Genomic DNA, 64,068 nt, shown 5'->3' with positions numbered 1-64,068 from the left:
TGAACCATCTTAAACACCTCAATTAGATCACCCCTTAATCTTCTAAACTCAAGGGGCTACAAGCCTAGTCTATGCAACAGCACCTCTTAATTTAACCTTTTTAGCCCCGGTATCAATCTGGTAAATTTGCGCTGTACCCTCTGAAAGGCCAATATATCCTTCCTGAAGTGCGGTGCCCAGTGAGGTCTAATCAGAGCTGTATATAAATGTAACATAACTTCGACCCCTTGAAGGGATTCGCAAAATTTCACATGTTCCCCCCACCCCGAAGATTTATCGGAGTTATTAAAGAAACCCTGGTGTGACTGTTTTAAAAATTCAGGATCTTTCAAAATGGCTGCGGTCAGACTCATGGCCTAAAAAGCCTGCAGCATTCTCTAACAACTTGGCAGGCTTCGTGACTCAGACAGGTTTCCTTGCACAATGCAGTTGCATTCAAGCCCTGAGGCAAGCCATCAACATGGCCGGCCTACACATCAAAATTCGAGCAGGAAGTGATCGCAGGACAAAAGGTGAACCATCAAGGTACATTCGGAACAATGGTAAAGCAGTTATGGAACAGATCGATACAGGAACCAGCCATTATGTAAATAGGCCAGAAATTAGGTCCTTTGTCTTAAAGCAGTTATGGAACTCAGCAATACAGGAATTGGCCATTAATGTAAATGGGCCAGAGATGAGGTCCTTTGTCTTACATTTCGTGCTTAAATCAAACAATGAAGCAAGCTGATGAGGTATGAAAAAAAACCTGTTACCAAGAGGGTATAACTGGGGGCCTCCCAGTATCTGTCGCTCTATCTTCTCTCTTCGCCTGGTGGCCGGAGTCCTGCTGCTTGCTAGCAACCAAGAAGGAAGGCCATCCAGTAAACCTCGCAAACACATGTCGACGGCAGCAGCAGGAGGCCAGGCCTTTTCATCTGTTTCACCGGTGAGCATTAATTTTCTGGCCGCCACAAGACAAATCTAGCGAGGTATAAGGGTGGGGATTAAAGGGATATTGCTAAAATTGTGATTTTAGAATTTTCCCTCGATGTGTCCGTTTCTTCCACCCCTGATAAGTGTAAGACTGTATTACATCCATAGCGATTTCTTTCTTTTTATCTTCTGTATTATACTGTTTACCTTGTAGTTTTAGTTTTCTTATTAATAAACATTGGTTTTCCTTGTACCAATCCACTGGTCTGTTCGTCTGTCTTTGTTACCACTCGATAAGTCCTCAGCTCAGAATCAGGAAGGGGTAAGCGATTCGCAACCGCACTGCGGGCAGGGCAGCTCAGGAAAACATAACTGGCTGACCTATAATAAGCCCGAGAAACAGTAAAAAAAAACCTTTACACCCTTTATATTCCCACTCCCTTGATAAAAAGGCCGACATTCCATTAGCCTTTTAAATTATTTTTTGTACCTGTCCTCCAGCTTTTAGTGATTTCTGTACTTGGACCCCTAAATCTCTCTGCTCCTCCACACTTCCTAGCTTCTTGCCATTCAGAAAATAAATAAAATCAGCTGTTGCTGATGTCTAGAGTCTGGTTGATCAGGTCTCTTGTCCTGTGATGTATTTTCATTCATACCATGTATGTGATGAAAAAAATCACTGTATATTTCATGTATTCTTTAATTTATACTGAGTTACCTGTTAGCTTATGTTGACCACACTTCTATGCTCCTCTAACAACATCAAACCTTTTTCTCCGAAGTGCATTATTTGGCTAAATTTATTTTCTAACCAATCTCCTTTGAATTGGTCTGACTGATCTGACTTCTCCTGAAATCTCCTGTTATCACCTTCTTCTGTTTTGCTTTCCAAATAGTCTCTCTTGAGGTCAGCTGATGGTGGCCGGATTTACTCCAAGATCAAATAGGTCAAACTAATCTTAGAGTGTCAAACACATCTGAAGGCTGGAGTTCTAACTAAATTAACGTAGAGCCTTATTTATTTAAGCTCATCCAAACAAGGCAGGAAGGCAAGATGACATTCAATGCAGAGAATGAGAAGTGATGCCTTTTTCAAGTAAAACGATGAGAAGCAGTGTAAACTAAATGGTACAAATTTAAAGTGGGTGCAGAAATAGAGAGACCTGGGGATTCACACACACAAATCTTTGAAGATGGAAGGACAAGTTGATAAAGCAGTTAAAAAAGTGTACGGAACCATTGGCTTTATAAATAGAGGCACAGAGTACAAAAGCAAGGATGTTATGCTAAACCTTTATAAACCACTGGTTAGACCTCAGCTAGTATTGTGTCCACACTTCAGAAAGGACATCAAGGCATTGGAGAGGCTGCAGAGGAGATTTACTACGATGGTACCAGGGATGAGGAGTTTCAGTTTTGTGGAGAGACGAGAGAAGCTGGGATTGTTCCACTTAGAGCAGAGAAGGTAAAGGGGAGGTTTAATAGAGGTGTTCAAAATAATGAGGGGTTTTGAAGGAATAGATAGAGAGAAACTGTTTTCACTGGTAGGAGGGCCGGTAACCAGAGGACACAGATTCAAAATGATTCATAAAGAAAACAGACAGATTCAAGATGATTCATAAAGAAAACAGAGTGGGGATGATCGAAAAGTCTTTACTCAGTGAGTTGTTATGATCTGGAATACATTGCCTGAAAAGGTGGTGGGAGCTGATTCAACAGTAACTTTCAAAAGGGATTTGGGTCTCTATTTAAAAAGTAAAAATTTACAGGGCTTTAACCATTTTCTGATCTCCACCCTTATCACTTGACAGGTCATTCGATGTCTTTTCCTGTGTCTGTGGTTGTTGTGTGTTTTTTAATTTTTTTCCGCTTGTTGGGATTGTCGGATAAACCTTGCTCTTAATACAAGTTCAAAGACCAGGAAACACTGAGACTTCTGATTAATATCTTTTATTGATCAAAACATGGATACAACCAATGACATACAGAGACCATGAGATTGGTACAGACTCATCGGGTATTGTAAACGTGTCGCCTTGATTACTCACACTAGTCTAAGCAAGACTGGATCCTGTGGCTGTATTTTTATAGGGTTAATTACATCTCCCTAACTTGATGCTATTACATCAGTGAGTCCTATTTACACCTAATAAATACGTGAGTACATTTACCTAACACCTCACTACGTCAAATGACATTCCTATGTTCTTCCCTCAAACATGCCTGCACAATACCAACAATCCCTGTTTATTACTCTTTCTAGACGAATAACCATGGCTGTCAAACATGACCTTCGCTCTCTTATCTCTTCTTGATGTATTCCTTGGTGAGCTCTATTCATGCCTTACAGTCCCATCTGAGACCCAGTCTATCTGGCACCATCCATGTTCGTTAACGTTCCTTTCTCATCTCTTCCCACAGTCTGGTGTTGAGTCCTAACTGTCACAGCACTGAGACTGACCTTTCCTTATTAACCCCAACAACCACTACAGAATTAGTTTCATGTATATACGTCCTTAAATGGCTATTTCAACTAACGTGCCTGCTCTTAGATCCCTCCCTTTCCCTTGTTCTGTTCCTTTATAAATGCTGTTCATTGGTAATATTCTTCAGTCTGACCAAGGGTTTATACCTGAAATGTCAATTGATTTGTGTTTTCTTGACAAATGCTGCCTGACCTGCTGAGTATGTGCAGCATTTTCTGTGTTTATTTTGGACTTTGGTCATGTGCGGCATTTTGCTTTTTTGTCTATGACGGACTACATTGGGTGGGGTGTTGAAGGACTGGTTGGAATGTGAACATGAAAACAAGTTACTGTTTTGACCTGTTTTTGGCAAAAATCAAGTACTATGAATCCCCAATCACCGAACCTCAGAGCAGTAAAACTCCAGAATTAATAAATGCTCCCAAATCCCACTCCCTGATGCTCCCGAACGTCTCCACTGTCACCACATCTTCACTTTAATCAACAGCGTGTGTGAAGTGTTGGTGATTTCTTTCTCTCCACTAAGTTGACTATGGGGCAATTTGCCAGCTGCTACAATAACCAGCTGATCTTAATGTCAAGATATGCTCCACTCACCAGCAGCACTTGGGACTGGACAAAAAGAAGGAAAATGCCAGCAAGTGAGCAGAGTGTATCCTGATTGTAAGAGCAGTTGGTTACGAAACCAGATATTGGAATGAATGACTTATAGATTACTATTGCACTCAATCATCTTATACTAAAATAAGGTTGTATTTATTTCCTATTTTATGTTATTAATAATTTTACTTTTTAGCATAACATTTTAAAATTATCTTTGTACTCATAAATATAAGGGAATCGGAGACTCTGAACTATTTCTAGATTGAATTAAATTTCTGTATGTAGTTGGACAATACGCCTGAAAAAGATATTCCATTAATGATCCACTTCCAGGAATTACTTTCCGTTTCTTATTAGAATTCATATAGTTCCAGACATGTGCTCCGTATCGACCTGAGGAGAAGCTCTCTATATGCTCCTCCTTCCATGGAACATAGTAATTTTCCCAGCTTGGATATGAGAATTGATAGAACCACCTTCCGATCCATAAAGAGATGGCATTGCATTCTTTTCCAGTGAAGTCGGCCAGGTTATTCGACTGGCACCACCGCTTCAGAAAATAGGTTATCCTTGTTGACCCCAAATGTGTCCAATATAATGGGCCACAAAATCTTCCATGCAGTTCCACAAAAAGGATGACTTTCATAAAATCCCATTGCTCCATTACTGGCACCGTCTGTACGTTCTCCACAGGTAAAATTGGAAAATAGCAAAGGCTTCTTTGATAAAATGTTGCTGTCCAGGTAGATGGCACCTTATTTCCATAGCAGTGCTAACCTGCAGCCATCAGCACGTGGATCCAAAATCTTTCCAAATCTGGATTTACCTGTGATATAATGAACAGAGTAAAATACAATCTACAATGGTCATTTTCACCATATTTAAAGTTATTTCTTCTCAAGTATTTGTGACTCCTCCTTAATCTAAAGACCAATCCTCTGCCAAGAAACCCAGTTTGCAGGGGCTCCAGTTATCTCCAATGCCGCTCTATAACCAGGGTTTCAATTGATTTGTTCCCCAATGGTCTCCCACTGCAGAATTATGGGTATGAATCTGTGCCTTTCCGATACATGGCACAACAGGTGATAACTAAAATGATTTGAAGGAATAACAAACCAATGAAGAAAACCAGAAATATTCAAAGCAGAAGATTTTTTTAAACTTCAAAGATAGTGCATTTTCTGCAATATGGAAAAGGTAACACTGGGATTTATGTTACCAATTGGCCTCTTGCCAAATCTTTAAACTTGTTTCACACCAAAAAGGAGACTTAAGCAGACCAAGTCTCATGTAAAGTGAAACTTTGTGCATGTCATGATTGGAATAGCAAGCAACAAGGCTAAGAACTTCCCTTTAACTACAATATAAAACACCAGAGGCCACATAGGATACCCACTGTGCTCATCTGTTTATTGTGAAAGGTGGTAAATAACACAATGTCACATCATTACTTCAGGCTGAAATTATTAGAGGGTGCTGGCTGTGCCATTTCAGATTTCCAACTCTTTCACCTTCCCAGGACCCCATCTCCTTCCTATCAGCCCCGCATTCCAATCAGTACAAATACTTCATCCCCTACGAACTATCCACTCCGCCCCGTATCCTCCCCTCCCACTTGATTTGATGTTATTCACTTCACCCTTAATCTTATATTTACTGCCACCCCATTGCGACTCACTCCAACAGGGTAGGTGCGAGAGGGTCCCTCATCCTCAACCTGTTTATTTCCTCTCTTCCATTCCTTGTAACCTACTTTTCTATTTGTGTCCCTCAAAGAAGATTTGTTTGCTTTCAAAATTAAACTTGTTTTTTTTAAAGAAATAGATGTATCAAATTAACATGAGGAAAGATTTTTAGCCAGTTCGTCGCAAGCCCAACAAGAGGGGGGGGCATTTCTTGGTTTAGTTTTAGGGAATGAAGCTGGGCAGGTGGAAGGAGTATCAGTGGGAGACAATTTTGGTGGTAGTGATCATAATTCAGTTAGATTTAGCATAGTTATGGAAAAGGGCAGAGATAGAACAGGAGAAATTCTAAATTGAGGAAAGGCCAATTTTACTCAGCTGAGAAGTGATTTAGCAAAAGTGGACTGGAAACAGCTGCTTGAAGGTAAATCAGTGTCAGAGCAGTGGGAGGCATTCAAGGGGGCGATTCAAAGGGTTCAGAGTAAATATGTTCCCACAAAGACAAAGGGTGGGACTGCCAAATCTAGAGCCCCCTGGATGACAAGGAGCATACAGACTAGGATAAGACAAAAAAGGCAAGCTTATGTCAGACACCAAGGGCTTGATTTTACCACCCGCTATCGGGTGCGTTCTCGGCGGGGGGACCCCAAAAATCGGGGAATCCCGGAGCGGGACCGGATCCCGTCTTGAACCCGCCCACTTCCGGGTTCCCCACGGACGCGCCGGCGTGCGCGCGCAGACCCCGCAGGTGGGAATCCCGCAGGCAATTAAAGCCAGCGGGATGCCACTTGTAAGTATTTATCTTGCTCGTTCAGGTCGTTCACAGGCCTGATTGAGCTGTTTTATTAGGAAGGGAGGGATTTTACCTTGAACTGAGACTGGGGGAAACTGGGGGAAACACTCTCACTTCAAACGGACGTGTTGCAGCCAGCAGCCTGTGGCAGCTGCCAAGGTGCATTCCACAGGTTGTGGGGGGGGAGACACTTCACCAACGCAGGAGGCCACTCCGTCACACAGGGCAACGCTTGCCCTCCACCACCCTCCTCCTAGCAAGAAGATTCACCGACGTGGAACCACAACCCCGGTGCAAGGACACACTTACCGACCTTGCAGAACCCCTCAGAACTACACCTTCCAGATGGGGGCCGCCTTGACCTCCTCGGAGGATGAACAGCATCACCAGCCTCAGCAGCCTCGCAGGCCACGCCGTCCGCCTCAGACACATGGAGCCCCACAACACGGTTCTGTGGCACATCCACCTGCACAGCAGGAGGGAGGGCAACCGCAGAGAGAGATGCGTCGCAGGAGGCACTACCCTCGGCACAGGGTCCACAGACCGAGGCTCAGCTTCCTGGACCTCTCTGAGAAGCAGTGCATACGGAGGCTCAGAGTCACTCGCCAGGTAGTCGCCGACATCTGCAGCCTCCTTAATGACGAGCTGCTCCCGGATGGACCAAGCAGCATCTTCTTACCCGTCGCCATCAAAGTCACCACTGCCCTCGACTTCTTCTCCTCCGGATCCTTCCAGGGTGCCACCGGGGACATCACCAGGGTCTGTCAGTCGTCTGCACGCAAGCGCATAAGGCAGGTGACCGATTGTTTGTTCCACAGGGCCTCGCACGACATCAACTTCACCATGGATGACCGCAGCCAGATGGAGAGGGCAGTTGGATTCCATACTGTGGCTGGCTTCCCACGGGTGCAGGGTGTAATCGATTGCACCCACATAGCGATACGGGCACCTCCACATGAGCCAGGACTGTTCATCAACAGGAAGGGGTATCGCTCCATGAACGCCCAGCTCATCTGTGACCACCGCTAGAGATTCCTACACGTGTGCGCCAGATACCTTGGCAGCTACCACGATGCCTTCGTCCTCAGGGAGTCCACCGTCCCGCCCCTCTTCCACTCACCCAACACCGGCAACGGCTGGCTCCTCAGCGACAAGGGATATCCCCTGCACACGTGGCTTATGACACCTCTGAGGAACCCCATCACCGAGCCGCAGCGTCGATATAATGATAGCCACATTGCTACCAGGGCAGCAATTGAGCAGGCTATAGGGGTGCTCAAGATGCGCTTCAGGTGCCTTGATCGTTCTGGGGGAGCGCTCCAATACGCGCCACTCAGAGTGCGACGAATTATAGTTGTCTGCTGTGCCCAGCACAACATGGCACAACAGAGAGGGGTGCCGCTGGAGGAGGCCCCATGCACATCTGCCACCCATATTGAGGACGACGATGAGGAGGAGGAGGAGGAGGAGGAGCAAGAGGACGAGAAAGGAACCATGGGCCGAACACCGGCTCACCTGGATGCTCGTCAGGCCAGGGAGGCACTCATATGTCAACGGTTCTCCTAACATCAGACTGTCTGAGGCGTCCAGACCTCATCACGTGCACAGAGGAGCGGCCATACCAGCCCCCTCCACAGAAGTGTGGTGCCATTACTCCTGCACCCACTGTAGTGTGACCCAATGGGTGGGACCAGGTGTTCGTCGTCATGATGAGCCCCACGAAAGGGACCTATTGCACAAGCCGCTCAAGAATGGACAAGAGGTGGCAGTAGTGGTGAGAACGATTGTGTTTATTGTGTATGTGCAGTAAACGACTATAAATAAAAACATATCAAATTGTCATGCACCCTGGTGCATTCCCTTTGTGTTCATAACACCTTGGCCTTACGTTTGCGGGAACACCTACATGGTGCTACCCCTGTGGCTCCAGCAGAGGTAGTGGCAGGTTGCTCTTGTTCGTGCCCTGACCGGGTAGATGCTTTTGGCCGACGCCCCCTGGGTTTCGGTGCCCATGAGGGCACCTCCACAGACTGCTCCTCCTGCACCTGTGCAGGGGCAGACTCGGCCACCTGGAGAGGAGGCACCATTGCGGGTACTGGTTGAGAGGGAGGCAACGGGTGAGACGTGGGGGCACTTTGAGTAGCATCCCCACTTCCATGTCCACGTTCACCATCTTCCCTCTCATGGCCTAGGCCCACATCACCCCTTCCACTCTGCTGGACGGCAGTTTGGATGACCTGTGTGAGACCTTGCAAGGCCACCTCTCGTGTATCTGTCAGCCTGTTTATGGCGGCAGAATGTTGCTCACCCTGAATCCGAACAGCCGTTGCCAGGGCCTGGATGGACTCAATGTTGAGCTGTGCGTGACGCTCGAGGGAGGCTAGCCTTTCCTCCACCGCAGACGTTCCCGCACCTACCCGCGACACTATCTCGCCGATACCCTCCTGTACTTGTGCCACCATTGCCCTCATGCAGGAGTTGGACTCCTCCATCATCTGCGCAATTGTGGAGAGTGCGCGTGGCACCTCTTCCAGTACCTCGGCAATGTGCTGGTGCCCCTCGACGACTCTCCTTTTGACTGGTGACCCCCTGGGTTCAGCATCTGGGTCCGGCTGAGCAGAGCCTGGAGAAGAGTGCTCCCACCGACGCGGACCCACCGCGGCTGCCCCTGCCACCAGGGTCTGCTCATGCTCACGTGTGCGCGGTGACTCACCATGTGCAATCCCAACTAATTGAGGAGGGGGACCCACCGAGGTGTGTGTATCTGCGCTGGTGGATGCTTGGCTCATATGTGACGATGGACCCTCAGAGACCGGCATGTCCTCTGAGGAATCGCCCTCCACAAACACGGCACTCGCAGACGGCCCTGCAAGAGAACATAGGGCAATATCAGGCATGTGGACAAATGTTGAGGTGCGGCAGATGCCAAGTGATGCTAAGATCATTCGCGATCATGAGTGCTGAGTGTCAGCTTTCCGTTACCGGACGTTTCTGCAGCCCCAGAATCGCCATTCTGCAGCCCCAGCCTCGCCATCCGACACGGACAGGCAATGCAGTGTGTGGCTGATCTCCAAGGCGTCCAGCTCTGCGTGCGTTAGAACCACCTCGTGTTGCGGGCCCCCTCCGGTGCGTTCCCTTTCCCGGGATTTCTAGCATCTCTTCTCCTGTCAAGGCAAAACACAGATGCGTGATTGAGTGATGATTGCATTGTGAGACGCTTCAAGCATTGGTGTGGGTGGGTTGAGCGTGTGGGAGATGGATGGGAGGATGCGTGTGCCACATGCCCATCCCATTGTGTGGGGATTAGGGTGTGTGGTAGTGTTCAAATGGGGAAACGGACGGTGGGTACGTGCAGGCACGGTGAGGATGATAGTTGAGTGGCTGTGTGGATTGATGCGGGAGCACTGTGGTGGCAGTGCAGAAGGGGTTGTGAGGTGTTTGAGGTGATGTGCAAGACAGAGTGTTGGAGAATGCGTTAGTGTACTCACTTTGCCGGACCTAGTGAGATCGTTGAATCTCTTGCGACACTGGATCCATGTTCTTGTGGTGTTGCCCCTGCTGCTCACCTCCGCGGCCACCTCCGCCCATGCCTTTCTGGTGGCGGAGGCAGGGCACTTCCTTCCATCGCTGGGGAACGTCTCCCTCCTCCTCCTTACCCCGTCCAGCAGCAGCTGGAGTGAGTCTTCAGAAAATCGTGGGGCAGCCTTACCCCTGGGGTGCTCCATGGTGTGCTACTTCTTGTTTGCAGCAGGAGGAGCATTGGTGGACTGCCCCTTTAAATAGAGCTCCACCATCACTCAGACGTCACTGCGTATGCGCAGGCCGCCGGCGCGCAGCTGAGCAGCGGAAAACCCGTAACCACAGGTAAATGACTTCAATTATCCTGTGATCGCGCGGGGGACGCACTCATTTCACCGGGCGTTTTACCCACGCGCCCGATAGCCCCCCCGCCGGGAACCCGCAGGCCTGCTAACATCGAGCCCCAAGAGCTGAATACAGCAGAAAACCTAGAGGAGTATAGAAAGTGCAGGGGTGAAATTAAAAGGAAAATTAGGAAAGCAAAGAGAGGGCATGAAAAAATACTGGCAAGTAAAATTAATAAAAATGCAAAAAAGCTTTATAAATACATAAAGAGCAAGAGGATAACTAAGGAAAGAGTGGGGCCTATTCGAGACCAAAAAGATAACCTATGTGTGGAGGCAGAAGATGTGGGTATGGTTCTTCATGAATACTTTGCGTTTGTCTTCACAAAAGAGGAGGACGATACAGAGATTGTAGTTAAGGAGCAGGAGTGTGAAATATTGGATGGGATAAACATAGTGAGAGAGGAAGTTTTAAGGGGTTTAACATCTTTGAAAGTAGATAAATTTTAGGCGTCACTACAATGTAAGAGCAGCATCGTGTACCTGTTATATCCCAGTTTTCAGCCAAATTTTGTCGATCAATTGCACCTAAAGGTCCTTTTCCCTTCACTGTAATTCCCTGCGCTGGGGAGAGGCTGGTTGCATTCTAGTCCAAGTAGAATCCAACCTAACTGGTTTGACAATGATGGCTGTTCATACTCATTTTCTTCACAATGTGCACTTCAGAGAAGGTTCACTCGACTGATTCCTGGGATCAGGGGGTCACCTTATGAGGAAAGGTTCGACAAGTTGGGCCTGTATACACTGGAGTTTCGAAGAATGAGAGGTGATCTTATTAAAACATATAAGATCCTGAGGGGACAAGAAGGGGTAGATGCTGAGGGGATGTTTCCCCTTGTGGGAGAGACTAGTACTCGGGGCCACAGTTTAAAAATACGGGGTCTCCCATCTAAGGCGGAGATGAGGAGAAATTTTTTCTCTCAGAGGGTCATGAGTCTGTGGAAGTCCCTTCCCCAGAGAGCGGTGGAGGCTGGGTAATTGAATATTTTTTAGGTTGAGTTAGATAGATTCCTGATTAACAAGGGAGTCAAAGGTTATAGTTGGTCGACGGGAAAGTAGGGTTGAGGTCATAATCAGATCAGCCATGATCTTATCAAGTGGCAGAGCAGTCTCGAGGGGCCGAATGGCCTACTCCTGCTCTTAACTCATATGTTCATATGTACAATGGTGAAACTGCTTTACAGAGTGGTCAATATTTATGTTAATGAACTGGGTAAGAACAACTGGTGTCTTGTGCTCCTCAATTTTACCTTTTGATTTTCAAATTCTTGCAAATTGTGATCCCAAAACCAACTATGAATCATATCGATTAAGCAAATCGAAAATTCACCACCACTCATTCATTTACATATGGAAATGTCCACCGTACAGCCCAGAAACAGTAAACAACAAAACCACTTTCACTTCTCAGAGAATATTGCTTCCATTCTCATCATTTTCACATTTATATTATATAGATACTGCTGTTTTAAAAAGAAAATTACAGTCAAACAACTCATTAAAAATATTTCTGATATTTGGCTACCTTTTGATACCAGTCCTTCAAAGCAGTGTCTTCAAACAGTTCAGAGACATTCTGTCAGCTTGGTCCCTGGTAGAAACATTGTGGGGATATTCGACTACCACAGTATGATGGCATCATGGCAGCATCCAGGGAATCGTACACAGACCTGCATGAACCTCTTTCATTGGTTGCAGACAAGCTGAACATTGATGGAGTGGAAGCCCTTGGGGTTCACAAACTCTCCTGTCTGTTCGAGGGATGCTCTGATTACCACATGCGTGCAATCTATGGCACCCTGCACCTGTGATCACCTATCCTGTCATCCGGAGCCTCCTAGAAGTCAAGGTAACTGAGCCTCTGCCTGTAAACCATGTTGGGTGGGTATGGCCTTCTGCCAGCACGGGCCCTATGTTGATGCCTGCTCTGCTGCCCACCTGCAGCTCCCTCCTCAGCTCGCTCTTGCTGCTGCTGCTCCTCCTCCTCCTCTTCATCAATCCAGAACACTGCAGCAATGACAATGGACTTCTCCCTCGCCAACTCTAGAGCCTCAAAATCACTATCTGAAGCCAAGTATTTTAACAAGACTCACCCACAAGGAACTAAGGAAGCACCTGTGAGTGCAGAAGCTTTCACAGGAAGCCTCATTTACTTGAAGCTCCCTAATAAACATCCTGCCAATCTTGCCTCCGTTTCCCTGGTGACCTTGCCAACCTGCGGGAAACCTGTGCTCCAGTAGTTAATTTCAATTCAGTCTCCTTGTTGTGTCGTAGGACCCTGATTTAAATATGTTCACGAGCCTCCCATCTCTCCATAGCAGGACACTCATCAGACCAGCTAACAGCCGCCGTAAAAATCGCGGGGACCGTGTCTGTGTCAGGTTGGAGCGGGTTGGCCGATTTCTACATTTTAACCGGGGATGGTTGGAGTCTGTTAATATCGAGGTCGTGATGTGTCTGGATCCAGAGTCAATGTCTGCCCATCTGTGAATAAATGGAGTCATCAAAGTAAATCACTGTCTCTCCCTCATGGCAGAGTGACCAAGGGTTTTAAATACAGTGGGAGATGCCTGATAAAATTGACTTCAAATGACCAGCTGAATCTTTTTTTGTCTAAGTTCACTAAGCCCAGTGTGACGTGTTTGCCAAGAATCCACTCTTGGGGGTAGAGGTAATTGGTTTCACTGAAAGGAAATTAGCAAACTCGTGAATGGGAAGAAATCAGAGGGACAGCCTCACACACTTCCTGTGGTCAGAAGTAACAAGAAGGAGAGGTCAACCCATGTTGAAGATCAGTCAGTTGGGGTGATTTGCTGAATGAAAGGCATGAAAGACCTTGGCATTCTATTGTAAAACCAACGCTGCCCAAGCCCATGTAAAATTGGTCTATTTCAATGCGAAGATGGCCTAAAAGTGAGTGCATTTAGTCCACTGACCAGGACAATGTGGTTTATTATTTATTTTATTCACGAGTAGAGGGTTGAAGTTAAGTAAAGTAAGTGAGTTTTGATCATGACTTTCTTACTGTATGTTCACAAGATACCTATAAAATAAAGCATCTTAATGATTCATATCTGACCTCTGACATTCGTTCTCTGGGCTTTAAAGTTTTCAGAACTCAGTGGTACTAAAAAGGATAGAGAAAAATAAGCAAAGAATGGTCTGTCTCTGTAACAGTTTATTTTAAAGGTGTTGGCCTTTTAAATGCAGTGATTGGAGAGGGGGACGAGTCGGTGCTTTCGGACTGAGATATGTTTTTTACTATTGGCAGATCCCAAAGGCAATTTGAAGTCATAAAAATCTGTTGCTAGGGGAAACAGGCTTTTCAAAGTGGGCTGCTGATGAATTGGAAGCTTCATATCTCTGGTGGACACGTGCAAATTCCCCTCAGAACACCCTAAAGAAGCTGTATCCTCGACCCCTGCACCTCTCGTCCACCAACTCATCTAATCTTTATTTTGTGATCTCCCCGCTGGGCAAATTGGTGCATAATGTGCGTTATCAGACCAGGACTGAAGCAGTAAACCTCTACAAGGGGCCCTGCTAGTGCAGGGATTCCATGATGTTGAGCTTGTGGCACAAGCTGAGTTTGGCACCGTACGCAGGCCGCCAGGTGGGGTCAGTACTGAAAAGGAGAATGCTGGAGTCACAGCAGCAACTGGGTGAAATATCGACAGACCTGCCAGGCACATTGTCCACAGAGCCAGAGAGGATGGGAGAGTCCAACTCTCGCATGTGTGGGGTGATGTCATTGGATTTTTCAACTCTGCAATCCACCATGGAGCGTGTGGTGATCTCTATGGAAATTGTAGCAAGGCACTCACGTGATTCAATGCTGTCAGTCATTGTGGCCTGCATGTAGGCTCAGATAATGGCTCTGCAGCCTCTAGCCGGAAATGTCTCTTCTGGTCTTGATAAGATTGCAGACAGACTAGATCGTGGCTTCCAAGGCATCACTAATCTCCTCCACTCTGCTCTCCAGCAGACCGGGAGGACTGATGTCCTCCTGCCCCAGGGGAGTGAGAATGGTGGAATGGGCAAGGCAAGTGCAGACCTTTCACAGAATGTCTGCATGTCTCATCCATTGCCACCCCCTCATCCAATACCCAAAATGGTGCCACCATTCCCGCTGGTCCACACTGGCGCTGCACAAGTGCAGGAGGTGCAGTCAGTGGCAGGGTCCTGACGGGCTCCAAAGCCCAGAGGTTGTCGACCACGTACACCTCACGAGACTGAGAAAGGTGCACAGCATCCTTCCACCATCTCTGCTGAAGCCACAGTGGCAGCACTACGTAGAAGTGTCAGGCATAAAAAGAGACAGGCTATACAGATCACATCGGGTTAACATAAGGGTGTCTCATTTTTGTTTGGATCCTTTAATTTGTTGAGCACATTAAACCGTAGTAATTCAGACCACTCCCATGTGTCCCATGATTGAATGCAAATGTCTCAGTCAGGTGTTTATTTTATGCGTCACCTTTTCATTTCATCTCAGCTCTGAAATTTTCAATTGACCCCCAGCCTCAACAGCTTTTTGGGGGAGAGAATTCCAGATTTCCACTACCCTTTGTTTGAAGAAGTGCTTCCTGACATCACCCCTGAACGACCTATCTCTAATTTTATGGTTATGCCCCATTGTTCTGGACTCCCCCACGAGAAGAAATAGTTTCTATCTACACTATCAAATCCTTTAATCACCTAAAACATCTCAATTAGATCACCCCTTAAACTTCTGTACTCAAGGGAATACATGCCTAGTCTCCTCTCCTCATAATTTAACGTTTGAATCCCGGCATCATTGTGCTGAATTTGCGCTGTACCCTCTGAAAGGCCAATATATCCTTCCTGAAGTGCAGTGCCCAGAGTTGAATGCATGAAATGGGGTCTAATCAGAAATTTATATTACGGTAACATAACTTCCACCCCTTTATATTCGCACTCCCTTGATAAAAAGGCCAGCATTCCATTAGCCTTTTTAATTATTTTTTGTACCTGTCCTCTAGCTTTTAGTGATTTCTGTACTTGGACCCTTAAATCTCTCTGCTCCTCCACACTTCCTAACTTCACGCCATTTAGAAAATAAATGAAATGAGCTGTTGCTGATGTCGAGAATCTGGTTGATCACGTTTCTTGTCCTGTGATGTATTTTCATTCATACCATGTATGTGATGAAAAAAATCACTGTATATTTCATGTATTCTTTAATATATACTGAGTTATTTGTGAGGTTATGTTGACCACACTTCTATGCTGCTCTAACAACCTCAAACCTTTTTACTTCACTTTTCTCTGAAGTGCAGTATTTGGCAAAACTTCTCCGAAGTGCAGTATTTGGCAAATTTATTTTCCAATCAATCTCCTTAGAATTGGTCTGATTGAACTGACTTCTCCTAAAATATCCTGCTTTCACCTTCTCCTGTTTTTCCAAATAGTCTCTCTTGAGGTCAGCTGATGGTGGCCGGTTATATTCCAAGATCAAAAGGGTCAAGCTGATCTTCGGGTGTCAAACACATCTGAAGACTGGAGTTTTAACTGAATTTACCGAGAGGCTTATTTATTTAAGCTCATCCCGAACAAGGCAGGAAAGCAAGATGACATTTTTGTGTTTTTACAGCAGTCTTTTTCAGGGAAACTGGATCAAAGTTAGAAACCACGAAAGACCCTCAAACATCTCGATAAATTTTGAACATTTTTGGATAGATTTTCAACTTGTCATCCAGGCATAAAACTGGTGCTATGGATCTTGCACCCGTTATATTGATTGAGTTCTTCAATGAAATAATGAAGAGAGTTGATGACGGTAGTGCAGTTGATGTGGTGCATATGGCCTTTGATAAAGTGGCACACAGGAGACTTGTTTGCAAAATTGAAGCCCATAGGATTAAAGGGGCAGTGGAAGCATGGATACAAAACGGGCTGTGAGGCAGGAAGCAGAAACTAGGAGTGAACAGTTGTTTTTCGGACTGGAGGGAAGTATCCAGTGGTGTCCCCCAGGGGTCCCTATTAGGGCTACTGATCTTTTTGAGACATGTTAATGGACGTGGTTAAAGAGGGCGTAATTTAAATGTTTGTAGCTGACACAAAGCTTGGAAATGTGTAAACAGTGAGGAGGATGTAGACAGACTGGTGAAATGGGCAGACACATGGCAGATAAAATTTAATGCAGAGAAGTGACAAGTAATGCATTTTCCAAGGAAAAATGACGCGGTGTAGTATAAACTAAGTGGTACAATTTCAAAGTGGGTGCAGATATAGAGAGACCTGGGGTTTCACACACACACAAATCTTTGAAGATGGCAGGACAAGTTGATAAAGCAGTTAAAAAAGCAAACAGGATCCTTGGCTTTATAAATAGAGGCATAGAGTACAAAAGCAAGGGAGTTATGCTAAACCTTTATAAACCACTCGTTAGACCTCAGCTAGAGTATTGTGTCCACACTTTAGAAAGGACATCAAGGCATTTGAAAGCATGTAGAGGAGATTTACTAGAATGGTACCAGGGATGAGGAGTTTCAGTTTTGTGAAGAGACTGGAGAAGTTGGGATTGTTCTCCTTAGAGCAGAGAAGGTTAAGGGGAGACTTAATAGTGGTGTTCAAAATAATGAGGGGTTTTGAAAGAACAGATAGAGAGAAACGGTTTCCACTGGTAGGAGGGTCGGTAACCAGAGGTCACAGATTCAAGATAATTCACACAAAAGCTGGGTGGCAGTTGATAGAAAAGTTTTTACTCAATGAATTGTTGTGATCTGGAACACATTGCCTGAAAAGGTGGTGGGAGCCGATTCAACAGTAACTTTCAAAAGGGATTTGGGTCTCTACTGAAAAGGGAAACATTTACAGGGCTTTAACCATTTTCTGATCTCCACCCTTATCACTTGACAGGTCATTCGATGTCTTTTCCTGTGTCTGTGGTTGTTGTGTGTTTTTTATTTTGTTCCGCTTGTTGGGTTTGTAAGATAAACCTTGCTCTTAGTACAAGTTCAAAGACCAGGAAACACTGAGACGTCTGATTAACATATTTTATTGATCAAAACATGGATACAACCAATGACATACAGAGACCATGAGATTGGTACAGACTCATCGGGTATTGTAAACGTGTCACCTTGACTACTCACACTAGCCTAAGCAAGACAAGGAAAAAGTTCCTAAGTGGCTCCTGTGGCTGTATTTTTATAAATGTAAGGAATCTTACAACACCAGGTTATAGTCCAACAGTTTTATTTGAAAATCACAAGCTTTCGGAGGCTTTCTCCTTCGTCAGGTGAATGTAGGATTCCTTGAAGATTACCGCATATAAAGTCAGAGAACAATGCCTGGAGATAACAGATAATCTTTCCAACTGCCAATTGTCAAGGCAATCAGACAGAGAGACAGTACATACAGGACAACTGAATATACAAATGGTCCGAACCCAAAGACAGAGAGAGAGAGAGAGAGAGAAACATCCGAAAGGAAGAGAAAGAGAGAAAATGAACAGTTGTATTAAAAACTGATAACTCTTTTTTCGCTGGTGGGGTTACGTGTAGCGTGTAATTGTAGCAGTTGGAAAGGTTATCTGTAATCACCAGGCATTGTCCTTACATTTGTCCACCCCAGTCCATCACCGGCATCTCCACATCACAGGCTTGATTTTACCACCCGCTATCGGTTGCGTTCTCGGCGGGGGGGCCCCGAAAATCGGGGAATCCCGGCGCGGGACCGGAGCCCGCCTCGATCCCGCCCACTTCCGGGTTCCCCACGGACGCGCCGGTGTGAGCGCGCAGCCCCCGCTGGTGGGAATCCCGCAGGCAATTAAAGCCAGCGGGATGCCACTTGACAGTATTTATTTAGCTATTTCAGGTCATTAACTGGCCTGATTGAGCTGTTTTATTAGGAAGGGTGGGATTTTACCTTGAACTGAGACTGTTTCCCATACTGGGGGAAACACTCGAACTTCAAACGGACGTGTTGCAGCCAGCAGCCTGTGGCAGCTGCCAAGGTGCATTCCACAGGTGGGGGTGGGGGGAGACCCTTCACCAACGCAGGAGGCCACTCCGTCACACAGGGCAACGCTTGCCCTCCACCACCCTCCTCCAGGCAAGAAGATTCACCGACGTGGAACCGCAACCCCTGTGCGAGGACACACTTACCGACCTTGCAGAACACCTCAGACCTACACCTTCCAGATGGGGGCCGCCTTGACCTCCTCGGAGGATGAACAGCATCACCAGCCTCAGCAGCCTCGCAGGCCACGCCATCCGCCTCAGACACGTGGAGCCCCACAACACGGTGCTGTCGCACATCCACCTGCACAGCAGGAGGGAGGGCAACCGCAGAGAGAGATGCGTCGCAGGAGGCACTACCCTCCGCACAGGGTCTACAAAGCGAGGCTCAGCTTCCTGGACCTCTCTGAGGAGCAGTGCATACGGAGGCTCAGAGTCAGTCGCCAGGTAGTCGCCGACATCTGCAGCCTCCTTAATGACGAGCTGCTCCCGGATGGACCAAGCAGCATCTCCTTACCCGTCGCCGTCAAAGTCACCACTGCCCTCAACTTCTTCGCCTCCGGATCCTTCCAGGGTGCCACCGGGGATATCACCGGGGTCTGTCAGTCGTCGGCACGCAAGTGCATAAGACAGGTTACCGATGGGTTGTTCCGCAGGGCCTCGCACTACATCAACTTCACCATGGATGACCGCAGCCAGATGGAGAGGGCGGTTGGATTCCATGCTGACGCTGGCTTCCCACGGGTGCAGGGTGTAATCGATTGCACCCACATAGCAATACGGGCACCTCCACATGAGCCAGGACTATTCATCAACAGGAAGAGGTATCACTGCATGAACGCCCAGCTCATCTGTGACCACCGACAGAGATTCCTACACGTGTGCGCCAGATACCCTGGCAGCTACCACGATGCCTTCATCCTCAGGGAGTCCACCGTCCCGCCCCTCTTCCACTCACCCAACACCGGCAACGGCTGGCTCCTCGGCGACAAGGGATATCCCCTGCACACGTGGCTTATGACACCTCTGAGGAACCCCATCACCGAGCCGCAGCGTCGATATAATGACAGCCACATTGCTACCAGGGCAGCAATTGAGCAGGCTATAGGGCTGCTCAAGATGCGCTTCAGGTTCTGGGGGAGCGCTCCAATACACGCCACTCAGAGTGGGACGGATTATAGTTGTCTGCTGTGCCCTGCACAACATGGCACAACAGAGAGGGGTGCTGCTGGAGGAGGCCCCATGCACATCCGCCACCCATATTGAGGACAACGATGAGGAGGAGGAGGAGGAGGAGCAAGAGGAGGAGGAAGGACCCATGGGCCGAACACCGGCTCACCTGGATGCTCGTCAGGCCAGGGAGGCACTCATATGTCCACGGTTCTCCTAACATCAGACTGTCTGAGGCGTCCAGACCTCATCACGTGCACAGAGGAGCGGCCATACCAGCCCCCTCCACAGAAGAGTGGTGCCATTACTCCTGCACCCACTGTAGTGTGACCCAATGGGTGGGACCAGGTGTTCGTCGTCATGATGAGCCCCACGAAAGGGACCTATTGCACAAGCCGCTCAAGAACGGACAAGAGGTGGCAGTGGTGGTGAGAACAATTGTGTTTATTGTGCACGTGCAGTAAACGACAAGAAATAAAAACATAATAAATTGTCATACACCCTGGTGCATTCCCTTTGTGTTCATAACTCCTTGGCCTTACGTTTGCGGGAACCCCTACGTGGTGCAACCCCTGTGGCTCCAGCAGAGGTACTGGCAGGTTGCTCTTGTTCGTGCCCTGACCGGGTAGATGCTTTGGGCCGACGCCCCTAGGGTTTCGGTGCCCGTGAGGGCACCTCCACAGACTGCTCCTCCTGCACCTGTGCAGGGGCACACTCGGCCACCTGGAGAGGAGGCACCATTGCGGGTACTGGTTGAGAGGGGGGCAACGGGTGAGACGTGGGGGCACTTTGAGTAGCATCCCCACTTCCATGTCCACGTTCACCATCTTCCCTCTCATGGCCGAGGCCCACATCACCCGTTCCACTCTGCTGGACGGCAGTTTGGATGACCTGTGTGAGACCTTGCAAGGCCACCTCCAATGTATCTGTCAGCCTGTTTATGGCGGCAGAATGTTGCTCACCCTGAATCCGAACAGCCGTTGTCAGGGCCTGGACGGACTCAATGTTGAGCTGTGCGTGACGCTCGAGGGAGGCTAGCCTTTCCTCCACCGCAGACCTTCCCGCACCTACCCGCGACACTATCTCGCCGATACCCTCCTGTACTTGTGCCACCATTGCCCTCATGCAGGAGTTGGACTCCTCCATCACCTGCGCGATTGTGGAGAGTGCCCGTGGCACCTCTTCCATTACCTCGGCAATGTGCTGGTGCCCCTCGACGACTCTCCTTTTGACTGGTGGCCCCCTGGGTTCAGCATCTGGGTCCGGCTGAGCAGAGCCTGGAGAAGAGTGCTCCCACCGACGCGGACCCTCCGCGGATGCCCCTGCCACCAGGGTCTGCTCATGCTCACGTGTGCGCGGTGACTCACCATGTGCAATCCCAACTAATTGAGGAGGGGGACCCACCGAGGTGTGTGTATCTGCGCTGGTGGATGCTTGGCTCATATGTGACGATGGACCCTCAGAGACCGGCATGTCCTCTGAGGAATCGCCCTCCACAGACACGGCACTCGCAGACGGCCCTGCAAGAGAACAAAGGGCAATATCAGGCATGTGGACAAATGGTGAGGTGCGGCAGATGCCAAGTGATGCGAAGATCATTCGCGATCATGAGTGCTGAGTGTCAGCTTTCCGTTACCGGACGTTTCTGCAGCCCCAGCCTCGCCATCCGCCACGGACAGGCAATGCAGCGTGTGGCTGATCTCCAAGGCGTCCAGCTCTGCATGCGTTAGAACCACCTCGTGTTGCGTGCCCCCTCCGGTGCGTTCCCTTTCCCGGGCGTTCTAGCATCTCTTCTCCTGTCAAGGCAAAACACAGATGCGTGATTGAGTGATGATTGCATTGTGAGACGCTTCAAGCATTGGTGTGGGTGGGTTGAGCGTGTGGGAGATTGATGGCAGGATGCGTGTGCCACATGCCCATCCCATTGTATGGGGATTGGGGTGTGTGGTAGTGTTCAAATGGGGACAGGGACGGTGGGTACGTGCAGGCACGGTGAGGATGATAGTTGAGTGGCTGTGCAGATTGATGCGGGAGCACTGTGGTGGCAGTGCAGAAGGGGTTGTGAGGTGTTTGAGGTGATGTGGAAGACGGAGTGTGGGAGAATGCGTTAGTGTACTCACTTTGCCGGACCTAGTGAGATCGTTGAATCTCTTGCGACACTGGATCCATGTTCTTGTGGTGTTGCCCCTGCTGCTAACCTCCGCGGCCACCTCCGCCCATGCCTTCCTGGTGGCGGAGGCAGGGCACTTCCTTCCATCGCTGGGGAACAACGTCTCCCTCCTCCTCCTTACCCCGTCCAGCAGCAGCTGGAGTGAGTCTTCAGAAAATCGTGGGGCAGCCTTACCCCTGGGGTGATCCATGGTGTGCTACTTCTTGTTTGCAGCAGGAGGAGCATTGGTGGACTGCCCCTTTAAATAGAGCTCCACCATCACTCAGACGTCACTGCGCATGCGCAGGCCGCCGGCGCGCAGCTGAGAAGCGGAAAACCCGTAACCACAGGTAAATGACTTCAATTATCCTGTGATCGCGCGGGGGACGCACTCATTTCACCGGGCGTTTTACCCACGCGCCCGATAGCCCCCCCGCCGGGAACCCGCAGGCCTGCTAACATCGGGCCCCAAGAGCTGAATACAGCAGAAAACCTAGAGGAGTATAGAAAGTGCAGGGGTGAAATTAAAAGGAAAATTAGGAAAGCAAAGAGAGGGCATGAAAAAATACTGGCAAGTAAAATTAATAAAAATGCAAAAAAGCTTTATAAATACATAAAGAGCAAGAGGATAACTAAGGAAAGAGTGGGGCCTATTCGAGACCAAAAAGATAACCTATGTGTGGAGGCAGAAGATGTGGGTATGGTTCTTCATGAATACTTTGCGTTTGTCTTCACAAAAGAGGAGGACGATACAGAGATTGTAGTTAAGGAGCAGGAGTGTGAAATATTGGATGGGATAAACATAGTGAGAGAGGAAGTTTTAAGGGGTTTAACATCTTTGAAAGTCGATAAATTTTAGGCGTCACTACAATGTAAGAGCAGCATCGTGTACCTGTTATATCCCAGTTTTCAGCCAAATTTTGTCGATCAATTGCACCTAAAGGTCCTTTTCCCTTCACTGTAATTCCCTGCGCTGGGGAGAGGCTGGTTGCATTCTAGTCCAAGTGGAATCCAACCTAACTGGTTTGACAATGATGGCTGTTCATACTCATTTTCTTCACAATGTGCACTTCAGAGAAGGTTCACTCGACTGATTCCTGGGATCAGGGGGTCACCTTATGAGGAAAGGTTCGACAAGTTGGGCCTGTATACACTGGAGTTTCGAAGAATGAGAGGTGATCTTATTAAAACATATAAGATCCTGAGGGGACAAGAAGGGGTAGATGCTGAGGGGATGTTTCCCCTTGTGGGAGAGACTAGTACTCGGGGCCACAGTTTAAAAATACGGGGTCTCCCATCTAAGGCGGAGATGAGGAGAAATTTTTTCTCTCAGAGGGTCATGAGTCTGTGGAAGTCCCTTCCCCAGAGAGCGGTGGAGGCTGGGTAATTGAATATTTTTTAGGTTGAGTTAGATAGATTCCTGATTAACAAGGGAGTCAAAGGTTATAGTTGGTCGACGGGAAAGTAGGGTTGAGGTCATAATCAGATCAGCCATGATCTTATCAAGTGGCAGAGCAGTCTCGAGGGGCCGAATGGCCTACTCCTGCTCTTAACTCATATGTTCATATGTACAATGGTGAAACTGCTTTACAGAGTGGTCAATATTTATGTTAATGAACTGGGTAAGAACAACTGGTGTCTTGTGCTCCTCAATTTTACCTTTTGATTTTCAAATTCTTGCAAATTGTGATCCCAAAACCAACTATGAATCATATCGATTAAGCAAATCGAAAATTCACCACCACTCATTCATTTACATATGGAAATGTCCACCGTACAGCCCAGAAACAGTAAACAACAAAACCACTTTCACTTCTCAGAGAATATTGCTTCCATTCTCATCATTTTCACATTTATATTATATAGATACTGCTGTTTTAAAAAGAAAATTACAGTCAAACAACTCATTAAAAATATTTCTGATATTTGGCTACCTTTTGATACCAGTCCTTCAAAGCAGTGTCTTCAAACAGTTCAGAGACATTCTGTCAGCTTGGTCCCTGGTAGAAACATTGTGGGGATATTCGACTACCACAGTATGATGGCATCATGGCAGCATCCAGGGAATCGTACACAGACCTGCATGAACCTCTTTCATTGGTTGCAGACAAGCTGAACATTGATGGAGTGGAAGCCCTTGGGGTTCACAAACTCTCCTGTCTGTTCGAGGGATGCTCTGATTACCACATGCGTGCAATCTATGGCACCCTGCACCTGTGATCACCTATCCTGTCATCCGGAGCCTCCTAGAAGTCAAGGTAACTGAGCCTCTGCCTGTAAACCATGTTGGGTGGGTATGGCCTTCTGCCAGCACGGGCCCTATGTTGATGCCTGCTCTGCTGCCCACCTGCAGCTCCCTCCTCAGCTCGCTCTTGCTGCTGCTGCTCCTCCTCCTCCTCTTCATCAATCCAGAACACTGCAGCAATGACAATGGACTTCTCCCTCGCCAACTCTAGAGCCTCAAAATCACTATCTGAAGCCAAGTATTTTAACAAGACTCACCCACAAGGAACTAAGGAAGCACCTGTGAGTGCAGAAGCTTTCACAGGAAGCCTCATTTACTTGAAGCTCCCTAATAAACATCCTGCCAATCTTGCCTCCGTTTCCCTGGTGACCTTGCCAACCTGCGGGAAACCTGTGCTCCAGTAGTTAATTTCAATTCAGTCTCCTTGTTGTGTCGTAGGACCCTGATTTAAATATGTTCACGAGCCTCCCATCTCTCCATAGCAGGACACTCATCAGACCAGCTAACAGCCGCCGTAAAAATCGCGGGGACCGTGTCTGTGTCAGGTTGGAGCGGGTTGGCCGATTTCTACATTTTAACCGGGGATGGTTGGAGTCTGTTAATATCGAGGTCGTGATGTGTCTGGATCCAGAGTCAATGTCTGCCCATCTGTGAATAAATGGAGTCATCAAAGTAAATCACTGTCTCTCCCTCATGGCAGAGTGACCAAGGGTTTTAAATACAGTGGGAGATGCCTGATAAAATTGACTTCAAATGACCAGCTGAATCTTTTTTTGTCTAAGTTCACTAAGCCCAGTGTGACGTGTTTGCCAAGAATCCACTCTTGGGGGTAGAGGTAATTGGTTTCACTGAAAGGAAATTAGCAAACTCGTGAATGGGAAGAAATCAGAGGGACAGCCTCACACACTTCCTGTGGTCAGAAGTAACAAGAAGGAGAGGTCAACCCATGTTGAAGATCAGTCAGTTGGGGTGATTTGCTGAATGAAAGGCATGAAAGACCTTGGCATTCTATTGTAAAACCAACGCTGCCCAAGCCCATGTAAAATTGGTCTATTTCAATGCGAAGATGGCCTAAAAGTGAGTGCATTTAGTCCACTGACCAGGACAATGTGGTTTATTATTTATTTTATTCACGAGTAGAGGGTTGAAGTTAAGTAAAGTAAGTGAGTTTTGATCATGACTTTCTTACTGTATGTTCACAAGATACCTATAAAATAAAGCATCTTAATGATTCATATCTGACCTCTGACATTCGTTCTCTGGGCTTTAAAGTTTTCAGAACTCAGTGGTACTAAAAAGGATAGAGAAAAATAAGCAAAGAATGGTCTGTCTCTGTAACAGTTTATTTTAAAGGTGTTGGCCTTTTAAATGCAGTGATTGGAGAGGGGGACGAGTCGGTGCTTTCGGACTGAGATATGTTTTTTACTATTGGCAGATCCCAAAGGCAATTTGAAGTCATAAAAATCTGTTGCTAGGGGAAACAGGCTTTTCAAAGTGGGCTGCTGATGAATTGGAAGCTTCATATCTCTGGTGGACACGTGCAAATTCCCTCAGAACACCCTAAAGAAGCTGTATCCTCGACCCCTGCACCTCTCGTCCACCAACTCATCTAATCTTTATTTTGTGATCTCCCCGCTGGGCAAATTGGTGCATAATGTGCGTTATCAGACCAGGACTGAAGCAGTAAACCTCTACAAGGGGCCCTGCTAGTGCAGGGATTCCATGATGTTGAGCTTGTGGCACAAGCTGAGTTTGGCACCGTACGCAGGCCGCCAGGTGGGGTCAGTACTGAAAAGGAGAATGCTGGAGTCACAGCAGCAACTGGGTGAAATATCGACAGACCTGCCAGGCACATTGTCCACAGAGCCAGAGAGGATGGGAGAGTCCAACTCTCGCATGTGTGGGGTGATGTCATAGGATTTTTCAACTCTGCAATCCACCATGGAGCGTGTGGTGATCTCTATGGAAATTGTAGCAAGGCACTCACGTGATTCAATGCTGTCAGTCATTGTGGCCTGCATGTAGGCTCAGATAGTGGCTCTGCAGCCTCTAGCCGGAAATGTCTCTTCTGGTCTTGATAAGATTGCAGACAGACTAGATCGTGGCTTCCAAGGCATCACTAATCTCCTCCACTCTGCTCTCCAGCAGACCGGGAGGACTGATGTACTCCTGCCCCAGGGGAGTGAGAATGGTGGAATGGGCAAGGCAAGTGCAGACCTTTCACAGAATGTCTGCATGTCTCATCTATTGCCACCCCCTCATCCAATACCCAAAATGGTGCCACCATTCCCGCTGGTCCACACTGGCGCTGCACAAGTGCAGGAGGTGCAGTCAGTGGCAGGGTCCTGACGGGCTCCAAAGCCCAGAGGTTGTCGACCACGTACACCTCACGAGACTGAGAAAGGTGCACAGCATCCTTCCACCATCTCTGCTGAAGCCACAGTGGCAGCACTACGTAGAAGTGTCAGGCATAAAAAGAGACAGGCTACACAGATCACATAGGGTTAACATAAGGGTGTCTCATTTTTGTTTGGATCCTTTAATTTGTTGAGCACATTAAACCGTAGTAATTCAGACCACTCCCACGTGTCCCATGATTGAATGCAAATGTCTCAGTCAGGTGTTTATTTTATGCGTCACCTTTTCATTTCATCTCAGCTCTGAAATTTTCAATTGACCCCCAGCCTCAACAGCTTTTTGGGGGAGAGAATTCCAGATTTCCACTACCCTTTGTTTGAAGAAGTGCTTCCTGACATCACCCCTGAACGACCTATCTCTAATTTTATGGTTATGCCCCATTGTTCTGGACTCCCCCACGAGAAGAAATAGTTTCTATCTACACTATCAAATCCTTTAATCACCTAAAACATCTCAATTAGATCACCCCTTAATCTTCTGTACTCAAGGGAATACATGCCTAGTCTCCTCTCCTCATAATTTAACGTTTGAATCCCGGCATCATTGTGCTGAATTTGCGCTGTACCCTCTGAAAGGCCAATATATCCTTCCTGAAGTGCGGTGCCCAGAGTTGAATGCATTAAATGGGGTCTAATCAGAACTTTATATTACGGTAACATAACTTCCACCCCTTTATATTCGCACTCCCTTGATAAAAAGGCCAGCATTCCATTAGCCTTTTTAATTATTTTTTGTACCTGTCCTCTAGCTTTTAGTGATTTCTGTACTTGGACCCTTAAATCTCTCTGCTCCTCCACACTTCCTAACTTCACGCCATTTAGAAAATAAATGAAATGAGCTGTTGCTGATGTCGAGAATCTGGTTGATCACGTTTCTTGTCCTGTGATGTATTTTCATTCATACCATGTCTGTGATGAAAAAAATCACTGTATATTTCATGTATTCTTTAATATATACTGAGTTATTTGTGAGGTTATGTTGACCACACTTCTATGCCGCTCTAACAACCTCAAACCTTTTTACTTCACTTTTCTCTGAAGTGCAGTATTTGGCAAAACTTCTCCGAAGTGCAGTATTTGGCAAATTTATTTTCCAATCAATCTCCTTAGAATTGGTCTGATTGAACTGACTTCTCCTAAAATATCCTGCTTTCACCTTCTCCTGTTTTTCCAAATAGTCTCTCTTGAGGTCAGCTGATGGTGGCCGGTTATATTCCAAGATCAAAAGGGTCAAGCTGATCTTAGGGTGTCAAACACATCTGAAGACTGGAGTTTTAACTGAATTTACCGAGAGGCTTATTTATTTAAGCTCATCCCGAACAAGGCAGGAAAGCAAGATGACATTTTTGTGTTTTTACAGCAGTCTTTTTCAGGGAAACTGGATCAAAGTTAGAAACCACGAAAGACCCTCAAACATCTCGATAAATTTTGAACATTTTTGGATAGATTTTCAACTTGTCATCCAGGCATAAAACTGGTGCTATGGATCTTGCACCCGTTATATTGATTGAGTTCTTCAATGAAATAATGAAGAGAGTTGATGACGGTAGTGCAGTTGATGTGGTGCATATGGCCTTTGATAAAGTGGCACACAGTAGACTTGTTTGCAAAATTGAAGCCCATAGGATTAAAGGGGCAGTGGAAGCATGGATACAAAACGGGCTGTGAGGCAGGAAGCAGAAACTAGGAGTGAACAGTTGTTTTTCAGACTGGAGGGAAGTATCCAGTGGTGTCCCCCAGGGGTCCCTATTAGGGCTACTGATCTTTTTGAGACATGTTAATGGACGTGGTTAAAGAGGGCGTAATTTAAATGTTTGTAGCTGACACAAAGCTTGGAAATGTGTAAACAGTGAGGAGGATGTAGACAGACTGGTGAAATGGGCAGACACATGGCAGATAAAATTTAATGCAGAGAAGTGACAAGTAATGCATTTTCCAAGGAAAAATGACGCGGTGTAGTATAAACTAAGTGGTACAATTTCAAAGTGGGTGCAGATATAGAGAGACCTGGGGTTTCACACACACACAAATCTTTGAAGATGGCAGGACAAGTTGATAAAGCAGTTAAAAAAGAAAACAGGATCCTTGGCTTTATAAATAGAGGCATAGAGTACAAAAGCAAGGGAGTTATGCTAAACCTTTATAAACCACTCGTTAGACCTCAGCTAGAGTATTGTGTCCACACTTTAGAAAGGACATCAAGGCATTTGAAAGCATGTAGAGGAGATTTACTAGAATGGTACCAGGGATGAGGAGTTTCAGTTTTGTGAAGAGACTGGAGAAGTTGGGATTGTTCTCCTTAGAGCAGAGAAGGTTAAGGGGAGACTTCATAGTGGTGTTCAAAATAATGAGGGGTTTTGAAAGAACAGATAGAGAGAAACGGTTTCCACTGGTAGGAGGGTCGGTAACCAGAGGTCACAGATTCAAGATAATTCACACAAAAGCTGGGTGGCAGTTGATAGAAAAGTTTTTACTCAATGAATTGTTGTGATCTGGAATATATTGCCTGAAAAGGTGGTGGGAGCCGATTCAACAGTAACTTTCAAAAGGGATTTGGGTCTCTACTGAAAAGGGAAACATTTACAGGGCTTTAACCATTTTCTGATCTCCACCCTTATCACTTGACAGGTCATTCGATGTCTTTTCCTGTGTCTGTGGTTGTTGTGTGTTTTTTATTTTGTTCCGCTTGTTGGGTTTGTAAGATAAACCTTGCTCTTAGTACAAGTTCAAAGACCAGGAAACACTGAGACGTCTGATTAACATATTTTATTGATCAAAACATGGATACAACCAATGACATACAGAGACCATGAGATTGGTACAGACTCATCGGGTATTGTAAACGTGTCAACTTGACTACTCACACTAGCCTAAGCAAGACAAGGAAAAAGTTCCTAAGTGGCTCCTGTGGCTGTATTTTTATAAATGTAAGGAATCTTACAACACCAGGTTATAGTCCAACAGTTTTATTTGAAAATCACAAGCTTTCGGAGGCTTTCTCCTTCGTCAGGTGAATGTAGGATTCCTTGAAGATTACCGCATATAAAGTCAGAGAACAATGCCTGGAGATAACAGATAATCTTTCCAACTGCCAATTGTCAAGGCAATCAGACAGAGAGACAGTACATACAGGACAACTGAATATACAAATGGTCCGAACCCAAAGACAGAGAGAGAGAGAGAGAGAGAAACATCCAAAAGGAAGAGAAAGAGAAAAAATGAACTGTTGCATTAAAAACTGATAACTCTTTTTTCGCTGGTGGGGTTACGTGTAGCGTGTAATTGTAGCAGTTGGAAAGGTTATCTGTAATCACCAGGCATTGTCCTTACATTTGTCCACCCCAGTCCATCACCGGCATCTCCACATCACGGGCTTGATTTTACCACCCGCTATCGGTTGCGTTCTCGGCGGGGGGGCCCCGAAAATCGGGGAATCCCGGCGCGGGACCGGAGCCCGCCTCGATCCCGCCCACTTCCGGGTTCCCCACGGACGCGCCGGTGTGAGCGCGCAGCCCCCGCTGGTGGGAATCCCGCAGGCAATTAAAGCCAGCGGGATGCCACTTGACAGTATTTATTTAGCTATTTCAGGTCATTAACTGGCCTGATTGAGCTGTTTTATTAGGAAGGGTGGGATTTTACCTTGAACTGAGACTGGGGGAAACACTCTCACTTCAAACGGATGTGTTGCAGCCAGCAGCCTGTGGCAGCTGCCAAGGTGCATTCCACAGGTGGGGGTGGGGGGAGACCCTTCACCAACGCAGGAGGCCACTCCGTCACACAGGGCAACGCTTGCCCTCCACCACCCTCCTCCAGGCAAGAAGATTCACCGACGTGGAACCGCAACCCCTGTGCGAGGACACACTTACCGACCTTGCAGAACACCTCAGACCTACACCTTCCAGATGGGGGCCGCCTTGACCTCCTCGGAGGATGAACAGCATCACCAGCCTCAGCAGCCTCGCAGGCCACGCCATCCGCCTCAGACACGTGGAGCCCCACAACACGGTGCTGTCGCACATCCACCTGCACAGCAGGAGGGAGGGCAACCGCAGAGAGAGATGCGTCGCAGGAGGCACTACCCTCCGCACAGGGTCTACAAAGCGAGGCTCAGCTTCCTGGACCTCTCTGAGGAGCAGTGCATACGGAGGCTCAGAGTCAGTCGCCAGGTAGTCGCCGACATCTGCAGCGTCCTTAATGACGAGCTGCTCCCGGATGGACCAAGCAGCATCTCCTTACCCGTCGCCGTCAAAGTCACCACTGCCCTCAACTTCTTCGCCTCCGGATCCTTCCAGGGTGCCACCGGGGATATCACCGGGGTCTGTCAGTCGTCGGCACGCAAGTGCATAAGACAGGTTACCGATGGGTTGTTCCACAGGGACTCACACCACATCAACTTCACCATGGATGACCGCAGCCAGATGGAGAGGGCGGTTGGATTCCATGCTGACGCTGGCTTCCCACGGGTGCAGGGTGTAATCGATTGCACCCACATAGCAATACGGGCACCTCCACATGAGCCAGGACTGTTCATCAACAGGAAGGGCTATCACTGCATGAACGTCCAGCTCATCTGTGACCACCGACAGAGATTCCTACACGTGTGCGCCAGATACCCTGGCAGCTACCACGATGCCTTCATCCTCAGGGAGTCCACCGTCCCGCCCCTCTTCCACTCACCCAACACCGGCAACGGCTGGCTCCTCGGCGACAAGGGATATCCCCTGCACACGTGGCTTATGACACCTCTGAGGAACCCCATCACCGAGCCGCAGCGTCGATATAATGACAGCCACATTGCTACCAGGGCAGCAATTGAGCAGGCTATAGGGCTGCTCAAGATGCGCTTCAGGTTCTGGGGGAGCGCTCCAATACACGCCACTCAGAGTGGGACGGATTATAGTTGTCTGCTGTGCCCTGCACAACATGGCCCTACAGAGAGGGGTGCCGCTGGAGGAGGCCCCATGCACATCCGCCACCCATATTGAGGACGACGATGAGGAGGAGGAGGAGGAGGAGGAGGAGCAAGAGGAGGAGGAAGGACCCATGGGCCGAACACCGGCTCACCTGGATGCTCGTCAGGCCAGGGAGGCACTCATATGTCAACGGTTCTCCTAACATCAGACTGTCTGAGGCGTCCAGACCTCATCACGTGCACAGAGGAGCGGCCATACCAGCCCCCTCCACAGAAGAGTGGTGCCATTACTCCTGCACCCACTGTAGTGTGACCCAATGGGTGGGACCAGGTGTTCGTCGTCATGATGAGCCCCACGAAAGGGACCTATTGCACAAGCCGCTCAAGAATGGACAAGAGGTGGCAGTAGTGGTGAGAACAATTGTGTTTATTGTGTATGTGCAGTAAACGACTTTAAATAAAAACATAACAAATTGTCATACACCCTGGTGCATTCCCTTTGTGTTCATAACACCTTGGCCTTACGTTTGCGGGAACCCCTACATGGTGCTACCCCTGTGGCTCCAGCAGAGGTAGTGGCAGGTTGCTCTTGTTCGTGCCCTGACCGGGGAGATGCTTTGGGCCGATGCCCCCTGGGTTTCGGTGCCCATGAGGGCACCTCCACAGACTGCTCCTCCTGCACCTGTGCAGGGGCACACTCGGCCACCTGGAGAGGAGGCACCATTGCGGGTACTGGTTGAGAGGGGGGCAACGGGTGAGACGTGGGGGCACTTTGAGTAGCGTCCCCACTTCCATGTCCCCGTTCACCATCTTCCCTCTCATGGCCTCGGCCCACATCACCCCTTCCACCCTGCTGGACGGCAGTTTGGATGACCTGTGTGAGACCTTGCAAGGCCACCTCTAATGTATCTGACAGCCTGTTTATGACGGCAGAATGTTGCTCACCCTGAATCCGAACAGCCGTTGTCAGGGCCTGGATGGACTCAATGTTGAGCTGTGCGTGACGCTTGAGGGAGGCTAGCCTTTCCTCCACCGCAGACGTTCCCGCACCTACCCGCGACACTATGTCGCCGATACCCTCCTGTACTTGTGCCACCATTGCCCTCATGCAGGAGTTGGACTCCTCCATCACCTGCGCGATTGTGGAGAGTGCGCGTGGCACCTCTTCCAGTACCTCGGCAATGTGCTGGTGCCCCTCGACGACTCTCCTTTTGACTGGTGGCCCCCTGGGTTCAGCATCTGGGTCCGGCTGAGCAGAGCCTGGAGAAGAGTGCTCCCACCGACGCGGACCCTCCGCGGCTGCTCCTGCCACCAGTGTCTGCTCATGCTCACATGTGCACGGTGACTCACCATGTGCAATCCCAACTAATTGAGGAGGGGGACCCACCGAGGTGTGTGTATCTGCGCTGGTGGATGCTTGGCTCATATGTGACGATGGACCCTCAGAGACCGGCATGTCCTGTGAGGAATCGCCTTCCACAGACAAGGCGCTAGCAGACGGCCCTGCAAGAGAACAAAGGGCAATATCAGGCATGTGGACAAATGTGGAGGTGCGGCAGATGCCAAGTGATGCTAAGATCATTCGCGATCATGAGTGCTGAGTGTCAGCTTTCCGTTACCGGACGTTTCTGCAGCCTCAGCCTTGCCATCCGCCACGGACAGGCAATGCAGAGTGTGGCTGATCTCCAAGGCGTCCAGCTCTGCGTCCGTTAGAACCACTCGTGTGGCGGGCCCCCTCCGGTGCGTGCCCTTTCCCGGGCTTTCTTGCATCTCTTCTCCTGTCAAGGCAAAACACAGATGCGTGATTGAGTGATGATTGCATTGTGAGACGCTTCAAGCATTGGTGTGGGTGGGTTGAGCGTGTGGGAGATGGATGGGAGGATGCGTGTGCCACATGCCCATCCCATTGTATGGGGATTGGGGTGTGTGGTAGTGTTCGAATGGGGACAGGGACGGTGGGTACGTGCAGGCACGGTGAGGATGATAGTTGAGTGGCTGTGAGGATGGATGCGGGAGCACTGTGGTGGCAGTGCAGAAGGGGTTGTGAGGTGTTTGAGGTGATGTGGAAGACGGAGTGTGGGAGAATGCGTTAGTGTACTCACTTTGGCGGACCTAGTGAGATCGTTGAATCTCTTGTGACACTGGATCCATGTTCTTGTGGTGTTGCCCCTGCTGCTAACCTCCGCGGCCACCTCCGCCCATGCCTTCCTGGTGGCGGAGGCAGGGCACTTCCTTCCATCGCTGGGGAACAACGTCTCCCTCCTCCTCCTTACCCCGTCCAGCAGCAGCTGGAGTGAGTGGTCAGAAAATCGTGGGGCAGCCTAACCCCTGGGGTGCTCCATGGTGTGCTACTTCTTGTTTGCAGCAGGAGGAGCATTGGTGGACTGCCCCTTTAAATAGAGCTCCACCATCACTCAGACGTCACTGCGCATGCGCAGGCCGCCGGCGCGCAGCTGAGAAGCGGAAAACCCGTAACCACAGGTAAATGACTTCAATTATCCTGTGATCGTGTGGGGGACGCACTCAATTCACCGGCCGCGTTACCCACGCGCCCGATAGCCCCCCCGCCGAGAACCCGCAGGCCTGCTAACATCGGGCCCCATGTATTCTTATGGGGTTAATTATATCTCCCTAATATGATGCTATTACATCAGTGAGTCCTATTTATACCTCATGAATAGGTGAGAACATTTACCTAACACGTCACTACGTCAAATGACATTCCTGTGTTCTTCCCTCAAACATGCCTGCACAATACCATCAATCCCTGTTTATTGTTCTTTCTGCACAAATAACCATGGCTGTCAGACACGACCTTCACTCTCTTATCTCTTCTTGGTGCATTCCACAGCGAGCTCTGTTCATGCCTTACATTCCCCTCTGAGACCCAGTCTATCTGGCACCATGCATGTTCGTTAACGTTCCTTCCTCATTTCTTCCCACAGTATTGAGTCCTAACTGTCACAGCACTGAGACTGATCTTTTCCTTATTAACCCCGACAACTACTACAGAATTAGTTTCATTTGTATACGTGTTTAAATGTCTATTCAAGGTTATAGTAGCATCGTGGTTATGTTACTGAACTGGTAATCCCAGTAAGCCTGGACTAATAAACCAAATGAGATATAAATTCAAATCCCACCATAGCAGCTGTGTTCAGTTAATTAAAATATTCAGTTCATTAAATAACATCTGGAATAAAAATCTAGGGCCCGATTTTAGCAGGCCTGCGGGTTCTTGGCGGATGGGCTCGCGGGCGCGTGGGTAACGCGCCCGGTGAAATTAGTGGGTTGCCCGCGCGATCGTAGCAGGCAAACCACTAATTGGATCCACTTACCTGCTCCTCCGGGTTCCCCGCTGCTGATCTGCGCTTCGGGCGGGCTGCACATGCGCAGTAACATCTGTCAGCTGGAGGCGCTCTATTTAAAGGGGCAGTCCTCCACTGACAGATGCTGCAACCAATAGCAAATATGACTGCATGGAGCAGCCCAGGGGGAAGGCTGCTCCCAGTTTAATGATGCCTCACCCCAGGTATCAATACATGTGGTGAGGAGGAGGGGGAGGACAGAGATCTTCCACCCGGCGGGCGGGAGGAAGCGGCCCGCCTCCGCCACCAAGAAGGCCTGGCTCGAGGTGGCAGAGGGGGTCACCTGCGCCACCAACATATCGCCCACCTGCACACAGTGCAGGAGGCGCTCCAATGACCTCAGTAGGTCAGCCACAGTGAGTACACGTAGTCTTTCCCCTACACTCCGTCTGCCACATCACTGCCCCCACCACACATCTCCTTCGGCACTGCCAACACTACTCTGTCACATCATCCCTCATACCCACTCAAACCCCATCCTCATCTTACCTGCACCTACCCACCTCGCCAGTACTCACCCCGCCACTACCACGCAAACCTCACACAATCTGATGGCTCTATCTCATACTCACCCTCTCGTGCATCTCTCTCACGGCCAGCCTCACTCAACCTGCCACTACCTGTGCTGCAGCCACAGGGCATGCATCACATATGTGCAGTAGGCAGCGTAAGGCAAACGTGTCGTGAGCATGAAGGGGATGCACAAGGGTGTTTGAGGGTTTGTCATGGTTGTTACTTGTATTGAATTTCAGAACAACTCACATCACACATTATATTGGCACCACTACTGCCATGTCTTTGCGAATCCTGTCCGGTTTGTGCACTAATGCCCGCTCCTGGGTATCACTATGAGGACCCACCACTGTGTGCAGTTGGGCGATATGTTGATGGCGCAGGTGACCCCCCTCTGCCACCTCGAGCCAGGCCTTCCTGGTGGCGGAGGCGGGCCGCTTCCTCCCGCCCGCCAGGTGGAAGATCTCTGTCCTCCCCCTCCTCCTCACCCCATGCATTGATACCTGGGGTGAGGCATCAGTGGTGGGTCCTCATAGTGATACCCAGGAGCGGGAGGGCAGTGGTGACTTTGACAGCGACAGGTAGGAAGATGGTGCACGGGCCAGCCAGGAGCAGCTCGGCATGAAAGAGGCTGCAGATGTCCACGGCTACATGTCGAGTGACTCTGAGCCTCCGTGTGCACTGCTGCTCAGAGAGGTCCAGGAGGCTGAGCCTCGGTCTGTGGAACCTGTGGTGAGGGTAGTGCCCTCTGCGACGCATCTCTCTCTGTGGTAGCCCTCCCTCCTGCCGTACAGGTGAATGTGTCACAGCACTCTGTTGTGGAGCTCCACGTGTCAGAGGTGGACGGCGTGGATGGCGAGGCTGGTGATGCTGTTCGCCCTCTGAGGAGGTCATGACTGCAGCTACGGCGGCCCCCATCCGCAAGATGTACATCTGAGTGGGTCCGCAAGGTATGTACATGTCTCCGGACCCCGGGTAAGTGTGCAGGTTGGTGACTTTGACCGTCAGGAGGAGGGTGGTAGAGGCCAAACTTTGTCCCAAGTGACAGAGTGACCTCCTGCAAATGGTTAAGGGTCTCCCCCCACAACCTGTCAAATGGACCTTTGCAGCTGCCACAGGCTGACAGCTGCAACACGTCCATTCGAGCTGGGAGTGTTTCCCCCAGTGTGGGAAACAGTCCCATGTTGTTCCAAAATCCCACATTGTCCCTTAATCAGGTCAGTTAATGACCTGAAATACGTAACTAAATATTGTCAAGTGGCATCCCGCTGGCTTTAATTGCCTGCGGGATTCCCACCAGCGGGGGCTGCGCACGCACGCCGGCGCGTCAGCGGGGAACCCGGAAGTGGGCGGGATCGAGGCGGGATCCGGTCCCACTCCTGGATTTCCCGATTTTCGGGGCCCCCCCGCCGAGAACGCACCCGATAGCGGGTGGTAAAATCGAGCCCCCAGCATCAGTAACGGTGTCCATGGAACGAATGGATTTTTGTAAAAACCCATCCTGTTCCCTAATGTCCTTTCGGGACTGAAACCTGCCATCCTTACCCGTTCTGGCCTACATGTGACTCCAGACCGTCAGCGATGTGGTTGAATCTTAACTGTCCTCTGAAATGGCCGAGCAAGCCACTCAGTTGGAAAGGAGGCGGAACACCACCACCTTCTCAAGGACATTTAGGAATGGGCAATAAATGCTGGCCCTGCCAGCGACACCCACATCCCATGAATGAATTTAAAAAAATTCCAACTCATGTGCCTACTCTTACATCCCTCCCTGTCCCTTGTTCTGTTCCTTTATAAATGCTGTTCATTGCTAATGAGTCTGACCAAGTGTTTATACCTGAAATGTCAATTGATTTGTGTTTTCTTGACAAATTCTTCCTGACCTGCTGAGTGCGTGCAGCATTTTCTGTGTTTATTTTGGACTTTGGTCGTCTGCGGTATTTTGTTCTTTTGTCGATATCAGAGCACATCGGGTAGGATGTCTGGGTGGGGTGTCAAAGGACTGGGAGAAATGTAAACATTAAAACAACTTCCTGTTTCAAAATGTTTTAGCAAAAAGCAAGAAAATAAATGAAACACCAACTCTGAACCTCAGAGCAGTAAAACTCCGGAATCACTAAATGCTCCCAAATCCCACTCCCTGATGCTCCCGAAGGATTCCACTGTCACCACATCTTCACTTTAATTAACAGCGTGTGTAAAGTGTTGGTGATTTCTTTCTCTCCACGAAGTTGATTGTGGAGAAAGATGCCAGCTGCTACACTAACTAACTGATCTTATTGTCAAGATATGCTCCACTCACCAGACGTACTTGGGACGAGACAATCAAGTAAAATACCAGCAAGTGAAGCAGAGTGTATCCTGGTTGTAAGAGCAGTTGGTTACGAAACCAGGTATTGTGGTGAATGACTTATAGATTACCATGGTGCTTAATTGGTTCATACTCAAATAAGGTTATATTTATTTCCTATTTTATATTGTTAATAATTTTATTTTTTAGCATGAATTTTTTAATGAGCTTTGTACTCATAAATATAAAGGAATCTGTGTCTGGGATTAAAATATGTTTCCACTTAGGCTCTCAGTATTAGATTACCATCAAGCATTACCAGATAAGATAGATACTGTACAAAAGTTACACCACTGTTGGAAATATGCTGTTATTAATGCTACCAAGGGTTGTTAATCCTTCTTAATAATAACTTCCACAATGATTTGGGCCCGAGTGTGACCGAACATGCAAGCTTTATTATACACATAAAACAATGTTCTCAGGCGGTTAAACGAAACAACAAGTATTCAGTTAACAATGTTCTAATACGGTTATATCAAATAAACAAGGATGGTACAACCTGTCCCGAGGAAGTATCAAGCTGATCAGGCCTGGTATCGTAGGGTGTGTGGGCCTCCGTCGCCCCAGAAGCTGCTTCTAACTTGAAATGTCAATTGATTTGTGTTTTCTTGACAAATTCTTCCTGACCTGCTGAGTACGTGCAGCATTTTCTGTGTTGATTTTGGACTTTGGTCGTCTGCGGTATTTTGTTCTTTTGTCGATATCAGAGTACATTGGGTAGGATGTCTGGGTGGGGTGTCAAAGGACTGGGAGAAATGTAAACATTAAAACAACTTCCTGTTTCAAAATGTTTTAGCAAAAAGCAAGAAAATAAATGAAACACCAACTCTGAACCTCAGAGCAGTAAAACTCCAGAATTACTAAATGCTCCCAAATCCCACTCCCTGATGCTCCCGAAGGATTCCACTGTCACCACATCTTCACTTTAATTAACAGCGTGTAAAGTGTTGGTGATTTCTTTCTCTCCACGAAGTTGACTGTGGAGAAAGATGCCAGCTGCTACACTAACTAACTGATCTTATTGTCAAGATATGCTCCACTCACAGGACAGTGACCCAGTTTATATATGACTTCAATTATCCTGTGATCGTTCGGGGGACGCACTCATTTCACCGGGCGTGTTACCCACGCGCCCGATAGCCCCCTCGCCGGGAACCCGCAGGCCTGCTAACATCGGGCCCCATTTCTCAGTCAATAAACCCAGTTTGCAGGGGCTCCAGGTATCTCCCCAAGTCATTCAATAACCAGGGTTGTAAGAGGATTTGAATTGATTTGCTCCCCAATGGTCTCGCGCTGCATCATTATGGGTATAAATCTGTGCCTTTGCACGACATGGAACAACAGGTGATAACGAAAGTGTTTTGAAGGAATAACAAACCAGAAATATTCAAATGAAGAAAACCAGAAATATTGAAAGCATTCGATCTTATTAAACTTCAAAGATCGTGCAATTTCTGCAATGTGGAAAAGTTAACACTGGTACTTCCAATTAACAATTGGCCTCTCGCCAATGCTTTAAACTTATTTCACACCAAAAAGGAGATTTTCATAAGCAAACTAAGTCTCATATCAAGCAAAACTTTGTGCATATCGTGAATAGAATAGCATGCTACAAGGCTAACAACTTCCCTTTAATTACAATCCTCAGTTTTACCTTTTGATTTTCAAATACTGCAAATTGGGACTCCAAAACCAACGATGAACCACATTGCTTAAGAAAATCCAATATTCACCACCAGTCATTTATTTACAAACGGAAATGTCCACTGTACAGCCCAGAAATAGTAAACAACAAAACCACTTTCACTTCTCAGAGAATATTGCTTCCATTCTCATCATTTTCATATTTATTTTATATAGACACTGCTGTTTTAATTACAGTCAAACAACTCATTAAAATGTTTTCCAATAATTGGTTACCTTTTGATCTCAGTCTTTCAATGGAGTGTCTTCAAACAGTGCAAAGACAGTCAAGGGTAAAAGGACGACATTACTCATTGAGGAAAGCAAAGGGATGCCTGAATACTCAGGGTGTGGATACTGTGTTAAGTTGCCACTGAATCCCTTCATGAAGTAATAAATACGTTTGTCTGGGTTTAAACGAGCAGCAGACTCCACTGAACACACCGCCAATGGTGTCGGCTCCACTTTATCAGTCGTCTCCACAAATATAATCCCAGATTTCGTGGTTGGATTTGGAAGATTTGGGTCAGCTTTATTTTTCATCTGGGATATTTTGAAGATGTAGTTTTGAATATACTGATAGGTGTCTGTCTTACAGTATATGTACAGCACACTACAAATTGCAATCGTGAGGATAAACAGACAGCCCTTGTACTGGTAAAGCATGGTGTGGAGCTGAGATATTTCTTCAAGGGGTCCTGTGAAACATAAAGATGAAGGAACATTTCTTGAATAATGAACTAAATACACTGCTATTGATGATTGTACTGAAGTTAATCAGGGTTTATTCATTTTCAAAAAAAAATTAACAATCATGTCATTGTTGGCAGCAGAAATGCTGGTAAACCCGATTGTTCCAACACATAAATATAGTTCATGCAAGCTAAAAAGATTAAAGTTCAGAAACAAAAGGAACTGAAATGAATCCCACAAATATTCGGCGCTAAAATGTGCTGTAGATGCCCTGCTTCATATGATTTATGTTATAGATGTGCACATTTGTAACTAATAATGTAGAGAAAGGAGTGTCTATGGATACTATCTATAGGAACTGCCAGAAGGCCTTCAATAAAGTTCAGCACAACAGATTATTGGCTAAAATGAGATTGCACGGAATTGGAGATAGCCTTTTGACTTGTGTTGGAAATTGATTTCGAGTTAGGAGACAGAGAGTGGGGATAAAGGGTCGGTAGTCAGATTGGTGAAAAATGGTGTTCCCCAGGGATCTGTTCTCGGGTTTCAGCGTATCACCATTTTTATTTATGACTTGGATGAATGAATAGAGAGTTGTATATCCAAGTTTGTAGATGATACTAAATTAGGAGGGACAGTTGGTAGTGCAGACGGGATCAGGAAGTTGCAAAGGGACATAGACACATTAAGTGAGTGGGCAAAACTATGGCAGATCAAGTTTAATGTGGACAAGTGCGAGGTCATCCACTTTGGACCTCAGAAAGATAAATCGGAGTATTTTCCAAATGGTGAAAAACTACGAACTGCAGAGGAGCAAAGAGATTTGTGAGTCCAAGTACACAAATCATTTAAAGCCGGTAGATGGGTTCAAAAATCAAGGCTAATAGAGTGTTGGCCTTTATCTGAAGGGGTCTGGATTAAAAAGGGAGCAAATTATGTTTCAGTTGTACATTGCATTGGACTGACTCCATCTGGAGTATTGCGTTCAGTTTTGGGCACCGCACGTCACAAAGGATATTTCGGCCTTGGAGAGGGTACAGCGCAGACTCACCAGAATGATACCAAGGCTTAGAGGGCTCAAGGTAGTGAATGGCCTACTCCTGTTCCGATGAAACAGAGCTTGGGTATGAATAATTAATTTGGCTGTTGAGAACCAAAAGTACAAAAGGGAAAAGTGATACAGGGCTAATTCCTCAGGAGCTGGTGAGAGTAATGCTGTTAATAAATAAGGCAATAATGGCTGGCTGTTGGTGCAACCCAGATGTGTTGGGGATCAATGCAGTCCCAGTTTCCTCTTTCCAAAACTTTTTTTTGTTGACTGTCCATCTAAACAGTCAGTTATTATACATATGGCTGCTTACATTAGGTACAAGTGGATAAACATGGACATGCCACTCAAGATCACGAGATAGGTTTGTATCTTTAAAATTAAAATCATGAGACAATATTAAAAATATAATATTTGAGGAATAGAAGGAATTACTTATTCATAGTAAAGTGGTAATCCCACCTTGGAGATAAGAGAGCGCTCGAAAATCAGTCAAAGTATCCAGGGTAGCTTCCTGGCAAAAATGACTGAAATTTCACGAAAAGATAAAGGAAAATTTGAACTCACACTCCAGGTTTCATGGAAGGATCGCATCGTGCATCCCGAGAGTGGAGTGAAAAAAGGAAAAAGACCAATGAAAGCCTATTGGAAGGAGGTCTTCCAAATGATATAACTATTCTAGGAAAGGACGGAAAAATCTGAGGAAAGATTCCAAGAGGAACGAAAGTAAAGAATAGTAATAGGAAATAAGCCAATTGTTTAATTTACTGTATCATAGAATAACAAAATCAGAGAAAATTTACGGCACAGAAGGAGGCCATTCAGCCCATCGTGTCTGCGCCTGCCGAAAATGAGCCACCCAGCCTAATACCACTTTCCAGCACTTGGTCTGTAGCTTTGTAGGTTATGGAACTTCAGATGCATATCCAAGTACTTTTTAAATGTGATGAGGGTTTCTGCCTCTATCACCCTTTCAGGCAGTGAGTTTCAGACACCCACCACCCTCTGAGTGAAAAACATTTTCCTTGGCTCTCCTCTAATCCTTCTACCAATAATTTTAAACCTCTGCCCCCTGGTTATTCAACTCTCTGCTAAGGGAAATAGGTCCTTCCCATTCACTCTATCAAGGCCCCTCATAATTTTGTACACCTCAATTAAATCACCCCTCAGCCTCCTTTGTTCCAAAGAAAACAACCCCAGCCTATCCAATCTTTCCTCAGAGCGAAAATTCTCCAGTCTTGATGACATCCTCGTGAATCTCCTCTGTACTCTCTCCAGTGCAATTACATCCTTCCTGTAATGTGGTGACCAGAACTGAACGCAGTACGCAAGCTGTGGCCAAAGCAATGTTTTATACCTTTCCAGCATAACCTCCCGGCTCTTATATTTTATGCCTCGGCTAAAAAAGGAAAATATCCCGGATGCCTTTTTAACCACCTTATCGACCTGTCCTGCTACCTTCAGGAATCTGTGGACATGCACTCCATGGTCCCTTTGTTCCTCTGCACCTCTCAGCATCCTCCCATTTATTGTGTACTCCCTTGCCTTGTTTGCCCTCCCCAAATGCATCACCTCACACTTCTCTGGATTCAATTCCATTTGCCACTTTTCTGCCCACCTGACCAGTCCATTAATATCTTCCTGCAGTCTACTGCTTTCCTCCTCACTATCAAACACACGGCCAACTTTTTATCATCTGCAAACTTCTTAATCATGCCATCTACATTTTAAGTCCAAATCATTAATATATGCCACAAAAAGCAAGGAACCTCGTACCGAACCCTGTGGAACCCCACTGGAAACAGCCTTCCAGTCACAAAAACACCTGTCTGTCATTACTCTTTGCTTCTTGCCACAGGCAATTTTGGATCCAACTTGCAACTTTTCCTTGGATCCCATGGGCTTGTATTTTTTTTACCTTTTCAATAGCCTTGCTAAATTCCATGCAGACGACGTCAAATGCGCTCCCCGCATCGACCCTCCCTTACCGCCTCAAAAAATTCAACCAAGTTTGCCAGACACGACCTTCCCTAAACAAATCCATGCTGACAGTCATTGATTACTCTGCGCCTTTCTTAGTGATGGTTTATCCTGTCCCTCAGAATTGATTCCAATAATTTGCCCACCACCAAGGTTAATCTGACTGGCCTGTAATTACTCGGTCTATCCCTCTCTCCCTTTTTAAACAACGGTACAACGTTAGCAGTCCTCCAATCCTCCGGCACCATGTCTGTATCCATTGAGGATTGGAAACTGATGGTCAGAACCTCTGATATTTCCTCCCTTGCTTCTTTTAACAGCCTGGGATACATTTCATCCAGGCTTGGTGATTTATCTACTTTCAAAGATGCTAAACCCTTTAATATTTCTCTCACTATGTTTATCCCATCCAATATATCACACTCGTCCTCCTTATCTGCAATGTCTGCATCGTCCCTCTCTTTTGTGAAGACAGACACAAAGTATTCATTAAGAACCATGCCAACATCTTCCACCTCCAAACATAGCTTACCTTTTTGGTCTCTAATAGGCCCTACTCTTTCCTTAGTTATCCTATTGCTCTTAATATATTTATAAAACATCTTTGAATTTTCCTTGATTTTACTTGCCAATATTTTTTCATGCCCTCTCTTTGCTTTCCTAATTTCTTCCAGTGATAACTTTCTGACTACGGCCTCCTGATTACTGAGTCCCCAATTCAGAGGAGGAGGAGAGGTCAGGCCGCAATGTTCGACAAGTGAAAGTAGAGGTTTCTGGAAAGGGACTGAGCTGAGCTCAGAGTCAAAGAGAAACCAGAGGCAGCATACCACCAGACTGTGCTGAGCGAGCAGTGAGGGAAAGTTGGATGAGGTTGGTGCGAGATGCACGTCGGTTCTGGCAAAAGCCAAACAAGATGGTTTCATCCTTGCTGATGTTGAGTTGTAGAAAATTGGACCGAATCCAGAACTTCATGTCTGACAGTTAGATGGTACAGCAACAGTCCTGGTCTCAGTGTAGGTGGCAGTGAGATCGATTTGAGTGTCATTGACACATATGTAAAAGCTGACCCTCTGTTTGTGCATGATATTGCTGAGTGATGGCAGATTGATGATTAATGGGAAGTGACGTGTAGGTACACTGTAGGGGGTGGTGGTGTGTGTCATCTTCGCCTCTGACTTCTGAGGGGTTCGAATCGCTCCCACTCCCAGGGCTCCAGACCTTGGACTTATTTGGGGGTTGTGACAAAGTGCAGCGGACAACTGGTTCTGGTTCAAGAAACTTTGACCTTTATTCAAGAGAGAAAATACAACACAACAATCTTAACACTCTAATAAAATGGGGAACACTTCGGTGCACACGAGGGAAATTACAGTAGAAAGATACCTCACCCCTCCCAATCCCACTGTACTAGCTAAGTTGGACTCTAAAGGGCCAGAGATAATGCTCACCAAACGAATCCTTGACAGTAATTCACCCAGAGGTAAGTCAGAAATAGATTGTAGAGTGAAAACTGCGGATCTTCGATTTTCTCCTGAGTTGGTTTTCTTTGGTCGCGGTGGCCCAATATTACCCGGCTGGTTGGTGGCAGTATTCAGTTGGTTGTTTTGTAAGGCCCTGGTTGCCGCGAGGTGTCTGATGATCACTGGGACTGTTGCTCTGGATTCTTCTTGTGTGTCGGCCTGCTTCTAGAGCTGATGACCTTCCCTGTCGAACTGCTTCCCTTGTTGTTCGCTGGAAGCTGCTCTTCCTTCCAGAGACAGGCAGAACAAGACAAGCAGCCAGCAAGAACCAGAGAGAGAGAGAGAGAGGTTTCGAGTTTCCACTTTTATATCCCTCTCTTACAAATGGTCTTCATCGCTTTAAAAAAAAACACTTCATGTCTGTTCAAACAGTTCTTAAAAAGTCCTTAAGAATCTTTGATGGCTTTTTGATGGTCCCTCATCATGTTGCAATTGCTTCTCTTGATGGGTCATTGTTAATTCCGATTTTTAGAGCTTGTCACACAAGGCTTCCTTTTGTATCCAACGTCCTATGCGTTGATGGGTTTTGCTTTAAAACAAAGGCATGGCCCCACCATGTCTGCAGTAGTTACCTCTTTCAATGGCCTGTGAGTGTCGACCACCTGCTGTAGGTTTTGCATTAAAACAAAGACACGTCTCAAGCAGTAATTCTCCCACATTCCATGTGTGTGTTGTGCATTCGTCTGGTGACCTCTCATCTATCCTTCCATCTTTGGATTTCAGTCAATGGCAAAAGTTTTTCCATACTCAGGGAAAAGGTGAATTTCTTTAGGGTTTTTCTCCGAGTTTTGGGGGATCTGTGAATTTTGAGAATCTTACACTAGGAAGACAGCTAATTTGAGGAGATATGATTGCGTTGGGTAATGTCGGAGTGGTGAAGCACCATGGAAGAGAGGGGATAGAACAAAACAGAAAGACCAACAATGGAGAAGGCAGCAGTGATTTAGATAAGCATGAGAAGGGACCCATGGTTGTAGTCTTGTAGGATGTCTGCTATCACTTTAATTAGGACAGCCTAAGTGCCGTGGGCTGATCAGAGGCTGGATTGGAAGAACACAAGTAAGGAATGATGAGATAGATCAACGCATGGGAGATGGAAAAGACATGGCCAAGGGCCTTGAGGGAAAGGGCAAGTCGGAGATGGAGGAGACAAGGGCAGGCATTTTAAGGAGGAGAGTGATATAAATAAATATGGGGTCAAAAGGGAAGTTAAGTTTACAGGAACTAGATTGGAAGGGGAGTCAAGGGAGTGATGGTGAAAGTTATGAAGGAAATGAGTCTGAGGAGGGCCAGAAGGAAGAGAAGATGGTGGGAGAAGCTCGGGTTATTAATGGGGGTTATGAAGTATGGGGGTCAGGGGAGAAGATAGTTGGTGGAGACAGTGATGGTTAAGCATATGGCCTCCATTTTGGAAACCAAGAACGCCATGAATAAAACCATTGGATATAGAATGTCATACTTGGTAACTAAATAAAAGAAAGTTAAAAAATATTCATGCATCATTCCATATATACTTCAATGTATATGCACCATGATTTTTTTTTAATACTTGCATTCATATTGGTCTGTAGTATTTAAGGACCACAGCATTCAATGTGTGGCACCCCTAGAGGTCTGCAATTTTGGTTACAATACAAGCATCTTTTCTGTCAACTTGATATTTCTTGTTTATTCTCTCTCTATGCCCTCCACACCAAGTTTCTCTGAGCCAAACACCACTGGAAGTAGAGATGGCAGTCAGGTGAGCACCCTTGCTCTCAGAACTCCAAGAGTGATCTCGTGATAAGGGGCCCTTTGGTATTCCCTCCCTTCCTTCCTTTTTTTTTCGTTCATGGGATGTGGGCGATGCTGGCAAGGCCAGCATTTAGTGCCCATCCCTAATTGCCCTTGAGAAGGTGGTGGTGAGCCGCCTTCTTGAATCATTGCAGTGCGTGTGGTGAAGGTTCTCCCAAAGTGCTGTTAGGAAGGAAGTTCCAGGAATATTGACCCAGTGACAATGAAGGAACGGTGATATATTTCCAAGCCGGGATGGTGTGTGACTTGGAGGGGAACGTGCAGGTGGTGTTGTTCCCATGTGCCTGCTGCTCTTGTCCTTCTAGATGGTAGAGGTCGCGAGTTTGGGAGGTGCTGTTGAAGAAGCCTTGGCGAGTTGCTGCAGTGCATCCTGTGGATGGTACACACTGCAGCCAGAGAGCGCCGGTGGCGGAGGGAGTGAATGTTTCGGATGGTGGATGGGGTGCCAATCAAGCAGGCTTCTTTGTCTTGGTTGGTGTGAAGCTTCTTGAGTGTTGTTGGAGCTGCACTCATCCAGGCAAGTGGAGAGTATTCTATCACACTGCTGACTTGTGCCTTGTAGATGATGGAAAGGCTTTGTGGAGTCAGGAGGTGAGTCACTCACCGCAAAATACCCAGCCTCTGACCTGTTCTTGCAGCCACAGTAGTTATATGGCTGGTCCAATTATGTTTCTGGTCAATGGTGACCCCCAGGATGTTGGTGGCAGGGGATTTGGCGATGGTAATGCCGTTGAATGTCAAGGGGAGGTGGTTAGGCTCTCCCTTGTTGGTGATGGTCATTGCCTGGCACTTGACTGGTGCGAATGTTACTTGCCACTTATCAGCCCAAGCCTGGATGTTGTCCAGGTCTTGCTGCATGCAGGCTCGGACCGCTTCATTACCTGAGGGGTTGTGAATGGAACTGTACACTGTGCAATCATCAGCAACTAGTACAAAGGAAGATTGACCTCCAACAACCACTACCATCTTCCTTTGTACTAGTTATGACTCCAGCCACTGGAGAGTTTTCCCCCTGATTCCTGTGGGAAGTGCCATTGATTTGGTGTTTGGCGTTGTATTGTTGGGTCCTGGGAGCAAGCACCAATGGTGCATGAAGTGGATAGAGCCAGACGGGATAGCACAGCAAATTAGGGCCATGGACTCACAACATCATGGGTTTCTACCTTCAATTTCCTAGGTAGCAAATTCTCAAGGTGAAACAAAGGGACACGGCCCATAGAGAGAGTAGGAAAATCCAAGTGAAAGACATCGTCTTATGGTGACTCTACAGTTTCAGTGCAGCTGGAATCTTAGCCATGACCTATCTGGAAAATGGGACAAGGAGAACCCCAAAAAAACCACTAAATTGAGAGTAAATAAAATATAATCCATCTACTTTGTGGTATTTCTATTTCTATTCCTTGAGAAAAGAAAGATTCTCTTCACAGACCAGGGCTCCTGCTCTTATATAAATGAACCAAATGCCACATTGCTGTCCATTTAGAGTTAAGATTGTAGCAAAGAAATACAAGCAAAGGCAAAATGGAGCTATCACGAGTGTTGACTGTCATTCCTATAATGGAAGCATGTTGCAAATGACCGTTAAATATATTCCTGTGTTGGGACCAGGAAATGCCATTTAGGGAAGGTTCAATTATGTACAAGTGCAATGTTAAGAAAGAAAGAACTTGCATTTCACACAGCATCATATCACATCCTCCTAAAGAGCTTCACAATCAACAAATTACTTTTTTGAGGTGCAGTGCAGCCACTGTTATTGATGCAAACACATTTTGTACACAGCAAGATCCCACAAACAATAAATGAAAGGAGTGAGCAGTTAATCTGTATTTGCTGGTGGTGGTATGTGTTAAGGGAGGAACATTGAGCAGGATACCAGGAAACTCCCTGCTCTTCGACGAATGGTGCCATGGGATCTTTTACAACCAATAAGGCCTCAGTTTAATGTCTCATTCAATAATGAATACCTCCGACAGTGCTGCATTCCCTCAGTACTGCTCCGAAGTGTCAGCCTGGATTACATGCTCAAATCTTGGACAGAGTATTAAACCCACGACCTTCCAACTCAGAGGTGAGAATTTTACCAATTGAACCAAGATAAAACTTACGCTGGATTTTCAATGGATTATCATAACATCGGCGCAGAAGAAGGCCATTCAGCCCCACGAGACTGGTCCGCCATTCAATTAGATTATGGCTGATCAGTATCTTAACTCCATTCACCTGCCTTCGTTCCAGACCTCTTAGTATCCTGACCAAACAAAAATCTGTCAATCTCAGTTTTGAAATTTTCAATTCTCCAAGCCTCAATAGCTTTTTGCGGGGGAGAGATCCAGATTTGTTTTTTCTTGTCTCTGTTTTTTTCCTGTTGGGGTGAATAGAAATATTCAGACTTAAACCAGATGCTAAGTTATTTTTGATTCAATATTACAGCTTTCAAAACTTGTACAAAGCTGCGTGCAAAATCAAGCCGTCATAACCCACTATAGGTCCTTAATGCAGTTGTGACATGACCTTAATTTACTTTTGTACTTCAACTACCATTCTTACAAGGTTGCATGAGCTCAGAAGATTTTTGAACTAAGACTGAGAGGGGGCAACAGGAAAAGACTCAAGAATATTTTGTGACTTGTGAATTGAACCAAATTGCAGTTCAAAAATCCCAAATGTTTCCAACTGCTAATAAACATTTGTAGAATGGATGAGTATCTAATTCGATTATAAAGCACCTGACTAAATGCTGAGCATAAAGCATTGGGGAGAAATTTCATAGGCTATTTTGCTCCTGTACACTTTGCCTCTGGTTATCCAGCTTATAGAATCATAGAATCATAGAAGTTACAACATGGAAACAGGCCCTTTGGCCCAACATGTCCATGTCGCCCAGTTTATACCACTAAGCTAGTCCCAATTTCCTGCACTTGACCCATATCCCTCTATACCCATCTTACCCATGTAACTGTCCAAATGCTTTTTAAAAGACAAAATTGTACCCGCCTCTACTACTGCCTCTGGCAGCTCGTTCCAGACACTCACCACCCTTTGAGTGAAAAAATTGCCCCTCTGGACCCTTTTGTATCTCTCCCCTTTCACCTTAAATCTATGCCCCCTCGTTATAGACTCCCCTACCTTTGGGAAAAGATTTTGACTATCTACCTTATCGATGCCCCTCATTATTTTATAGACTTCTATAAGATCACCCCTTAACCTCCTACTCTCCAGGGAAAAAAGTCCCAGTCTGTCTAACATCTCCCTATAAATCAAACCATCAAGTCCCAGTAGCATCCTAGTAAATCTTTTCTGCACTCTTTCTAGTTTAATAACATCCTTTCTATAATAGGGTGACCAGAACTGTACACAGTACTCCAAGTGTGGCCTCACCAATGCCCTGTACAACTTCAACAAGACATCTCAACTCCTGCATTCAATGTTCTGACCAATGAAACCAAGCATGCCGAATGCCTTCTTCACCACCCTATCCACCTGTGACTCCACTTTCAAGGAGCTATGAAGCTGTACTCCTAGATCTCTTTGTTCTATAACTCTCCCCAACGCCCTACCATTAACGGAGTAGGTCCTGGCCCGATTCGATCTACCAAAATGCACCACCTCACATTTATCTAAATTAAACTTCATCTGCCATTCATTGGCACACTGGCCCAATTTATCAAGATCCCGTTGCAATCCTAGATAACCTTCTTCAGTGTCCACAATGCCACCAATCTTGGTGTCATCTTCAAACTTACTAACCATGCCTCCTAAATTCTCATCCAAATCATTAATATAAATAACAAATAACAGCGGACCCAGCACCGATCCCTGAGGCACACCGCTGGACACAGGCATCCAGTTTGAAAAACAACCCTCTACAACCACCCTCTGTCTTCTGTCGTCAAGCCAATTTTGTATCCAATTGGCTACCTCACCTTGGATCCCATGAGATTTAACCTTATGCAACAACCGACCATGCGGTACCTTGTCAAATGCTTTGCTGAAGTCCATGTAGACCACGTCCACTGCACAGCCCTCATCTATCTTCTTGGTTACCCCTTCAAAAAACTCAATCAAATTCGTGAGACATGATTTTCCTCTCACAAAACCATGCTGACTGTTCCTAATTAGTCCCTGCCTCTCCAAATGCCTGTAGATCCTGTCCCTCAGAATACCCTCTAACAACTTACCCACTACAGATGTCAGGCTCACCGGTCTGTAGTTCCCAGGCTTTTCCCTGCCGCCCTTCTTAAACAAAGGCACAACATTTGCTACCCTCCAATCTTCAGGCACCTCACCTGTAGCGGTGGATGATTCAAATATCTCTGCTAGGGGACCCGCAATTTCCTCCCTAACCTCCCATAACGTCCTGGGATACATTTCATCAGGTCCCGGAGATTTATCTACCTTGATGCGCGTTAAGACTTCCAGCACCTCCCTCTCTGTAATATGTACACTCCTCAAGACATCACTATTTATTTCCCCAAGTTCCCTAACATCCATGCCTTTCTCAACCGTAAATACCGATGTGAAATATTCATTCAGGATCTCACCCATCTCTTGTGGTTCCGCACATAGATGACCTTGTTGATCCTTAAGAGGCCCTACTCTCTCCCCAGTTACTCTTTTGCCCTTTATGTATTTGTAGAGGCTCTTTGGATTCTCCTTTGCCTTATCTGCCAAAGCAATCTCATGTCCCCTTTTTGCCCTCCTGATTTCTCTCTTAACTCTGCTCCGGCAATCTCTGTACTCTTCAAGGGATCCACTTGATCCCAGCTGCCTATGCATGTCATATGCCTCCTTCTTCTTTTTGACTTGGGCCTCAATCTCCCGAGTCATCCAAGGTTCCCTACTTCTACCAGCCTTGCCCTTCACTTTATAAGGAATGTGCTTACCCTGAACCCTGGTTAACACACATTTGAAAGCCTCCCACTTACCAGACGTCCCTTTGCATGCCAACAGACTCTCCCAATCAACTTCTGAAAGTTCCAGTCTAATACCATCAAAATTGACCTTTCCCCAATTTAGAATTTTAACTTTTGGGCCAGACCTATCCTTCTCCATAGCTATCTTAAAACTAATGGAATTATGATCACTGGTCCCAAAGTGATCCCTCACTAACACTTCTGTCACCTGCCCTTCCTTATTTCCCAAGAGGAGGTCAAGTTTTGCCCCCTCTCTAGTCGGGCCATCCACATACTGAATGAGAAATTCCTCCTGAATACACTCAACAAATTTCTCTCCATCCAAGCCCCTAATGCTATGGCTGTCCCAGTCAATGTTGGGAAAGTTAAAGTCCCCTACTATTACCACCCTATTTTTCTTGCAGCTGTCTGTAATCTCCTTACATATTTGCTCCTCAATTTCCCGTTGACTATTTGGGGGTCTGTAGTACAATCCTATCAAAGTGATCTCTCCCTTCTTATTTTTCAGTTCTACCCATATAGACTCAGTGGGCGAACCCTCGGATATATCACCTCTCACTACTGCCTTGATGTTCTCCCTAATCAAGAACGCAACTCCTCCTCCTCTCTTATCTCCTGCTCTATCTTTCCTATAGCATCTGTACCCTGGAACATTGAGCTGCCAGTCCTGCCCCTCCCTTAGCCATGTTTCAGTAATAGCTATAACATCCCAGTCCAATGCCCTGAATTCATCTGCCTTGCCCATCAGACTTCTTGCATTGAAATAAATGCAGTTTAATCTAGACTTCCCTTGGTCTTTGCCCTGCTTTCTCAGACCATCTGTCCGGTCATGTTCTGTACACTCTCCCTTACTGCCTTTTGTTTCTGTCACCACTTTACTTCCCACTGACTTCCTGCATCGGTTCCCATCCCCCTGCCACATTAGTTTAAACCCTCCCCAACAGCACTAGCAAACACTCCCCCTGGGACATTGGTTCCAGTCCTGCCCAGATGCAGACCGTCCAATTTGTACTGGTCCCACCTCCCCCAGAACCGGTTCCAATGGCCCAGGAATTTGAATCCCTCCCTCTTGCACCATCTCTCAAGCCACGTATTCATCCTAGCTATCCTGTCATTCCTACTCTGACTAGCCCGTGGCCCTGGTAGCAATCCTGAGATTTCTACCTTTGAGGTCCTACTCTTTAGTTTAACTCCTAACGCCCTAAATTCAGCTTGTAGGACCTCATCCTGTTTTTTTACCTATATCGTTGGTGCCGATATGCACCACGACAACTGGCTGTTCAACCTCCCCCTCCAGAATGTCCTGCAGCCGCTCCGAGACATCCCTGACCCTTGCACCAGGGAGGCAACATACCATCCTGGAGTCTCGGTTGCGTCCGCAGAAACGCCTGTCTATTCCCCTTACAATCGAGTCCCCTATCACTATAGCTCTGCCACTCTTTTTCCTGCCCTCCTGTGCAGCAGAGCCAGCCACGGTGCCATGAACCTGGCCACTGCCACCTTCCCCTGGTGAGCCATCTCCCCCAACAGTATCCAAAACGGTATACCTGTTTTGGAGGGAGATGACCGCACTGAACGTGCTATCCACGACTTTCTCAGCATCGCGGATGCTCCAAAATGAGTCCATCCGCAGCTCCAGAGCCATCAAGCGGTCAAACAGTAGCTGCAGCTGGACACACTTCCCGCAGGTGAAGGAATCAGGGATACAGGAAGGATCCCTGAATTCCCACATCCCACAAGAGGAACATGACACGGCTGTGGGATCTCCTGCCATGACTTAACCCTTAAGTTAGCTTAACAACAACGACAATGACAAGAGAAAAAAAAAGGAAAGAAAAACTACTTACCACTCCCTTTAAGGAGTTTACTCCTTAAATTATTCTTAATTTAGAGAATGTTAACTACACGAGGGACCTTGATTCACTAAAAAATAAACGTTACTTCCTATAAGACCTGCAGACCTTCCCTTTCTTTTTACTTTAGTTGCTGTGGATAAGTAGAAATACTCACCTGAACCTACTCACCAATCAGGTGCCTCCCCTGTGTCGCGTCCCGATCTGATTCCTGACGTCACTTCGAACTCGGTTGCAGCTCCCTCTGAAATCCCGCCTTTCATCGGACGCTCCCTCCGCTCGGCTCGGCTCCTCTCAGCTGTTCTCAGCGCTCTGAAATCCCGCCTTTTATCGGACGCTCCCTCCGCTCGGCTCGGCTCCTCTCAGCTGTTCTCAGCGCTCTGAAATCCCGCCTTTTATCGGACGCTCCCTCCGCTCGGCTCCTCTCAGCTTCTCTCAAGAAATCCAAAGAATTGGTTGTAGTCTGTGATAGAGCAAATTGTACATCGTCTGTGGGAAGAATGGGCTGGATGGGCTGGAGTGATGACCTTCTCTCATTGCATGCTCTCATAGAAAATCCAGTCTGTAAGTTGAACCTGTGGACAGGTACTTACAACATGCAAACCTAGGGATACAACTCAATTACTATTGCAAAGAATCCTTTACTGCTCAATTAACAGGTAAAAAATCTATTGACCTTGTTTTACTCAAACTTATTCATGATCTATTCACATTTATTCACATATTTTCTATTTATTCACACATAGAAAGCTCAGACGGGAAGTGAAAAAGTAAAGGAGAGTGGCAAAGTGAAATACGAGACAAGACTGGCACTAGCGTAAAAGGGACACCAAAAGTCTTCTACAGGAATATAAATAATAAACAGGTAGTAAGAGGAGGGGTGGGGCCAATTAAGGACCAAAATGGAGACCGACCCATGGAAGCAGAGGTACTGAATGATTACTTTGCCTCCATCTTTATCAAGGAAGAAGATGCTGCCAAAGTCACAGTAAAAGTGGAGGTAGTTGAGATACTGGATGGCCTAAAAATTAATAAAGAGGAATAACTAGAAAGGCTAACTGTAGTTAAAGTCGATATATCACTGGGTCCTGATGGGATGCATCCTCAGTTGCTGGGGAAAGTAATGGTGGAAATTGTGCAGGTACTGGCCATAATCTTCCAATCATGCTGAGCTATGGGGGCGTTGACAGAGACTGGAGAATTGCAAATTTTACACACTTGTTCAAAAAAAGGGTGTAAGGATAAACCGAACTACAGACCAGACAGTTTAATCTCGGTGGTCGAGAAGTTTTGGAAACAATAATCCAGGACAAAATTAGCAGTCACTTGGACAAGTGTGGATTAATTAAGGAAAGCCAGCAAGGATTTGTTAAAGGCAAATTGTGTTTCCTATTTATATGCCTGTGGAAGACTTTTGGATTCACTTTTATGTCAGCTCTATGCTCCCCTTATTTCCCTTTTCACTTCCCTTCTAAACTAGATTATCTAATTAGTTATTAATCTAAAAATATCAAGTGAATAAAAGCTTTAACTAATTAAATATATAAAACAAGGTTAGATAGGGCAGATGATGTTTTGTAACTGCAGCATGTGGGAGTTGGTGGAGACCAGTGTGATCCTGAGCAGTAAGTGCCTGCAACTCGAGCAACTTCAGCTCAGATTTGTTGTGCTGGACTCAGAGCTGCAGACAATGTGATGCATGAGGGAGGGGGAGAGTTACCTGGACACTTTGATCCAGGAGGCAGTCACACCCCTCAGGTTAGGTAGTAGTTTAGATTTGGTCAGCGGTCAGGGACAGGAGGATGTGACTGTGAGTCAGGCAGGTATAGGGACCCAGGATGCAGTGATGGAGGAGTCTCAGCCTTTGCCCTTGTCCAACAGATACGAGGTACTTGCTGCCTGTGTTGATGAGAACAAAGACTGCAGGCAGGATGGGCAATTTGACAACGGCACCATGGTACAGGAGGCCATTCAAATGGGGGGAGTGAAAAGGAATGTGTTGGTGGTCGGGGATAGTATAGTCAGGGGGATGGAAACTGTTCTCTGCAGACGTGACCGGGAGTCCCATAGGCTGTGTTGCCTGCCCGGTGCCAGGATTAAGGATATCACGTCGCAGCTGGAGAAGAACTTGGAGCATGAGATGGGGAGGATCCAGATGTGGTGGTCCACGTAGGAACCAACAACATTGGTAGAACTAGGAATGAGGTTCTGCTGAGGGTGTTTGAGGAGCTCGGGTCCAAAATAATAAGCAGAACCTCAAGGGTAATAATCTCTGGAATACGGCCTGAGCCACGCCCAAATTGGCATAGAGACAAACACATCAGAGAGATAAATGCATGGCTCAAAGAGTGGTGTTGGAGTCAGGGGTTTTGATTCGTGGGGCACTGGCACCAGTACTGGGAAAAGAGGGAGCTGTTCCGTTGGGATGGGCTCCTCTTAAACCGAGCTGGGACCACTGTCCAGGCGAATCGAATTAACTGGGGCGGTTGATAGGGCTTTAAACCAAAAAGGCAGGGGGAGGGTTCAGGCAGGGGGAGGGTAAATTTATAAATCGAAAGAGTAAAGTTAAGGCCAGAGAGCAGTGTAGTGATTTGGGTAAAGATAACGAGAGTGTGCCAGGAAGGAACAGATAGTTTAATGGGAAAAGTGCATCTGAGAAAAGGGTCAAATCAGGGAAAAATAGTAAAAAGCTAAAATTAAAGGTGCTTTATCTGAATGCACAAAGCATTCGCAACAAGATGGATGAATTAATGACACAAATATAGATAAATGGGTTTGATCTAATAGTAATTACTGAGACGTGGTTGCAAGGTGACCAAGATTGGGGACTAAATATTCCAGGTAAATTGACTTTTGGAAAAGACAGAAAAATGGAAAAGGAGCTGGGTGGGGGGAGGGGTAACCCTGACAATAAAGGATGACATAAAGAGAATTACGAGAAAGGATCTCGGCTCGGAGGATCAGTAAGTAAAATCAGTACCGGTGGAGATAAGAAATAACAACGGGCAGAAAACACTGGTGGGAGTAGTTTCTCGGCCCCCTGACAGTAGTTATACTGTTGGACAGAGTATTATTCAAGATAGAAGAGGAGCTTGTGACAAAGGTAATGCAATAATCGTGGGGGATTTTAATCTTCATACAGACTGCGCAAATCAAATTGGCAAAAGTAGTTTGGAGGACGAGTTCATGGAATGCATTCGAGACAGTTTCCTGGAACAATACATTGTGAAACCAACCAGGGAACAAGTTGTTTTAGATCTAGTCTTGTGTAATGTGACAGGATTAATTAGTAATCCTATAGTAAAGGATCCTCTGCGGTATAGTGATCATAATATGATAGAATTTCATGTTGATTTTGAGAGTGATGTCGTTAAGTCAGAAACTAGGGTCTTAAATTTAAATGAAGCCAAATTACACTGGTATGAGGGGCGAGTTGGCAAAGGTAGATTGGGAAATTCAAATAATAGATATGGCTCTAAATAGGGAATAGCGAACATTTAAAGAAATATTTCATAACTCGCAACAAATATACATTCCATTGAGGAATACAAACTCCACAGGAAAAGTGATCCCTCCGTGGCTAAATAAAGAAGTTAAGGATAATATTAGATTAAAAGAAGAGGCTTATAATGTTGCCAAGAAGAGTCGGAAGCCTGAGGATTGGGAGAGTTTTGGAAACCAGCAAAGAATGACCAAAAAATTGATGAAGAGGGAGAAAATAGAATATGAGAGGAAACAAACAAGAAATGTAAAAACAGATTGTAAGACCTTCTACAAGTATGTAAAAAGGAAGAGAGCAGCAAAACTAAACATGGGTCCCTTAGATGCTGAGACAGGAGAAAATATAATGGGGAATAAGGAAATGGCAGAGACTTTAAGCAAATATTTTGGCCCCGATATTAGTGGGAAGGCAGGTTTGCAGCGGCGGGGGAAGGCAGTGATTGGGTGCGTGGGTAACCCGCACAATAAACATGCCCGTTTTCCACGCGATCGCAAGCCAGGTGGAGCCAGTTAACGTGGCTTCCGGGTTTGCCGTCCGAAAGCTGCGCAGCGGGCGGACTGCGCACTCGCATCACAGGCTGTCAACTGGAGGAGCTCTATTTAAAGGGGCAGTCCTCCAATGGCTGCTCCTGGAGCACACACCCACACACCACAATGGAGCAGCCCAGGGGAAAGGCTGCTCCAAGATTCAGCAAGTGCTACTGGATGGGGTGAGGAGGAGGAGGGATGTGTTCTACCCGGCAACAGGAGGAAGTGGCCTGCCTCTGCCACCGAGAAGGCCTGGCTCGAGGTGGCAGAGGAGGTCACCAGCGGCAGCAACATCTCCCGCATCTGGGTCCAGTGCAGGAAGTGCTTCAATGACCTAACTAGGTCAGCCAAAGTGAGGACACTTACTCATTCTCCTACATTCCATCTTCCACATCACCGCCCCTACCCCCCATCTCATTCTGCACTGCCAACACTGCTCTTCACATCACTCCCCACACCCACTTAAGGCTCATCCTCAACTTACCTGCAGTTCCTCAGCACTTCCTCACTTCCCCATTAGTCACTGCACCTCGAACACTCAAACCAATCCTCATACAATGTCATGGCTCTGTCTCTTCCTCACCCTCTGATACATCTCTTTCACCATCAGCCACACCCAAACCAAAGCTTTCATCAGTTGGCCACGTCACCATCACTCACTCACGCGTCTGTACTTTCTCTCCTTATAGGAGACGAGAGCCCAGAATGCACGGAAGTGGGCGAGGATAGGAGGGGGGGTGCAATAAATCATCGTCCTTGCAGACGCAAAGTAGGAGGTGCTGGAACTCAGTAGAACCCTCGCGTGCCCGTCCGTCAAGGACGCGAGACTGGCACCCGACAAATGGCGTGTGACGGAACTTTAACATTCAGCACACACAATATGAATTGATGTTAACACGCCTTGCCATCTTCAGCACCTCAGTATGCTCATCGCAACATGACACATCTGTGATTACACTTAATATTGCCTTCTGTTCTCTGAGAGGGTTTTTAGCGACCGCTGTGACGGCAGAGGGCAATTCCTCCGAGGACCTGCCGGCCTCTGAGGGTGCATCGTCACATCTGATGAGCCATCCACCAACGCAGATACACACACTTCGGTGGGTCCTAGTTTATATTATCTTTGCTTTTTGTTAAACTCATATTAAATATTATTATTGTCATCATTACTGCCACGTCTTGGCCATTCATGACTGGCTTCTATAATAGGGCCCTTTCATGAGGTTCACCATAAGCAGCAACACTTGATGCCCCCCATTGGGTCACTCTGCAGTGGGTATATGTGTGTTTGCAGGACTGTTTTGTCCAGGAAGGGGTGGGGGCTGCTGGTGTGGGCACTGCTCTATGCGGTGGTGTGAGGACTGGACTCTTCACACTGTCTGATGTTCAGAGAAACATTCACATATCAGTGACTCCCTGGCCTCACGAGCAGCCAGGTGAGCCATTGCTCTGCCCATGGGTTGCTGCTCCTCCTCCTCCGCCTCCTCTGCCTTCTCCTCCTCAACGTGGGTGGAAGATGTGGATGGGGCCTCCTCAAGCAGCGCCCCTATCTGTTGTTCCATATTGTGCAGGGCACAACACACGACTATAATGCGTCCCACTCTGTCTGGTGCGTATTGAAGTGCTTCCCCAGATCAAGGAACCTAAATTGCATCTTGAGCAGCCCTGTAGCCCGCTCGATTGTACACCTGGTGGCAATGTGGCTGTCGTTATAACAACGCTGTTGCTCGGTAGTGGGGTTCCTCAGAGGTGTCATGAGCCACGTGTCCCCGAGGAGCCAGCCCTTGCGGGTGCTCGGTGCGTGGAAGAGGGACGGGATGTTGGATTCCCGGAGGATGAAGGAATCGGAGCAGCTGCCAGGGAATCTGGGGCACATGTCAAGGAATCTTTTCCGGTGGTCACAAACGAGCTGAGTGTTGATGGAGTGATAGCCCTTCCTGTTGAAGAACAGTCCTGGCTCATGTGGAGGTGCTTGTATTGCTATATGTGTGCTGTCCATTGCACCCTGCACCCTTGGGAAGCCAGCCACAGAGTGGAATCCCACTGCCCTCTCCGTCTGGCTGAGGTTGTCCATGGGGAAGTTGATGTAATGCGAGGCCCTGTGAAACAAGCCGTCAGTGACCAGCCTTATGCACTTGTGCGCAGATGACTGAGAGACCACGGCAATGTCCCCGTTGGCACCCTGGAGTGATCGGGAGGCGAAGAAGTTGAGGGCAGTGGTGACTTTGACAGCGACAGGTAAGGGATGCTGCTCGACTCAGCCGAGAGCATCTCAGCATGAAGGAGACTGCAGATGTCTGCGACTACCTGGTGACTGACTCTGAGCCTCCATATGCACTGCTCCTCAGAGAGATCCAGGAAACTGAGCCTCGATCTGTAGACCCTGTGGCGAGGGCAGTGCCTCCTGCTACGTTGTTCTCTCTGTTGTTGCCCTCTCTGATCTTGTGCAGGTGCCTGTGGTGCAGCACTGTGTTGTGCAGCTCCACGTGGTGGAGGTGGATGCCGTGCCTGGCAAGACTGGTGATGTTGCTCATTTTCAGATGTGGTGGTGAATGCAGCCATGGTGTCCCCACCCTGACAATGTGAATTTGAGGGGGTCCGCAAGGTAACTAAATATGTTTGAACAACAGAATTTTGAGTGGAAACTAAGAATTTTCAGTGCAAACACAAAGATCTTGCAGCCAAAACTTTGTCTGAAAGAACTGAGTGCCCTGCTGCAATAAGTGACCTTTTCTCCCCATCTGTCAATTAAGGATTTGAATCTCCCACTGGCTGCTGGCTGAAACACGTCTGTTGCAACATGGAGTGTATCCCACAGCACGGGAAACACGCTGAGGATGCTTCAAAATCGTCCCCCTGCCAAAATGTGGAGAAAATTATGTACCTCAAGTACTTAAAGTACCTGAACAACTATGTAAAGTATCATCCCACTGGCTTTAATTGCATTCGGAAGGTGCGCTCGCACCTGGACATGTCAATGGGGAGCCCGGAATCGGCGGCTTGGAGCCAGGCTCCAAATCCGAACTGTCTTCACAGCAGAAGACACAAAAAACAAACCAGAAATAGTGGGGAACCAAGGGTCTAATGAGAGTGAGGAACTTAAAATAATTAATATTAGTAAAGAAGCAGTCGTGGAGAAATTAATGGGACTAAAAACCGACAAATCCCCTGGACCTGACGGCCGACATCCAAAGGTTCTAAAAGAAGTGGCTACAGAGATAGTGGATGCATCAGTTGTGATCTTCCAAAATTCCCTGGATTCGAGAATGGTCCCAGTGGATTGAAAGGCAGCAAATGTAACACCGCTATTCAAGAAAGGAGAGAGAGAAAATGCTGGAATCCATTGTTAAGGATGTGATAACGGGTCACTGAGAAAATCATAATATGATTAGGCAGAGTCAGCATGGTTTTATGAAAGGGAAATCATGTTTGACAAACCTATTAGAGTTTATTGAGGGTGTAACTTGCAGGGTAGATAAAGATATCCAGTGGATGTAGTATATTTGGATTTTCAAAAAGCATTTGATAAGGTGCCGCATAAAAGGTTGTTACACAAGATAAGGGCTCATGGGGTTGGGGGTAATGTATTAGCATGGATAGAGAATTAGTCAACTGACCGAAAACAGAGAGTAGGAATAAACGGGTCATTTTCAGGTTGGAAAACTGTAACTAGTGGGGTGCCACAAGGATCAGCACTTGGGCCTCAGCTATTTACAATCTCTATTGATGACTTAGATGAAGGAACCGAGTGTCATGTATCCAAGTTTGCTGACAATACAAAGCTAGGTGGGAAAGTAAGCTGTGAGGAGGACATAAACAGTCTGCAAAGGGATATAGACAGGTCAAGTGAGTGGGCAAGAAGGCATTTAGAGTATAATGTGGGGAAATGTGAAGTTATTCACTTTGGTCGTAAGAATAGAAAAACAGAATGTTTTTTAAATGGTGAGAAACTATTAAATGTTGGTGTTCAGGGGGATTTGGATGTCCTTGTACACAAAACACTGAAAGTTAACATGCAGGTTCAGCAAGCATTAGGAAGATAAATTGTATGTTGATCTTAATTGCAAGGGGGTTGGAATACAAGAGTAAGGAAGACTTGCTGCAACTGTACAGGGCTTTGGTGAGATCACACCTGGAGTACTGTGTAAAGAGAAACATAGAAACATAGGAAACAGGAGCAAGAGTAGGCCTTTCAACCCTTCGGGCCTTCTCTGCCATTCAAAATGATCATGGCTGATCGTCAAACTCAGTCCCCTGTTCCTGCTTTTTCCCCATATCCCTTGATCCCTTTAGCATTAAGAAATATATCTATCTCCTTCTTGAATACATCAAATGACTTGGCCTCCACTGCCTTCTGTGGCAGAGAATTCCACAGGTTCACCATCCTCTGAGTGAAGAAATTTCTCCTCATCTTGGTTCTAAACGGCATACCCCGTATCCTGAGACTGTGACCCTTGGTTCTGGACTCCCCAGCCACCGGGAACATCTCGTCAGACAGCATCTGGTCTGTCTAGTCCTGTTAGAAGTTTGGATGTTTCAATGAGATCACCTCTCATTCTCCTAAACTCAAGTGAATATAGGCCTAGTCGACCCAATCTCTCCTCATACGTCAGTCCTGCCATCCCAGGAATCAGTCTGGTAAACCTTTGTTGCACTCCCTCCATGGCAAGGACATCCTTCCTCAGATAAGGAGACCAAAACTGCACACAATACCCCAGATGTGGTCTCACCAAGGCCCTGTATAACTGCAGTAAGACATCCCTGCTCCTGTACTCAAATCCTCTTGCAATGAAGGCCAACATACCATTCGCCTTCCTAACTGCTTGCTGCACCTGAATGTTCACTTTCCCTAGCACTATTTTTTTACTAATACTGGTTTCCTTCAGTTCCTCCATCTCACTAGACCCTCGGTTCCCTAACATTTCTGGGAGGTTATTTGTGTCCTCCTTTGTGAAGACAGAACCAAAGTATGTGTTTAATTGTTCTGCCATTTCTTTGTTCCCCATTATAATTTCCCCCATTTCTGAATGTAAGGGACTTACATTTGTCTTCACTAATCTTTTTCTCTTGACATATTTATAGAAGCTTTTACAGTTAGTTTTTATGTTCCCTGCTAGTTCACTCTCATACTCTATTTTTTCCCTCTTAATCAATCTTTTTGTCCTCCTTTGCTGAATTCTGAACTGTTTCCAATCCTCAGGCTTGCCGCTTTTTCTGGCAATTTTATATGTCTCCTCTTTGGATTTAATACTATCCCTAGTTTCTTTTGTAAGCCACGTTTGAGCCACGGTTCCTGTTTTGTTTTTGTTCCAGACAGGAATGAATAATTGTTGTAATTCCTGCACACATTCTTTAAATATTAGCCATTGCCTATCCACCGTCATCCCTTTTAGTAGAGTTCCCCAATCTATCATAGCCAACTCACTTTCGTAATTTCCTTTATTTGGATTCAGGACCCTAGTTTTGGATTCAACTACTTCACTCTCCATCTTAATGAGGAATTCTATCATGTTATGGTCGCTCTTCCCTAACGGACCCCACACAACAAGATTGTTAATTAATCCTTTTGCATTGCACAATGCCCAATCGAAGATCGCCTGTTCTCTAGTTGGTTCCTCAATGTATTGGTCTAGAAAACCATCACGTACACACTCCAGGAATTCCTCCCCCACAGTATTATTGCTAATTTGGTTTGACCAATCTATATGCAGATTAAAGTCACCCATGATTATAGTTGTACCCTTCTTGCATGGGTCTCTAATTTCCTGTTTAATGCCCTCCCCTACATCTCCACTACTGTTTGGGGGCCTGTGGACAACCCCACCAAAGTTTTCTGCCCCTTGGTGTTTCTTAGCTCCACCCGTACAGATTCCACATCTTGATTTTCCGAGCCAATATCCTTCCTCACTATTGCATTGATTTCCTTCTTCATTAACAATGCAACCCACCTCCTTTCCCTTATTGCTTGTCCTTCCTAAATATTGAATACCCCTGGATGTTCAGTTCCCATCCTTGGTCACCCTGCAGCCATGTCGTTCAGTTCCCATCCTTGGTCACCCTGCAGCCATGTCTCCGTAATCGCAACGAGATCATCACTGTTAATGTCTATCTGTGCACTCTGGCCCTGTTTTTTTATTGCTCTTGTTTTCTCTGCCTTCCACTTTTGCTTCTTCCCTTTCTGTCTTTTGTTTCCATCCTTGTTTTCCCCTCCCCTGACTCCCCGCTCAGTTTCCCATCCCCCTGTCATTCTAGTTTAAAACTTCCCCAACAGCACTAGCAAACACCCCCGCGAGGATATCGGTCCCGGTTCTGCTCTGTGTAAGATTCTCAAAATTCACAGATCCCCCAAAACCCGGAGAAAAACCCTAAAAAACCCTGAGTATGTGAAAACTTTGGCCATTGACTATAATCCTAAAATGGAAGGATAGTTGAGCGGTCACCAGACAAAATCAACAACACACACACCGTGGAACTTCGGAGAATTAATGCTTCAGACATGACTCTGTTTTAATGCAAAACCGACAGCAGGTGGTCGACACTCAGCACGAATTCAAAAGGCAGTCAGCCATTGAAAGAGGCAACTGCTCCAGACATCGTGGGGCCATGTTTTTGTTTTAATGCAAAACCTATCAACACCTCGGACGTTGGATACCAGGAGATCTGTAAATCAGAATTAACAATGACCCATCGGGAGAAGCAATGGCAACATGATGATGTGGAGATGCCGGTGATGGACTGGGGTTGACAATTGTAAACAATTTTACAACACCAAGTTATAGTCCAACAACATTCACCTGAGGAAGGAGGAAGCCTCCGAAAGCTTGTGAATTTCAAATAAAATTGTTGGACTGTAACTTGGTGTTGTAAAATTGTTTACAAACATGATGAGGGACCATCAAAAAGCCATCAAAGATTCTCAAGGACTTTGTAAGAACTGTTTAAACAGACATGAAGTGTTTTTTTTAAAGTGTCGAAGACCAATTGTAAGGGAGACATCCACAAGTGGAAACTTGAAACCTCTCTCTCTCTCTCTCTCTC

The 64,068-nt window shown here is 46.8% G+C and overlaps 1 pseudogene; it reads right to left on the bottom strand.

Annotated features, from left to right (window-relative positions):
• Positions 1 to 4,206: 4,206 nt before the first annotated feature.
• LOC137331644 (alpha-1,4-N-acetylglucosaminyltransferase-like) lies at positions 4,207 to 39,863 on the bottom strand (annotated as a pseudogene).
• Positions 39,864 to 64,068: the final 24,205 nt, after the last annotated feature.

The sequence above is a fragment of the Heptranchias perlo genome, chromosome 13, assembly GCF_035084215.1.
Source record: "Heptranchias perlo isolate sHepPer1 chromosome 13, sHepPer1.hap1, whole genome shotgun sequence".
In the NCBI taxonomy this organism is placed as follows: Eukaryota; Metazoa; Chordata; class Chondrichthyes; order Hexanchiformes; family Hexanchidae; genus Heptranchias; species Heptranchias perlo.
Note: the sequence above shows the minus strand (reverse complement) of the source record. Positions and strands in the feature narration are given on the sequence as shown.